This window comes from Telopea speciosissima, chromosome 11, assembly GCF_018873765.1.
Source record: "Telopea speciosissima isolate NSW1024214 ecotype Mountain lineage chromosome 11, Tspe_v1, whole genome shotgun sequence".
NCBI lineage: Eukaryota > Viridiplantae > Streptophyta > Magnoliopsida > Proteales > Proteaceae > Telopea > Telopea speciosissima.
The window spans coordinates 19,835,708-19,907,796 of NC_057926.1; the positions used below are offsets into that span (position 1 = coordinate 19,835,708).

Below are 72,089 nucleotides of genomic sequence, written 5' to 3' on the forward strand. Positions count from 1 at the left end.
CACCTTCTCCTCAAAGGATTCATTCTATTGGGGTTGAGGATATGGTGGCTGTCAACTCATAGAGGCATTGGTTTGAACATTAAATGGTGGCCTATATGGTGGGTTTGGAGGATTATTAGGTACTGAGTTTCTCCATGAAAAGTTCAGGTGGTTTCGCCATCTCGGGTTTTAAGTATTGAAAAAGGGATCATTACCCAGTGTAAGGAAACTTTGAGCCGTTTGCACCTGTACCTAAACAAACTCAGGGTATTGTGCAGCCGAAGGATAGTCCGTCACATAATGACTAGGGCTAGCACATAAGGCACAAGCTTCAGTTTGCTTGGGTAGAGGGAAACTCATTGGGAAAGGGGACATAGAATGCTGTCCTACAGACATCAGATAGTCCAATTTCTTAGACAGCATATCAACCTTAGCAGTCATCTCTACAATTGGATTGATCTCATAGAGACCGCTCTTCTTTGGTTGCCCTATGGGTGGAATCTCAGTTCGAGAGCCCGAAGCATAATGTTGGGAATTCTCACTAAGGGTTTCAAAAAGATCCCATGCTTCCATCTCATTCTTATGCATAAATGTTTCACCACAAGAGGAGTCTACCATCTGCCTATATTGGTCACGGAGGCCATCATAAAAGTACTGGACTAACTGCCATTTCGGGATAGTGTGGTGGGGGCACTTCCTAAGTAATTCCTTGAGTCTCTCCCATGCTTCATGAAATTGTCCGCCCTCTAAATTGGGAGAAACTAGTAAATGCTTGCCTAAGGCTATTAGTCCGGCCAATGGGGAAGAATTTTTTCAGAAATTCCTGCTGCATCCCCGCCCATGTAGAAGTACTAACCGAATCTAGGGAATGAAGCCAGTGTTTGGCTTTGTCCTTTAAGGAAAATAGGAATAGGAGTAACTTTAGGGCATCTGGCGAGAGGTCTTGAATTTTGATTGTAGAGCATACCTCTAAGAACTCATCAAGATGCTTGTAAGGCTCCTCATTAGCAAGTCCATAATAGGATGGTAACATCTATATGATGCTGGACTTGATCTCATATTAAGCAGCCTGAATAGCAGGCAGCTGAATACAAGATGCAGGGGTATAGGCAGTTGGAGTGAAGTGCTCACTCAGCGGTCTTCCTGGCTGATTTCCGTCACCCATTTTATTATTATTATCCTTATCCCTTGGTCTAGCTACAGATCGCTCTATTTCTAGGTCAATGGCAGTTAGGTTGGGGTGCAAAGAACGCCGACCATGCATAAAACACAACATAGGTTGAACGTGCTAATTAAACAAAAATTACAACGTGATAACTAATAAAAACAATTAATAAAAATAAGAATCAGAACTAAAAAGTAAAAAAAAAATAACTAATTTAAAACTAACGAAAATACTTACCTGGTGTTGGCGGTTGCGCAATTCCACGTGCTGCCCTCGATGAACGATTACACATATAATGGGCTGGGGGAATTAAAATTAAACCTAAACACCCAATCTAATGCTGGAATAAAAAAAAATTACATAAAATAACGTTAATTACATAAAGTCTAGGAATTAAAAGTAAACCAAATGGACAACTTGTTCTACTCGATCTACTTAACTTCCTGCACAAACAAAGAGAATGTTAGGTATACTAAATTAACCTAATAAATAGATTAAAAATAAATTCTGGAATTATAAAATTAAAACTAAAACAAAGTAACACAAAACAACTCAATCAATCTTAGCAACCGTGCTTCGGTTCCCCAGCAACGACACCAAAATTTGATCGTGTCGTTAACCGATCAAAAATAAAACTCTAAATTAATGTAGCAAGTAGCAAGTAAGGGGTCAATCTACGGGGAACTGGAAGGCTAAATTACTCGGATGATAAGATGAAAGTGATGAAAATTAAAATGCATTAAATCTTATTTTTAAACTAAGAACAAAAGAAACAAATCTAAGTTAACAACGATATGCAAATACGGGAGAAGACTATCTGTAGGGTTCGAATCCCCAATAGGTTGCCATTCAATTCGGTTGCATGCTTCGGTTTATTATAAGCACAGGCCTAATAATACCATACAATGTAGGGTTTCTCCTAGGTATGGACTATCTTGACGAGTACTATCATCCTTCGCTTACAGGACTTGGCATGCTTAGTTCATTCAGCTATAATCCATCATCAGCACAACCACATAAGAACAGAATACCATTGTTTGAATGAAAAATAATGAATCACAGAAACAGATTTTTTTAACTAAATACATCAATTAAAATCATCCAAATAGGGATGGGGTCTCAACATCAAGCAATCAAGAATACAAACCAGAATTTTCAATAGCAAACACCATTAGTTCATCTACACCTAAAGACAGAGAGAACTTAGCCAATCATGGTGCTAAGAGACAAAGGACAGCAATGGTGACGACAATCTATGGAGATGAAGCTACTGGAACGGTGATCACTCCCTCCTCCCCTTGCCAAACCCAAGATCCAAAAACAAAAAAAAAAAAAAAAGAAGAATAAGGAAAACAGAAAGAAGAAGAGAAAGAGAGCACGGTTTGATTGCTTCAATGGAAATAAATCTCCCCCAATCTGTCCGTGGGTTTTATAGTTGGTTTTTAAAAAGAATTTAATAAAAAAAAAAAAACAAAAAGAGAACGTGAGAGATAAAGGAGAGGTAGAGATAGAGATTCCGTGAGGGATTTGGGAATTAGGGGTAGTGAGATGGGAGATTAGGATATGGGCAGCATATGGGATTAGATGGGATTTTAAAAATTAAACTAAGATAAAGATAAAAGGGACTAGATTGGAATGGGAGAGTAAAAGAGAGAGAGATACGTGTGAGATAGGGATGACTTCTAAAAAAAAAAAAAAAAAAAAGATAGAATAAGGTTTGGATTAGGAAACTAAGAGAGAGAGAGAGAGAGAGAGCGTGTAAGATGGGGAATTAGGAGGATAAAATATATTTCAGAAAGTGGAAACCGTGTGGGGTTTGAATAAAATAATAATAAAAAAGGAAAGTGAATGGGGGAAAGAAAAAAAAAGAAAAAAAAATAAAATATATATAAAATATATGGAAGAGATAAAATAGGAGAGGAAATAAAATAAGAGAATAAAATAGAAGAGAGAGAAAATAGGGGAGGAAATTCATCCAACAATGAAGGAGGGGCCCACTTGTATTATGCCAGTCAATCTTCCTTGGTTCTGGGCTCGAGCTTGCATTGCAACTCATTTTCGGCCCATTATTCTTTTCTGGCCCAAAAAGAATAATTGCATGAATGGACTCCGAAATCAATGCGTACTTTTAATGCAACGCGTCCATCTTGCTCAGAATTCAGCCCTCTTTGTAACCATGAAAAGAAACTGGACCACTTTACGTATAAATTAGAAGATATGATGCCTGATAGTTCAGAATAGCATGAAATCGCATAAAATATCCCTGTACCCTGAAAAAGACAGAAAATACCCAAGGTAGCTCCATTCTAAGCAGATAAAAAAATAGAATTAAATGGAATAATTTCACACATAAATGTGCTCATCACCTGCTGGTTCAAATAGTTAAGAGAAGAAAGAAGGAAAGAAAGAAAAGGAGAAGGAGAAAAGAGAAAGAGGAAGGGAAGGAAGAAGTGGTTTGTGAGTTGGAGCTTGGGATCGACCTTTCCATAAGCTAGGTAATCAAACCTGAACTTAGAACACTCTCCTTACCTTGATTTACATTTGTTCTAAGTGTTGAGCTCAAATCCATAAGCCATTTAGCCTTGTCCTTGTATATAAAGTGTAGAATCACCATCTAGAGACCCAAGGCAGCTTTGGATCTTGCATGCATGTATGTTTTAGCATGATCTAAGTAGTTATTATGCTGTATATAATTTGTGTGCATGATAAAACTCAATTCCAGCTATGATCCTAGGTAAATCCTTGTTTATAGTCCATGGATAGTAGCACCGAGACACCCAACCTTGCATGCATGTTGTGTAGTATGATCCTTAGCCATGATAACTACTCTAATGAACCAACTATGACCTATACCCAACCTGTTTTGGGAGATTAATGATGTTCTCAAGTCTGATTTTAGCCAGGCTTGGACATCTCTGTGATGTCAGAACCCAAACCATCATCCCCATGGCTAACCGAGCTTGGATGCTCAAAACCCATCCCATTCAACTAATTACACATGTTACAACCCTCCTGGGGTCATCCATGGTCGAATTGGGATGACCCCAATAGCCAAAACCAGATTTAGAGTCTAGAATCCCGTGTCCTACGGGGACTGGGCATTGCACTGGGAGTTGCACCCAAACGCCCAGTGAAACACCTAGTGAAAGGCCTAGTGGCTGATTTGTGACCAAACCTAATCCAAACCTTATGGGACTTCACCCACAGCCCCAAAATAGTATTTCTAACATAAAAACCATCATGAAATCCTACCCCATGCAACCTTGTTGTCCTCACTTTGGGTGCACCAATAAGCCCCATTGGCCATGATTCGAAGAGGGACCATGAGCCCAAATGTGAGCAAACCATGGGGAGGACCCTTGCCATAACTACCCAAGGTTGATGAGACACAGAACAAGTGAAACCCTGAAAGAAACCCCCACTGTTGTTACATTTTATTCTCTGGGTGATGCACTGGGTGTTTGACCCAAAGGCCCAGTGGAAGTCCCAGAGAATTATAGCTTAGTGATTATGAACTCAAACCTGAATCAAACACAACCTAGACTAACCCTAGGACCTTAATCTAATCTGAACCATGTTTGACACATCTTAATGGTCCGGTTAACTTAGGTTATAACCCCAAGCATGAGGCACAATGTCAAATTCTAACTGGGACCGAGCTGACTGAAGGACAAGTAGGATTTGCACAAGGTGAGTGGAATTACACCATGGGTGTAGGTGTAACATGACTGATGACTCGTGACAACAACAATAGCAATATTTACTATTTTATTTATTAAATTGCTTTATATTGTTATTGACTCTGATACATATCTGATGGCTATTGGAATTGAATGTTAATGTTATACTTGTGCAATTGCTAGACTAGATGCCATAGCCGACTTGGAAATGAGGCCTGTGGTAGCCCGTAGAATGGGATGCGGTTGACACCACCCGACTCATACTATGCCATATAGAATGCATTGGGCTAGAGTATCATCACCCGTACTACAAACCCTTGCCAACAGGTGTTTAGGTGTTGGATACCATAAAAGTGTGAGGCCAATGTCTCAAAGAGGCATTGCTCGATCAGTAGACCCATCATGATCATTAGGACATGGTGGTAGCACGGAAATGCGTAAGACCAATGTCTCAAGGAGACATTGTTCGATCGATAGACCCACCAGTCAATAGGGCTAGTGGTAGCACAGTGGTAACCTAGAGGGCAGGTCGGGCTGACCATGGTGATGGATGCGGGAGCCAATTGATTTTCTCCAACAACTCAATGGGTGTATCACGAGAAGAGGTTAGAATCCTGCACCAGGGATACATGTATTGGGGATTGTAGTAGCACGGAACCTGCCTTAGCTTTGTTGTTGGGTGGCTAAATAATAAAATGAATCTTATTTCATATAGGTTCATTTAGTTGTACTTGCATATGCATGCATAGTTTATATTTCATTCACAGGCTCAATGGAGCTCACACTCTTGTATATTCTCTTTTAGATGATTTTGCAGGTATTGGTTTGCCAATGAATGATGAAGCTGTTGATGGAACTATAGACCTTCCTCATGTTGTTGATCTACAAAAATTTTGTTATTATTTAAGTTTCTTTCTCTCAAGAAGTGTAATTATCAGAGTATTATACGTTTAAGCATAAATGAATATGTATATGGTAAAACACAGGTATTTGGAATTTTATTATAAATGATATAAATCATCTATGGGTAGTTCAAGCCTTCCGTTGCACTCTGATATATATTTATTATCTTTTTACCCTCATTGTGTGGTTTGTGACATGTAAGTACTGCTTCTGGATCCTTGGGGATTGGCGGATGTCGTAGGATATCCAGGTCACTTGCCTAAATCCTCCCAGGGGTGATTTGGGGAGTGACAACCAGGGTTGAAAGAAAGATGAACCGAGGTACGAAGACCGAAGAACTGAGCATAACAAAAGCAAGACTCGACCAGAAAGGAAAAAAGATGACTTCGGACCAAGTGGCTCAAAAGGAGCCCCGATCTATACCATCCTTGGAGGACTAGGGCAAGAGTCAACAAGGAAGACCAAAGCTAGTGCATGATTCGTGGGAGTTGCAGAAGTGCCAAACAAAATGGCATGGACAAAGACAGTCATCTCCTTCACCGACACTGACCTAGAAGGTATAAGTTTGCCACATGATGATGCTTTGGTTGTGCTGGTAGAGATTGCAAAAAGAACTATACATTAGGTATTGATAGATACGGGAGAATCAGTAGACTTGATGTCGCTTGACGCATAGGCTTCGGGGACGACGTACTCAAACCCGAAGACACACCACTCACGGATTCTCAGGAGCCTCGGCAACTGTCAAAGGCTCAATCTAGCTAATGGTTACAATAGGAGAAGAGCCTTTCCAAGCGACCATCAAAGTCAAGTTCATGGTGGTGAGGTCGGTTGTGGCCTTTAACGCGATACTTGGGTGACCGACCCTCACTGCCCTCCAAGCAATCATCTTTTTATTTTATTTATTTATTTTTTTATCCCGAATATTATGTGGGGCCCAGGGGAGGCCCCTAGACTTTATTGATCAAAAACATATAACTAGAAAAGTACACGGGGGGGACATAGCCACCTTACCCCAACCCAAGGGTACAAAAACTCTCCTCTCATCTCACTTTAAGCCCACCCATACAATGACACTGAAACCGAATAAAACCAAAACCATCTCAATTTTTAGTATCTTAGAACTGGGAATCCCAATTTGTCCTCCCAGAGGATCCTGCGAAGTTCTCTAGGGAGCACACTTTCCTCATGGAAAGTAGTGTTGGAAGAAGTCTGACAAGTCTGGTTAGCTAGGTGATCCACTGCCCTATTGCTTTCCCTGAAAGCAAAATCTATGTTTGCCTTGCTCTGTGTGTAGTACTGGAGATTTCTTGAAACAAGTACCAGCCCTTCCACAGAATGCACTTTTTCCTTTTAGCCATTAAAGCCAACATGGCTGAATCCGTGTTCACCATAACATCAGTCAAGCCCAGATTCACACACCATTTCAGACCATCTCGCAATGGCCTCAACTCAACGACAGAGTTCATGCATTCTCCATAAAAATTAGAGAGGCCACTATCATCCTTCCCTCCTTGTCCCTAAGGATTCCCCCACCGCCTCTTATTTCAGGGTTGCCTTTACATGCCCCATCAACATTGAGCTTGACTGAAACAAATGGGGGGCACCAATAGACAGCATGTGGCATTTTAACTCCAGCTACCATTCTTCTAAGCCCAAAGCAGTCAAGAATTAATTCCTCCCTGGCATTCCCTGCTTGTTTGAGATTTGTAGGGAAGTAGAGGCTGTTTACCCATATTTTAATTGTCTAAATTATTGTTCCTGTAGTTCTTGTCCCCTCATCATGCCTGCGAGTATTTCTTTCGTGCCAGAGTTACCAAATGATCAGGGAGGGTATTAGCCCCATGATGAAGCCATGCAGCTTGCTTCGGCTAGCAAGCCCTTGCCATTGGCGAAGCTTGCTCCAAGCAATCATCTCACCGACCCACCTAAAGATGAAGTTCCCAATAGAGAATGGAATCGATAAAGTCAGAGGTAACCAGAAGAAGGCCAGAGAATGCTACACGACTTCATTAAGCAAAACAAAGGCAACGTTCAAGGAATGGCCATGTGCATAAAAGATCTCATTAAAGATTTGAGAGATGAGTTGACCAAGCACCGAGGATGACCGGTGGAAGACCTCATCCCTTTTTTCACTCAGTGAAGATGACCCTACAAAGATAGTCAAAAAAGGCTCACTGATGAGTGAAGGGCAAAAGACAAAGCTCGGTGAATTTTTGAAGGAGAACTCAAACATGTTTGCCTGGTCAGCCTCGGACATGCCTGGGATTCTGAGGCACATCACCGAACATCGGCTACATATCAATCCGACCAGGAAGCCCATTCAGTAGAAGAGGAGAAATTTCACCCTCGATTGACAGTCGACGATCAAGGAAGAGGTGAAAAAGCTCCAATAGTCAGGCTTCATCAGGGAAGAGAAGTTCCCGACTTTGCTTGTGAATGTCGTAATGGTTCCCAAGTCAAATGGGAAGTGGAGAATGTGTATGGATTACACCGACCTCAATAAGGCGTGTCCTAAAGATGAGTATCACTTGCCTTGGATTGACCTACTAATCAATGCCACCATTGGTCACGAGATGCTTAGTTTTATGGATGCGTACTCAAGCTACAACCAAATCCTAATGCATAAAGAGTGTTGGTCAACTGGGTCAATTGAGGTTTTTTAGAGTGGTGTTGTCATTGTTGGTAACCTTATTTTCCATATTGGTGATGCGGCAAAGGTATTTGGTGAGTTGGAAGAGCTGAAATGGTCAAAAAGTCACCTATACAATAACAAGGGCATTTTTATCATTTAACAGGGTTACAGGCATCTAGAAATGTGGAACACCATTTACGTTATTAGCTTACAAAGTGTTTGGTGAAGGTTTCATATTGTTAAAGTTATGATTTCACAGGTTCATGCTATGGTAGTGACTTTAATGCCATTTTTGGAAATTTTAATGGCAATTATGGGTGAAGTGGTATTCATAAGAAATGTAATTCGTTGCGTTGTGGTTCCAATGCAACCAGAATCACTCATTTCTGAGTTAGGATGAAGTGGTTTGTGTGGCTGAAAAGGAGTAGAACCATTGGCAAAAGTTTTAATGCGTGAGTGTGCACGACTTGCATTAAATGCAGATTGACATAAATGCCAATCTAAAGTGGGATCGTGATCATCTACGGCCTGCTGCCCATAGCGGTCATAGCAACGCACTAATGAGGTGAGGTGTAATGACTGCCTTACCCCCGCTCGGGCAAGGCTTTCGAGCAGGGATAAGGCGGTCATTATGCCTCGCCTCGTTAGTGCGCTGCTATAGCCGCTACGGGCAGGCAGGCCGTAGACGATCTGAATATCTAAAGTGACATAATTAAAAGCCCCCGCACCCTTTGTTTGATGGAGTTGTGGGAGAATCTCTCATATACGAATACCTTTCCCATAACCTCTTGGGGAGTCCAGCTCATGTTCACGTACGTGAGCATACGAGAATGGCTCCCAGCTGTTCAAATGGAATCCACTTTGTGAGATCGAAATGGATGAATTCCATTTGAACAGCTGGGAGCTGTTCTTGTTCACCCACTTACGTGAACGTGAGCCCAACTTCCTCTTGGGCTGTGTCAGTTGGACCTCCTCACATACAAAGTGGAAACTTTAAAGAATAGTATACAACCAACCAAATTGGTTAACATGATCTTAACCACCCATATGGCAAGCGCTGCTAGCTTCTACCCATCTGCAATCTGTGTAAGTTCCTTAAGAAGGGGGAAGAGAACAAAAGAAGTGGAGTGATCTATCATCTATAATTGAAAAAATAGTTAGTTTGGGGGGGAGAGAGAGAGAGAGAGAGAGAGAGTCATCTTCCTTTAAGAATGCATGATTGACAATGAATTCATGAAGCGCAGACCCATTTCACCAAGCTCAAACTTCTCACTTGTGATTTATTCCTCATGGAGAAGATAGACAAATCAAGGGAACCAGAGAGAATGGATAGAACCACCTTCCATGTAGCCATGTTGCCATGGTTGGGCTTAGGCCACTTAACTCCATTCCTACACCTTGCAAACAAACTTGCCGAGAGAGGCATCAAGGTCTCCTTCATGCTACCCACCAAAACACAAGCCAAATTGGAGCACCTCAACCATCATCCTCACCTCATTCATTTCATCCCCCTTACTGTTCCTCACATCGACGGCCTTCCACCTGGTGCCGAAACTACATCCGATGTCCCCTTACCCAAGTTCCCTCTCCTCATGGTTGCAATGTCCCTAATGCAAGATCAAGTTGAAGCTTCTTTCAACAATCTTAAACCCAACTTGATCTTGTTCGACTTTGCTCACTGGGTTCCAACCTTATCACGCCGGTTTGGCATCAAATCAATCCACAACTCCGTAATCAGTGCCTCCTCAACTGCCCACCACTTAGTCCCAGTGCGTAGTTTACACAAGGGCCAAGACTATTCTGAGTTGATGCATCCACCTTCTGGCTTCCCATCTTCATCACTGAACCTCCAAGTCCATGAAGCCCGGTTATTGATGGACTTCATTTCTCGTGAGTACATCAATGGAATGTCATTCTACCAAGTCTTGATGACCTCAATGAAGGAAGCCGACGCTATCTCCTTCAGGACATGCCGGGAAATCGACGGCCCTTATTGTGACTATATAGAGAGCCAGTACGGAAAACCAGTGCTGTTAGTCAGACCGGCACTGCCAGAGCTGCCAACTACTCAGCTCGAACTCAGTGGGTAGAGTGGTTGGGACAATTCAAGCCTGGATCTATTGTTTACTGTGCATTTGGAAGCGAATGTATCCTTAAGAAGGACCAATTCCATGAGCTGGTGTTGGGGTTGGAATTGACAGGGCTACCATTCTTGGCTGCCTTGAAACCACCATTTGGGGCTGGAACCATCGAAGAGGGATTACCAGAGGGTTTCAAGGAGAGGGTTAAAGGGAGAGGAGTTGTTCATGGGGGTTGGGTTCAACAGACACTTATACTAGAACGCCCATCTGTTGGGTGCTTCATGACCCATTGTGGCTCCTCATCTATGTGGGAATCCTTAACAAATAAATGTCAAATTGTGCTATTACCTTACATTTCAGACCAGTTTCTCAATGCGAGGATGTTGAGTGGAGATCATCTAAAGGTGGCTGTTGAGGTGGAGAGACGGAAAGAGGATGGGTGGTTCACGAGGGAGGAGGTGTGCAAGGCAGTGAAACTGGTGATGGATGATAAGAGCAAAGTTGCAAGCGAAATCAGATCTAACCACAGTAAGTGGAGAGACTTTTTGTTGAAGCCAGGCCTTGAGTCCTCATATATCGATAGCTTTGTTCAAAAGCTTCATGAAATGATCTACTAAAACATGCATGATTGCTGAAAGTGTCTCAGTGTGAGTCTGTTCTGTGCTCAGTCTGTTCTGTGCTCTTATGCGAGTATTCTGATTTGAATAATGTAAGTAGTTGTAGTTAGTATAGCCTACGTGGGAGTCTTTATGTGAACTATATAACTACTTCAGTGGTTAAGTAGAAGTGGCATTATGGTAGGATCGAGGTACAAAAAGTTAATAGATTTTTCTCCTCTCAATTTAGAGATTTGTAAGTTCCCTGGTAGTACTCCTTAATCCAACGGTCATGAGAGATTCAACCTTTGTTAGAAAATCCCTAAGTTTTGTGTAACCCTAATCCATCTCTATACAATGATCTAGAACACGATTGAATGAAAAGAATGGGAAAACAATGTGTACCTTGCACCCACGTATGTTGAAGAAGAACAACATAAAATAACCCATAATCCTTTGTATTGTCATCCTTCACGAATGAAGCTTTGATAAGGATCTTCTCCAGTCTCCTTGTCTCACACACACCTCTCACATTCTTGGCGAGAAGAACAGAGAATGAGATCAAGTGGCTGTAGGGATCCTAATCATATATTTATAATAAATACAAACTCTAATCCAATCCGTCCCCACAATAGAAAAAACTAATATATCCTCATCAACCTTAAAGTGGTCCCAACTCGGGTTTTATGCCCATGGACCCACACCAATAGCTAGGGTATATAATTAATTAAGTCCAATATGTTATTAAAAGATCTTACAATCTCCCACTTGAGCTACATTAACTATACACATCTCCCTAATGGTCTGGCTAGTGAGTCACATTGCAAATTACCACTTTAAAACCTTGATTCAGCCAACAAATTGACTCATGTCGAACAACAACAAAAGATACACCTCAACATACAGTGTAAAATTTTCTGTCATCACAAACACAAGCTTACTTGCTAACCAGAATCGCAATGAAAAATTAACCATGACAACCATCATGTGATCACATAAACCATATTGTCATACCCTTATGGGTCCTTTACTTTGATATTAACCATCACCCCTTGGGCAAACCGCCACAAAACCAGTTAATATCTAGCCTTGGTTTACCGCCTAACTTTGGCTAAATACCTCCTTTGGCTATTACCGCCATGAAACCTTAGCATTACCGCCTTGAAACATTGACATATCAACAAACATATGCATATAAATGCTAAACCAAGCAAAACCAGGCACATTCATAATTGTCCATGCTCAACAAACCAAATGTATAACATAACAGTTAATCAAGATGAACAAGCTCCAGCTGAGCTCCCACTAACTAATCAAAATAAGTAATAAGCTCCTACTGATTAACTAAAACAAGCAATGATCCACCAAGTAAATTCTATAAAACTTTTGAAACAACTGCCTGAACCCAAAACATTAATCCTTTTCTTATTAGAAAACACTTGATTTTAATGAGAGTAAGAGAAGCAAAAAAAGATTCCCAAGATCATACATCATGGAGGAACAAGAAGCAATCATCAAGATATTAGTCATGAATAAATAAGCCAGTCAATTACATAATCATTGCACTTACCAATATAAAATCAAATAAGAGTTACAACTTTTACTACATCTCTATCCTTTGGGATAGGAATGCATTGGTTCTCTTATTCATCCGTCTTTACCGTAAAAGGAACAATCACTCCTGAAAATCCTATCATCTTTGGGCAAAAGGAACCCCCAGATTATTGTCTTTTCTAACATGTGTTTCCTTAACTTAGGTGACATCACCTTTAGGCAAATGTCACCAACTTTGCTGCTAAACAAAATCATAAAAGCATAAGATGTCCCACTTTGGTGGATTTCACCCAACTCTTTCACGATTTCTCATAAAATATGTCATGCAACTAGACATGTACAGAAGCACCTTTTACAAGGCAAACACATCTAATTTATTTTTTAGTCTAAATCGACCAACACTTTGGTGTGATATTCCCACACCTAATGAACCATGCCAGCAATTAGAACCACCAAACAAAACTTTTGATCGCACCACATTTTTTAACCTTTGGATCTAAAAATGCACTGGTCCTCTTACGACAACTACTGTGAGAAGGCAATGACGTTCGGAAATCTCTTCCACCTTTGGGTGATAAGAAACCCCTAAGGCCATACTTCATAATTTCTTGTGCATAAAACTTTTTTAGTCTTGACAATGTCACCTTTGGGTGAACGTTATCTACTTTACTGCCAATATAATTATGTATCCTTAAATTACAAAAATATCACAATAGGAATCAAGCATGCCACTTTGGTGGGTCCCGCCTAATTCCATCATGACACTTTGCAATATTAACCTTTGCAGCCAAATTGGGGATTCCAAAATGCTATGCACAAATTTAACTTTGACATTAACGTCACTTTGATACATTTAAGTACCTCGTTAATCAAGAAACCCCAAAACTCGATGAAAAATGGCAAGTTAAGTCGAGGTACTTAAATGTATCACAAGATGACTTTAGTGTCCCGAGCCACAGTCCACCTTATCATCAAATCATGATAATGGCAAGGAATGTACCCAATGGAATAAATCGTTCCAATTACAGAGTTAGTGGAAGCGAAATTTAATTAAATCATATGAATATAGAGCATCGGTTCTCTAATAATAACACATAGTACAATTTCAATATCTTGTAACCATTCATTTCTCTCCTTATAATTAAACATAAAGTTTATACATGTATAAAAATGAATACAGAAATTAAATAATAAATCACGCCACTAGGGCACCATCCTTAGGTGTACATTGACATCCAAGTCACAACCACCGGCTCTACTTGATTTGCATCCGTACTTGTGCATCAAGAGATTACTTGCATATCAACTAAAAAGGGGTTGCGCAACGGGGTTAGGTTCACGAGCTAGTGAGAGAGCAAAGGGAAATACAAATACACACAAACATACAATTTCAACTAATTCATGATGCATGCTAATGTTAAATTCATTTTTCACCTAGCACATAAATTCTAAGTCAAGTGTATGCTACTGTGATAACTCGGGAGACACTGAGGGTCACTTAACTTATCGCCCCAGTGAAACCTCAGTTATCACGAGGGAGCCTATGCCGGTAGAAGCCATCAGACCACCCAGTGGCAGACCCCGATAGCCATCACTACCCCTGACCTGGCCTCTCTCCCCTCCACAGGCAATAGGTACTCAGACTGACCAACACATAAACCCCTGTTGGTAAGGGTCGTAGCATAAGGGACCTAAAATCCTAGCCGCAGATATACTACATGCAAGTCCTATCGTCCCGAGAGGTATTCCGGGTGCATCAACATCCCATTCCATTTAGTACCCGGGTACCAGCGCTGCACGGCGCATACAGATCAGGATGACAGATAATAAGTTTCATGATTAAATTCTGGGGCTCCGATACCGGCACACCCGGCACCGTAACCCTATACAGTAGTGAGAACAATATCACATCACATTCATCGCAGATCACATTTGAGATAAATAATGCAATGTGCACAATGCTTATATTTCATATAGTAGCATGATAATGATTGCTTAATATATATATTCAAGCCCAAACAAATCACCCAAAACCCACTCACCAAACTCGGGTGTCACCTGGCTTGGTTGACATGAATCTCACCAGTGCACCTTCTATCCATCGAGTTGGGTAGCCTAAGAATGCAAAACCAATCGTCAAAAGATGTATAGAGGGGTCCCATGTTATGCCCCCAAAGTTAAAACTAAGTTTCAGCCAAGACATCACAGACGGACTTATGGATAGAAGCAACAGGGTAAGTCCGTCCCTGACTCCGTTCAGGCCAAAAGGTTAAAACACGAGGGACGAATCCATAGATGGAACTTCTCTTGGATCCGTTCCTACATCCGTTCGATTTCTAAGACACACCCGAGAGCGAGCGGATCCACAGACGGAAGCACCTACTTAATCCATCCCTGCATCTGTTCAATCTCTGAGACATTCCCAAGAGAAAATGGACCCGCGGGCGGAGGCATCAGAGTCATTCAGTTCCTTCATCCGTTTAGGTCCAGTCACTGGGATTATACTGGATGGACTGACGGATGGAACCACGATGGTTAATCCGTTCGTGCGTCCGTCAGAATTCTTTTTTGAGATTTCTCAAGGTCTTCCCTTCAGCTTGAAACCTGGAGTTCACATGGCCTTCAGGGTCATGGAGGGGTGTCTTAGGTCTCCCTAGGGTCACTAGAACCTAGGCTTACCTCATGGATCCAAGATCTCATAAGGGTTTAGCTCCATTTGGTCCAAGGGTAGGGTTTGATGGTTTAAAACCAAGGATTCAGCAGCAATGGCTGCAAGGCAGCTTATAGAAACCTTAACTAGGGTTTGGTCATCATCACTAGGGCTCCATTTAAGGGCTGAGATTCACCTTGAGTCCCAAATGGAACCCTAGGTTAGCTCAAGCTCAAGGGATCTACTTCAATCAAGAAGGGGAATGGAAAAGAGGGATGTACCAAGAGTTAGAGCTTACCTTGGTGAGTGGAGCTCCATTCCCTGCCCTAGCCAGCCTTGAAGATCCACCTCCTCTTCCCTTTTTCTTCTTTTCTTCAATCCTTATCCGAACAGCAAGAGGAGGAGAGGTAGGGCAGCCAGCCTTCTTGGCATGCCTTCCATCTTCTTCTATTCCCTTCTCATTCCTCTTCCTACTTCTACTTCTTCTTCTTTCTTGTCTCTTCTCCTCCACGGTTTGGCTTGGAGGGGAAGAGATAAGAGAATATGAGGTTATGTTTTATCTTTTAAAGGCCAAAAGTGGCCTTAGGTCTTGTTTGTCTAGGTGTCCCTAAAACACAAGATAGTCTTCTAGGTTCAAATGGGCTTTAAGGCCTGTTTGGCCGAGGTCATAACCTATTAAGTCTATTTAGTTAGGACATGTTTGGGTCTACCCTAAGTCCTCTAAGACACATTAGTCTTTAGGGTTTGTTTGGTTCATGCTAAAATTGAAGAACTCATTATTTCCTTAAGTTAAGTCTTGTGGGCCCACTTTCGTGGCCCAAATTGCCATGAGAAGGTAAAAGTGAGGGTTTATCTTGTCCAAGGATCTAGTTATGGTGTCCAGGACACGAGGATGTGGGTCCCACAGAAAAATAAATCACAAGGGTAAGTAACAACACGGGCGGATCCACGAGCAGAACCAATCGAGTGAGTCCATTCGTGACTCCGTTACTGTTGTCAGGGCCTAAATCTTAAGGAAAGTTGTGGGACTTTAACCCGTACTTCTAGGACTCCGAAGGGACACTTATAATAGTAATTTAAGTCCAAGGTCATAGGTGTTGACCATTTCCACCATGGCATTATCCATTGATAATGTCTAACTTGACCCGGGGTGTTAGGACATATTTCGGGTGTGGGTGTAACATCCCCCCAACCTTATTAAAAATTTTGTCCCCAAAATTTGATGCATCTAAGGCCTCAATGGGTGAGGACTGTTAAATAATAGTACCTTTAATCGTCCACAACACGAGCTGAGTCAGGGGTTTGGTCAAGATGTGGCAGTGCCTACATGGCACGACAAGTCAGGTTTTACAACTCCTCTTCCCTATAGGGTCACATTACTACAAGGGGTGTGGTTCACAGTAACCCTAGACTCAATTGGGTTAAGAGTTGATGATTACATTATCCCAAGGAAAACAGGGCCTTAAATACTAAGTTAAGCCACGAAGAACAAAAGGTTCCTTAGATCTTCCAGATCAGGTCGGTATTACACTCTAGTCATCCTTAAGTTACAAGATTTAACCATATCTAATCCCTAACACAGGGTTCATATTTGAATGCTTTCACTTTGGGTTATCTCATTACCTGACCCAACTTTAGAATGATCTAGAATATTGATGGAATCTCCTATTGTTCACTCCCAGTATGGAGGGAATGCATTTGGTGACCCATTACCCCTTTCATATCTGTTGTTGGAGAAGGTCTTGTTACATCCTTCAGTTTCAGCTATCGCAGCCTTATAAACCTACTACTCAGTCATCCCACAGGGGAAAGTTCATATTAGTCCTCTTCCAAGAGCCAACAATCTTTTAATAGTTTCGGTCTAAGTCAATTTCCTTCAAGTAGGTTCCAATAATTAACCTACCCGATTGTTGCTAAATTTATTGACCACAAATTTACAATTAACTTGACCAAGGATAGGGCTCAACTAGGTAACATAGTAAGGTCAAGGCAAGGTCACATTTGTAGTGCAGGAGAATCAGTCTAGCCACACACTCCAAGATTTAAGGGATATATTTATTTTATTTTAAATTCACACATATGCATAAGTATAATTTTAATAATTACATTCATATTCCTAAGGGTGTATCTGTCACCTAGGTAAATTTTCAAGGATAGGCAAGTCTTAGGTACGGTATATTAGGTCATTTAGGAATTCTAAATAAGACTTGAGACTCCACCTATGGGTTTAAGTAAAAGTTGGATGGACTAAGTAAAATCCCAAGTAGAGTTGTCATTAAGCTATGAGGTATCATGAATGACCTTCACCTCTACAAGGTCTCTATTGATCATTCAAGCTAAGCTATTCAAAACCAGCCTAATACTTCTTTTGCTCTTGTCTGACTACGAGTTTGGATTCTATACATCCCATCCAAAGTTTCTACACCGCATAGGTCTAGGCTTCTTAACAAAATTTTGGTTCATTTGATCATGAAGCTTAAGGATTCTCACCCCCAGAACACTTATTCCTCTTTTAAGTAAGGTGAACGCTATAGCTCTATGGATGTTTGTCGCCATTGTCAGTTGGCTGGCCCGGCTAACATAGGCCCTATCATCTCAATTTCAAGGCATTAAATTAGATTTAAACAATTTCCACGAATGGGCCAAACAACATGGGTGTTTAAACTAGGGTATAGGCACATAATCATCACATATAGGTGTGGTTCAAGGGTATCAAAAATCTGGGCTTAAAATCCTAGAAGAAAATGGAAATGGATGGCTCCACAAAAATCCGACTAACGGATATGGAATGTGAATTCGTCCAGAAGACTAGGACGAGGCAATGGATCTTCGGATGGACTCACGAAAGTGGATCCATTTGATGTTCCGTGCAGCCTTAAGAATGAAAAATTAAAATTTTTGGCTAGGCGGATTCACGGGCGGAATCACAATAGTGGATCCATTCGTGCGTCCGTTCGTAGAATTTTTATAAAAATTGAGCCACGAGTTTTTCAAACTCATTTTGGTTCCAAAGGGAAGGACACAACCGTAGGGCAAAAACTCCTCCAAGGGACTTCCGTTCAAGCATTTCTTCTTCCCCTAGGATCGATCTCCTCCACTCTCAAGGTAAGGTCCTCTCCCTAGTTCTCCCTTCCTTTCTCTCTTCCTTTACATTTCTAGGGTTTTTTCATGGTGTCTTTTTGTCTTTTTTTCCTTCCCATTGATTAGAGGCAACCATTTCAAGTTTGTGATTGTATTTTGCCTTGGATTGCATCCTCTTAGCCATGTACACATCAAAACCATGTTAAAATCGGTTGAGACTAGGGTTTTTATTTGAATCAAGCCCTAATCGATCAATGGCACTATATTAGTGAATTTTTGTATGCACATTATGTCTTTTATTGAATTTTTAAAGTCTTTCCAAAGATTTTAGGGATTATTTGTCTTGTTTGCCATGCCTAGTTGAATTATATCTATTGTTTCTAGGTATTTATTAGGATTAAATCCTCAAACTTTAGGAAAATTCTTCAAAGGCATGTCTAATTCATTGTATGCCCTAAATTTCATAGAGAATCATTCCACTGACATATCCTCAAGCACATTTCCTTGTTCATGGAGTTGTTCATATTGAATTTGAAACTCATCCTTTCCCTTTTTCTTCCTTTCCCTTTTTCTCTATGATAATCAATTCCTTGTCTCTTGTTGGGGTTCTCATTAAATCCATTTACTTGTTTGATATTTGATTGAGGGTATAGGGTAATCAAGAGTATAAATTGTTCATATCAATCTCATCCCTTCATGCTTATGCCCTAGGGATCTCATATGGATGTTGTATATCTTGTTTCTTTTCCCCAAGTTAATCATAGTTCCAATGGTAATCATGTCTTATTTTCTCATTGTATAATCTTCTCATCCAATTGTTTTCCATCCCACATAGGCAATTGCATTTGTGATGTTACTCGCCATACATATCTCACTTATTTCAATTTGACTCACTATTGTTGTCTTCTTGGGTGGTGTCTTGTGTGTAGGAAATTATACTCATGGCTCCAAAAAGAAAAAGGGAATTAGCCATAGTGACAGCCGCTCCTACAGCTAACTATGTGGGGAGGTTCATCTCGGTAAGGACCGAGGGAATCTTTTGAGAGCACCTGCATAACAAGAAAATCTTGGTGGAGAGGGACATGGTGGTGGAAGAATTACTTGCTTACAAGGTGGGTACCAGATTCAGCAAGCTAAACTGGAGTAGCATGTTGACTCATCCGGACTTTTATTACCCCACATTGGTTAGGGAATTCTATTCAAATCTGGTGTTGGTCAAGGAGGATGAGGAGGGCGTCAGGCTAACCTCTTTTGTGAAGGGGGTCACAATTGCTTTCAATGAGGTGGAGTTGGGGATTCTTTTAGATGTTTCTGCAGAGGGAGACAAGGTCTATCATGCCCCTAACAGTGATCCCAACAGGTGTTTGTCCCCAGCAGACAATCAAAAATTATTCAGAGTACTCACCAATAATAAGTTTGATGAAAATTAAGATCTTTCAAGGTTTCCTCCTTCCCAGCGGGTTCTCACATTCATAGCCAAGACCAACTTGGCTCCCTCCAAAGGACACAGCACTCAGCCTCCTTTGATGGTAGCAGCACTGGCATACTCCCTATATACTGGCCAGCACATTTGTCTCCCATATGTGATTATCCAGCATATGGCCTATGCGGTGATAAATCCTACGCATAAAAACACTTTGCCATATGGTAGACTGCTTACCCGGATCTTTCTATACTTTGGGATAGACCTCGATTACGAACCCAAAGAAACAAGCTCTGAGGGGTCTTTTGGGTTTAATGCCATACAGAGAATGGATTTGTACTGTGACTATGACAGTTTCGGGGAGCAGGTCAGGTATGGGGAGGGTGGAGGACCCAGAGAGATCGATGATGAGGATGATGATGACATTGAGTTCATGGGATCCAGACCATTTGCTGCAGGGACTTCTGGTGTTCGAGAGGGAGGTGGGAGTGATATTCTGTTGGCCATCAGGCGAATGAACTTGAGGATGATGGAGGGCTTTGAAGATGTCAAGAAATAGTTCTCCTTTTAGGGTCGGCGTCTCGAGGGCATAGAGAAAGGATTGAGCAACATCAACACCTTTCTTGGCCGCGGTGGTGGCGATGGCGCGAAGGATTAGCCCACTTCTCTTCAGGAAATTTGAAGTTGTTTTATTTAGGCCTTGCTTTTCTTATCTTTGGATGGATGTTGTTAGAACTATTTTTCTTTTTAACTTTCCTTTATTTTCTTGCTTTTCTCTCTTCTTTTTGATCAGTTTGTTTGGGAACTATGGAAATGGTGAATGTATGTACTTTGAGTTTGGGATGGATGGAATTATGTATTTTGAGTTGGAAGTGTCACAATCATTTCCCAAGCAGGAATTTGGAACAACTTGGTGGTTGAACTTGGTAACTTGGTTATATATATATATATATATATTTATATATTTACCTATTTCCCTCATTGGATTTTTGTTGATAATTGTGGGTTGGTGATATTTCATTTATCATTGATTATTTTGAATTCTTATATGTGATAGCCCATCTAATACTTACTTAAGATCCAACAAAACATTAACACGGTCATCACTCAACAGTCTATGTTCCAAGTCCTAAATTCCATGTTTGCCTATTATCTTCTAGGTTCTCATTTCACCACAATTAGTCTTCTCCTATGTCTGCATACGCTTATTTATGCTCTTGAGGCTTTTAGTTTAGAACCTAGTTGTGGAGAGTAAATCAAGAGGTTATGCCAGACTGTGGTCGGTGCAGAGCATCATTGCTCTGATACCACTCTGTCACGCTCCCATCCCGATGAAAGATTCAGAATTAAGGGGGTGACTGGGACAACAAGTGTCATCTCAATACCTACCAAGATCATAGATACAGTGTCCCGAGCCACAGTCCACCCTATCATCAAATCATGATAACGGCAAGGAACGTACCCAATGGAATAAATCGTTCCAATTACAGAGTTAGCAAAAGCGAAATTTAATCAACTCATATGAATATAGAGCATCGATTCTCTAATAATAACACATAGTATAATTTTAATATCTCGTAACCATTCATTTCTCTCCTTATTATTAAACATAAAGTTTATACCTGTATAAAAATGAATGCAGAAATTAAATAATAAATCACGCCACTAGGGCACCATCCTTGGGTGTACATTGACATCCAAATCACAGCGACCGGGTCCACTTGATTCGTATCCGTATGTGCGCATCAAGAGATTACCTGCATATCAACTAAAAAGGGGTTATGTAATGGGGTTAGCTCCACGAGCTAGTGAGAGAGCAAAGGGGAATGCACATACACACAAACATACAATTTTAACCAATTCATGATGCATGCTAATGTTAAATTCATTTTTCACCTAGCACACAAATTCTAAGTCAAGTGTATACTACTGTGATAACTCGGGAGACACTGAGGGTCACTTAACTTATCACCCCAGTGAAACCTCAGTTATCACGAAGGAACCTACGCTGGTAGAAGCCATGAGACCACCCAGTGGCAGACCCCGATAGCCATCACTACCCCTGACCTGGCCTCTCTCCCCTCCACAGGCAACAGGTGCTCAGACTATCCAACACATAAACCCCTGTTGGTAAGGCTCGTAGCATAAGGGACCTAAAATCCTAACCGCAGATATACTACATGCAAGTCCTATCATCTCAAGAGGTATTCTGGGTGCATCAACGTCCCCTTTCATCTAGTACCCGGGTACCAGCACGGCATGACGCATATAGATTAGGATGACAGATAACAAGTTTCATAATTAAATTCTGGGGCTCCGGTACCGGCACACCCGACACCGTAACCCGATACAATAGTGAGAACAATATCACATCACATTCATCGCAGATCACATTTGAGATAAATAATGCAATGCGTACAATGCTTATATTTTATATAGTAGCATGATAATGATTGCTATATATATATATTCAAGCCCAAACAAATCACCCAAAACACACTCACCGAACTCAGGTGTCACACGGCGTGGTTGACATGAATCTCACCAATGTACCTTCTATCCATCGAGTTAGGTAGCCTAAGAATACAAAAGCAATCGTCAAAAGATGTATAGAGGGGTCCCATGTTATGCCCCCAAAGTTAAAACAAAGTTTTAGTCAAGACAACACACACGGACTCATGGACGAAAGCAACAAGGTGAGTCCGTCCCTGACTCCGTTCAAACCAAAAGGTCAAAACAAGAGTGACAGATCCACGGATGGAACTTCTACTTGGATCCGTTCCTGCATCCGTTCAATTTCTGAGACACACCCGACAGTGAGTGGATCCATGGATGAAAGCGCCTACTTAATCCATCCCTGCATCCGTTCGATCTTTGAGACATTCCCAAGAGGAAATGGACCCGCGGGTGGAGGCAACAGAGTCATCCCGTTCCTTCATCCGTTCAGGTCCAGTCACTGGGATTATACTAGACCGACTAACGGACGAAACCACGTCGATGAATCCGTTAGTGCGTCCGTCGGAATTCTTTTTCGAGATTTCTCAGGGTCTTCCCTCCAACTTGAAACCTGAGTTCACATGGCCTTTAGGGTCATGGAGGGGTGTCTTAGGTCTCCCTAGGGTCACTAGAACCTAGGCTTACCTCATGGATCCAAGATCTCATAAGGGTTTAGCTCCATTTGGTCCAAGGGTAGGGTTTGATGGTTACTTATCTTCAAGATTATCATTCAGAGATTCATCACTGGACAGCAATAGAAGATTGGTGAAAGCTACCTTTTTTGGAAGACATTCCAGTCTCGGTTTGCTGATCAAGTCTGCCCAAGTTTTGAAGATCTATTTTTTCAAGTCCTTGAAGGTTTATTTGGGAGCTACATTCGTCTTGAAGCTGGATTCTGCTACAACTTTTTTTTTTTCCCATTTTGTTCAAGTTGGGCATTTGTACCTTGTATGCGCCAACTTGAGGGGGATTGTTAGCATTGCATTATTAGGAGTTCTTTTTTTTCTTTAGTTCAAGCTGGATTTTCTTTCTTTAATTCTTTATATAATCCAGCTTTAGGGGGAGTGTTGGAATATGTACTCCAGAATACCGTGGGGGTATTTTGGTCCTTTTGGGGTAGTTTTTATGTTATTAAGTGTAAGTCGGGTATGTGGGTTTTAGTCCCACATCGCCTATTTTAGTCTATTGTAACTTTCCTCCCTATTATAAATAGAGGGGCTTACCTATCAATTAAGACGAGCAATTATTCTCTCATTCTCTCTTTTCCTTCTTTTGTTCTTCTTCCTCTCAACCTGTAGAGGGGCAGCACTAATGAGGTAAACACAGCATATCAATGATTTAGTTGCTGCCCCCCTGACTCACAGCCTCTACCAATCGTCTTCTTTGTAGCAAGATCCTAAAAAACACAAGAATCGGGATAAAATGTCACTGAACAATTAAAAGTATTGGTTAATTTACTTACTGACATAAGATTGAACGGAAAATTTGGAAGGTAGAGAACGGAAGACAGGGATAATGAAGAGTTAGGATGAACAGTGCCCTTAACCTTGGCTAAAGATCCATCGGCTAATGTAACACTGGATGATGATGGAGACAAAGAAGAAAAGATACCTGACATTCCTGACATGTGGTCCGATGCCCCTGAATCAATGATCCAGGGACGAGAAGCAGCAGAAAGGCATGCAGTGGCATTACCTGTCTTAATCAAAGTAGCAGTGGAAGAAGTCGGCTGTGAAATCTGAAACTGGTGTATCGTGCATACTCTTCATCAGACATAACAATCACCTTACCCTCAGAAGGTTGAGACTGAGGGGCTGAATCACTACTTGCAGCAGAATTAGCAAACTGCTGCTGTCCAGGCTTCCCATGAAGCTTCCAACAAAATCTCTGGATATGGCCAGCTTGACCATAGTGATGACATGTCCAAACAGCAGCTGACCCATTAGAAGAGGCATTAGACTGCCCATAACCTTGGCTGTTACCGGGCTGAAATGTACCACGGCCTGTACTACGACCACCTCCACGACCAGCCCCACGTCCACGGTTTCCCCCACGGTAACTACCATCAACACGGCCACCTCCACTAGCTGCATTTTGGGAAACCAAAGCTGAACTATCAACTGCTGGTGTGGAGTCACGAGAACTCTCACGAGATACTCGAAGAACACGAGCAAATGTATCTGTGAGTGAGGCAATGTGTTCACTTCCAAGAATTTGTGATCGGACAGATTCATACTCCTGCCCGAGCCCACCCAAAAAGCCCATAACAGCCAACTGTTCTCTTTGGACTTGCATCTACTTCACATCCGAAGAAATAGGAAGAAGGGCATTCAATTCTTCATACGATCGCTTAAAATCAGCGAAATATTGGGTGATAGAACGCCCCTTTCTCTCAGTTCTGTAGAACTCCTGTGACAACTCATAAATCCTTGATAAATTATTTTGGCCAGAGTAAAGAACTCCAAGTAATCCCATAAATCTTTCACAGTATCAATATAAGTGACCAAATCCACAACATGATTCTCCATCGAGTTTAACATCTGTCCAAGAATTCGGGCATCGAACGTCTCCCAAGTTGCATCATCTGCTGGTTTGGGTCCTGTCAAGTGTAGCTGTTAATTTCGCCCAGTCAAAACAAGCTTCACGATTTTTCTCCATTGCTGGAAATTTGTAATGCCTTCAAGCTTCTTCTCTGTGATTCGATTGGAAGATGAGGACACTACCTCAGTAACCACTGCACTACTTTTATCTTCATCACCCATGTTATCTTCTCACTATAAAATTTCAGAGATCAAGGAATACCAAACACACCTTCAATAGATGATACCACCAATCGAATCACCAAAAAATCACCCACGGCTTCACCAACCACTGCTCCAATAGGTACTGCCACCAATCAAGTCCAAAAACATCACTTACGGCTTCAAAACCTGCTGCTCAACCATACATCGAGCCTCCCAAAGACATCAGTCCACCAATATAGCACTCAAACAATCACAAACACACCAGAATCTGCTTTTAATTATGAAATAGCAGATTTACGTCATACACTCCCAAATAACAATCAACCAATACCCAAAAATAATCACAGGGGTGAAAATCACCCCCCCTTTCTAAGACAGAGAGCCTCTGGTGGTGTTACCAGATATCGCAGAGAAGAAAGGAGAAGAAAACGAAAGAAAAAAAAAAAAAAAGAAGGGGCTTGCGCAGATCTGTACCAGGCCTTGAAACTTGGCTCTGATACCATGATATCTGTGAAAATCAGAGAATAGAAGAGGAAGAAGAGAAGAAAAGAAGAGAGAAGAGTTGCAGTTGTAAACCTTCAATCTATTCAATAGAGAGATAAAAGAATACATATACATGGGTATAGGGTAAGGGTAAAAAGACGAAAAAGGCCTCATAATTGGGGCTTAAGGAATCTCGTGATTAGCGCCAGGCGCTAATCACAAGATCCTATATGGACCCCACGACAGCACTCTAACAACAATGATTGCTTTTTTCCATTTCTTTCCAACCCGTCCCAACCAAAACACAAAAGAGAAAAAAAAAAATCCCCAATGAGAACCTGGTTCAAATTAAGATCTTCTGCAGAATTCTTTTGTCTAAATACCCCTCCTTAAAAATTCATTGATGTAAACCTAGAAAGCAAAATTTGGATCAATGAAGTCATTTTTCATTATCAGAAAAATACAGAGAAAAAAAAAGAAACAACTTTTGAGTTTTTTTCACTATGGTGATTGTAGAAGTAAATATAACATGGGATTGTACAAACATCAGTAATAAAGTATAATTAGTCCCCCAAACCAAAATGGAAAAAAAAGGAATTACATGTGTACAGATTGTATCTATTTTTTGGGGGTCCTGATGATAACACATTCAAAGAGGTTAATGAACATTACTGGGTGGGATGCATGTTAGAAGGGCAACTTACTGATCTCTTTTGTTAAATTTCCACCCAAAATGAGCATGAAGGTTTAAAACTGCACCTAAATGTGAAAACAATACAACACTAACATGCCCACACAACCTCCTCTATTACATGGACCTGTCTAACATTGGTAACCCTGAGCTAACTCTTAAATTTACAAATTTCACCACCTTAAACGAATGCTATAATCAAAAGAAGAACAAGGAGCAGGCTGATGATTTTTGCATATAGCTTTACGGCTCTCGATTAAGAAAAGGACAAAATGGAAGACAAACAAAATACCTTCTTGAAGAGATTCCTTGAAAATTGCAAACATCTTCCCAGAAGCTCTATCTGATGCGGCTTACATTTGCAAATGGCTCTGAATTTGTTTTTGGTGCAGGCTTACCTGCTTCTGGACTCCCAAAAACTTTCCAAAATCTTAATGTTTCATCTGCTGCTGCAGATGCCACAGTGCAGCCACTTGGACTCTGAAAGGAATTCAGGAATGTGGAAATCAACCATAATCCAGATTATCAGAAAAAAAAAAAAAAGATTTCAGTTTCTTTAGATCAATACCTGAGTCATGAATAGAACTCTTGACGTATGACCAGTAAGCTCTGCCATCTTTACCATAGATGGGTATTTCCACAGAGTTAGTTGATTATCTGTGAACCCATGAGAGCTCAGAAGCTCCTGCTCATTCTTGTTCCAGAGCAGACAGCAAACTTGTGAACCAGTGTCCACTGAATTCAAGCAGGAACCTGTTCGAGTGTTCCAAAACTTTATACAACGGTCTCCTGCACCCCCACCAGAGGCAAGCAAATTACTCTGGAAGGGACACCAAGCAAGAGCTTTCACAGCAGCTGTGTGATCTTCGAATCTATGCAGCCACCGGGTTGAAGAAGCCATTGCCTTATCCCATATATGTAGAAGGTTATCATTTGCTCCGCTTGCTAGTTGCTGGCCTGAGGCTGACCATTTTAGCCCGCAGACCTCTCGGGTGTGTCCTCTATAGGTTTCAACAATTTGAGACCTCATCCTCACATCATTGTTTATGATGCGACTATCCATTGCTCCTGTTGTCAGGATATAATTGTTCCAGTCAAGTGCACCCACTCGTGCTCGGTGGCCTCCATGAAGAGTTCTCAGCTGTAAGAACAAATCAAAGCAAAATTAAAAAAAAATCACAACAAAGTACTGATCATAAATACCTGAAAGAAGCACTACACTCAAAGAAACCACTGACCTTTCTCTTCGCTGTAATGTCCCAAAGCTGGACTTCAGAATTGTGTAAGCCAATGGCTATGTGCTGACCATCAGGAGCCCAGCGGACACTTGTAATGGGACCATAATCATCCTCAATTGTCACAAGATCAGAAGAAGAACCATCTGAAGCATTCCATAGATATAAAGTGTTTCCAAGGGCGATTGACAGGATATTGCTACTACCCCAGTCCAGTAAGTTCAAGTAGTAGTCATCTAAAATATCAGGAGCATCTAATGTCCTCTCAGAACTCTGTATGAAATAACAAACCAATACAGCTAACATAAAGAACAGAATTTCAGAATCAAATACCATTAGAATTTCATAATCAAATACCATCAAACAGAGTTTGAATCGAATTATATTATCAAGTGTCAATAGCCAACAAAGGGAGGACACCAACCTGAGGAATGTGCCTTCGAGGCTTCACAGATTTCAATTGTTGAGAAGAATATACTTCAGTAGGAAACAGCTCAACAGGGGTGGGTGGCTTGTCTTTGAAAGCTAGAATTCTCGTCCTGTTCATGTTGAAAACTTCTGCAAGTAGCTTCTGGTAAGCCCCTTTGGATGGAGAACTCGCTAGGGGATTTTCCTTCACCTTCCTCCCTTCTGTCATCATATAACGAGCAAAGTCGAAATCCATTGCTGCTCTATTCGGTATGAATCTATCCAACTGCGTGTTCAAAAGGAAAATCCAACAGAAACATCAAAACGCAAATTCTTCTGGAAAAAAAATTATAAGGAATCACATTCACAAGTTATATTGGAATTATAAATGGCATTTTGAGGGGAAAAAAAAAGGAAACGCAAATAGCAGGAAGATAAGCTCAAATACTAATTAGGAATTTCGGAGCAAATTATTAAAGTCCATTGGGGGGAAGCCCTAATTAAAGGAAAGATTAAACCCTAGTTAAGAATGAATCTAGAAATTGTTAGGAATGTGACTACTGAAACTAATATTAATTTGTTAGTTTTGTTGTAACTAATTCAGTTGTAACCTTTCAACTGTAAGATAGCTAGACAGTTGTAAGTGCTCTCGCATGTACTATAAAGGCATATGAAAGTAATAGAAAACCATTCTTCTGGTGTTGAATCTGAGTATTCTCTAGAGAGAAAGAGATTGTCTTCCCTAGAGGGAAGATTGTCTTGAACAGGTCTTGCAAGTTCATGACAAGTTGGTATCAGGGCAGAGTCACCATGACTGACAAGTGAACCTTGCGGGATTTGGGTCACGATATGCAACGATTTGTTCAGATGAATCATGAAAGAATGGAAGCTGTGGAGAAGAGAATGGCATCATTTGAAATTACTTTGAAGCTTCAAGAAACCTCTCTACAGAACCAATCTGAGATTTTACGAAGGATCGAGATGATGATGAGTGAAGGTAATAAAGGCAAGGAGATGGATCGTCAAGGATCTTCCTCTACTAACAAAACCCTACAGAATGAAGGTGAGTCTCCTTAGAATAAAATGATGAAATTGGAAATTCCCTACTTTTCTGGAGAGTATGTACATGGTTGGCTTAGGAGGTGTGATCAGTATTTTTCCTTGATTCCCTTGGAGGATTCAAGGAAGGTACAGTTGGCTTCATTGTTTCTACAAGAAAGAGCAGAACACTGGTTTCAATCTTTTCAGCAAGGGAAAAGAGGCATTGCTTGGGATGAATTTGTTGAGGCTGTGAAGGCAAGATTCGAAGATCTGGGTCATGAAGATTATATTGCAGAATTCAATAAGCTGCACCAGCAGTCAACTATTGAGGATTATCAAGACCGATTTGAGGCCCTGAAAGGTTTGGTTACATCTCAACTTCCTGGATTGACTGAAGCTTATTTTGTATCTAGTTTCTTGAGTGGCCTGAAGGAAGAAATCAGGTGTATGGTCCAAATGTTTGTGCCTACTACACTTAACCAGGCCATCCGTTTAGCCAGATTCCAAGAGGAACACCTGCGAATTCTATCCAAAAAAACAAATTCTGACTGTAATTTCCCTTCATCTTCATCCTCTTCCTTCATTCCTAGACCCAATAAAGTCCAACCTTACTTCAAACCATTTCCCTCCATTCCTCCAAAACAAACTTTCATTTGAAACCCTTCCATTAATTCCTCTAAACCTGTTCTTGTCAAGAAGGTAACCCCAAACCAGATGAAAGAAAGGAAATCCAAAGGCCTCTGCTTTTATTGTGATGAATTTTATGTTCGAGGGCATAAATGCAAACAACCCCATATCTTTATGACCTATGGGGAAGAGGAGTTAACAACTTCATCTGTTAAAGAGGTTACGTCAGATGTTCATCTTGAAATGGACCAAGGAGGTGATCCAATAGTGGAGATACCATCCTATGCACTAACGGGAAGTGCTACCCAACATACTCTGAAGCTTCAGGGGTTTGTGGGTAAGCAGCCAGTTTCTATTTTAGTGGATAATGGAAGTACGCACAATTTCATGGATCCAATCATTGCTCAAAGGCTAGGGTGCTTATTAGAACCTACAACAACTATGATGGTGGCAATAGCCAATGGACAGAAGATCATCAATGACTTTAAGTGTAATCACTTCGCTTGGGTAATGCAACAACATGCTTTTGCAGCAGAACAAAGGATTTTTCCATTGGGGGGCTGTGACATGGTCTTAGGTGTGCAGTGGCTAAAGACTTTAGAACCAATTTTGTTTGATTTCCATCAGTTGAGCATGACCATCGGCAAAGGGAATCAACAACTTACTCTTGCTGGGATTGACAGTGATGCAGGCTTAAGTATGATGTCAGGTAATTCCTTGCAAAAGTACTTGCAAAGTAACTCTTATGGAATTATGGCTCAAATATGTTTAATCACAGCTACTTCCAATCAGACTTCACATTCCATTCCATCATCCATTGACCATATGTTATCTCAATATAAAGACATTTTTTATGAACCTAGCAGCCTTCCTCCTCACCGCAACCTTGATCACCATATCATTCTGAAAAATGGCATTGAAACTATATCCCTTCGACCCTACCGATACCCATTCATCCAAAAAAATGAAATAGAAAAACTGGTAGCAGAAATGCTAACTTCTGGAGTCATTCGAAATAGCCAGAGTCCTATTGCTTCCACAGTCCTTTCGGTTAAAAAAAAAGATGGGTCTTGGAGGTTTTGAGTTGACTATAGAGAGCTCAACAAAGCTACCATCAAAAACAAATTTCCTATACCCATTATTGATGAACTCCTTGATGAATTACATGGAGCTAAATTGTTTTCCAAACTTGATTTAAGAGCAGGTTACCATTAAATTCGAGTTGCTGATCAGGATATCCATAAAACTGCTTTTAGAACCCATTTGGGTCACCATGAATCACTATTATGCCTTTTGGACTTACAAACGCTCCTGCCACTTTTCAAGCCCTTATGAATTCAATTTTTGCCCCACATCTTCAGCAATTCATACTTGTTTTCTTTGATGACATTTTAGTCTACAGCCCTGATGAAACTTCCCATATTAGTCATCTTCAAACCACCATTGATATCCGATGGAAACACCAACTTTATGCCAAAAGATCAAAATGTCAATTTGCTATCCCTGAAATAGACTACCTAGGCCATGTGATTTCTGGTGATAAATCCAAAATTGAGTGCATGAAGAGTTGGCCAAGACCTCATTCTGTCAAATCATTGAGGGGATTCTTGGGTCTTACTGGCTATTACCGCAAGTTTGTGAGAGGCTATGGAATTTTGAGTAAACCCTTAACAAGTTTACTACAGAAAAATGCCTTCAAATGGGATGATTCAGCTGAGGAATCATTCAAAAAATTAAAGGAGGCAATGAAAACTACTCCTCTTTTGGAATTACCTGATTTCTCCAAGGTTTTCATTTTGGAAACCGATGCATGCAACTCTGGAATTGGAGCAGTCCTAATGCAAGATAATCGTCCTATTGCCTATTTTAGTAAGGCACTAAGCTCAGTGCACCAGGGACTTTCCACGTATGAAAAAGAACTCATGGCTATTGTGACTGCAGTCTCTAAATGGAAGCAGTATCTCACTGGGCAGCATTTCATTATACGTTCTGATCACCAGAGTCTAAAATACTTCTTAGATCAGAAGATTTGTTCAATTCTTCAACAAAAATGGGTTGCTAAGCTTTTGGGCTACAATTACGAGATCCATTATAAAAAGGGAATTGAGAATACGGCGGCCGACAGTTAATCTAGGCTCCATGAAGTTGAAAACTCTTGCCATGCCTTACCCTTGTTAGTTCCCACTTGGATGAAAGAAGTCGAAGAGAGCATTGATGAGGATGCTCACGCTCAAGCTGTCATTGCAGAAGTAATTCTGACTAAGATGGGTCCTCATATCTACTCTTATTCCCAAGGGATTCTTAGGTGCAAGGGAAAGATTTATATTGGAGAGTGCACTCAATTGAGGCAACACCTCTTTCAGGAACTTCATACGACTGGTATTGTGGACATTCTGGAACCCAAGCTACCATAAAAAAATTACAGCAGTCATTTTACTGGCCTGGATTAACAGCTGATGTGAAGACTTGGGTCTCTATATGTGACATCTGCCAAAGAAGTAAAAGCGAACATTTGGCAGTGCCTGGGCTTTTACAACCTCTGCCTGTACCACAACAATTATGGCACAATATAGCCATGGATTTTATTGAAGGTCTTCCCAGCTCGGCTGGCCAAGAAGTAATTTTGGTGGTGGTTGATAGGTTGAGTAAATATGCTCACTTCATAGCCATGCCTCACCCTTACACAGTGAGACAGGTAGCCCAGAAATTCTTTGATCAAGTGGTGAAATTACATGGTATTCCCTCCAGTATTGTTAGTGATCGAGATAGAGTTTTCCTCAGCAACTTCTGGACCCAATTGTTTCAATTGTTGGGTACCACATTATGCTACAGTTCGGCTTATCACCCTCAAAGTGATGGGCAGTCCGAAAGAGTGAATCAGTGTCTGGAATGCTACTTGAGGTGTATGACTGGTAATCAGCCAAAGAAATGGGTGAACTGGTTGAGCCTAACAGAACTATGGTATAATTCCTAGTTTCATTCTGCAATACAAATGTCTCCATTTGAAGCTCTATATGGTTATGCACCTACCCCATTGGTAATTCCACTAGAAACTTCTAAAGTGGCGGCCGTAGACCAGCTCTTGACAGAAAGGAAGCTTGTTTTACGGTTATTGCAGGAGAAATTGAGTAGAGCCCAACACCGTATGAAACACAATGCTGATCAACACACAAGTGAAAGGGAATTTGTGGAAGGTGACTGGGTCTTCCTCAAGCTTCAACCTTATCGGCAGCAAAGTTTGGTGAATAGAAAGAATTTGAAGCTATCTTATAAATTCTATGGTCCATATCAGATTATATCTCGAATTGGCAAGGTGGCCTATAAGCTTCAACTACCTCCATGTTCTCATATACATCATGTATTCCATATTTCCATGTTTCCTTACTCAAAAAACATGTGGGTCACAACATTCCAGTTTCCACTGTTTTGCCAATCTCGAGGGGATAATGATGCAGCCTGCAGCCATTCTGGAACGAAGGTTTGTTAAGAGGAACAATAAAGCAGTAGCTCAAGTGTTAATGCAATGGACCAACGGTTTACAGGAGGATGCTACTGGGGAGGACTGGTCGTCAATTGGTTCTCGCTTTCCTAATTTTGATCCTTGGGGACAAGGATCATTTGAAGCTGTGGCGAATGTTAGGAATGTAACTACTGAAACTAATACTAGTTAGTTAGTGTTGTTGTAACTAATTCAGTTGTAACCTCTCAACTGTAAGATAGCTAGACAGCCGAAAGTGCTCTGCGCATGTACTATAAAGGCATATGAAACTAATAGAAAACCATTTTTCTGGTGTTGAATCTGAGTATTCTCTGGAGAGAAAGAGGTTGTCTTCCCTGGAGGGAAGATTGTCTTGAACAGGTCTTGCAATTTCATGACAGAAATCAAGTCAAATAGGAAGAATCGAAGCCCTAATTCCAGGAAAGCACCAATTTCTTGTAATTGATAGCAATACCGGAAGGGGGGGTGGAACCTAGAAAAATTGAAGGACAACATAAAGTAGAGAGAAAAACATATGGGATATACTTTCGTTTCTTTAAATTTGTAGCGCAACAAAATGGTCGTCTGAGAATTTCCAAGACTCACTTACATTTCCATGGGAATTTTTCTTCCGAACAATCTTTTTTCGAAGTGGGCTCCAAGATGGGGTCTTACCTGCATCCATGGAGATAAAGGAATCGGTACAAAAGAATGCAAAAGAAAAAAGACAACCCCAATAATAATCACAGTGATAAAATGGGGGAAAAAATATGAAGAAGACGTCTCTGAGATTGGAGGTGCGATGTTTGATTTAGCAGAAGACGAGTCAGATTGATGATCAAATTGTCTCGGAGATTGGAGGTGCGATGTTTGATTTAGCAGAAGACGAGTCAGATTCCTTTCGTTTCAGATTTTCAGTAAAGTTTACTTCGAAGATTACAAAACGACTGATACGTCTCAACGGTCCTTTTTTTAAAACGCCCTTTGCCGAGCTAGCAAACCGCCACACCCATTCAATTTAACGAGCGAAAAAAGTTCTCTTTTGTTTTTTTTGTGACCGAGTTTGCCTTCATCCGTTCACGGCTAAGGGTCCAGTAAATCATGGTTCTGAATCTCGGATCGGATCGGCGGATATTGGCCGAATCGGATCGGTATTGGTCGAGGCCAATCCCGAGATTAGACCGATACAACAAGGTTTGACTGGATCGTTCCTTGGATCGACCAATTCGGTTGGATTGGCCGATCTGATCCTTGACCGATCCGATTGAATATTTTTTTAGTTTTTTATTTTTTCAAAGTTTTTAGGCTTTTTTATATTTTTTATATTTATATTATCTTGACCAATATTGACCGATACCAATTGATATTTATCAATCCGATCCGGATAATATCGGCCGATCCGATCCCGAGATCAAAACATCCACCAATTTGGGCCAATACATGACCCGATCCATAAGAAAATGATTTTGGGGGTGTTTTGGCTGATCTTGATCGATTTGTACCGATCTAATCCCGATCTGGAAAGGTTTTGGCAATGACCGATACCAACTCCGATACCTGGATTTTGAACCTTGGTCCAGTTTGTAAACAGTTCTGGCCCAAAAGGGTTAAGATCAAAATTGACCAATACTCTAATTGATTCTAAACCTAAGATCTAAGACCATTACTTAATGGATGGGTTGATTCCGGGTCCTAATTGTCTCCACACATGCTACATATATAACAACAACTACTGAGCTTTATCCCAACTAAATGGGGTGGGCTATATGGATCCTTGCAAAGACAAAATAATAAGAATAATAGAAAGAAAAAAAAAAAAAAAAAAAAAAACAGAAAAGGAAAGAGCACAACTGCATCAACGACAATTCATCAATATATAACCTACTTAAATGGGTCGGTTACATAGATCTTGGCCCTTCAAACAACTCTATTCGAATTCATATTTGGGACAAGGCCTAAACTATACATATCTTTCCTTACCATTTCTCCTAGGGTCATTTTAGGCTACCATCGATTCCGGCTACATAGATCTTCCCCTAGCTTTTTTATCTCATTCTATCAGAACCAAATTATTCTTTCATAATGGTATCCCAAGGCTACCGTTGAACATGATCATGCCACCTCAAAGAGTGTGGATCAAGCCCTCGTTCGAGGACCGTCCTTGGAACCCCATGCCTCCCACATGGAATCCACCGCCCCCTCTGTGGTCCTCTAGATTCCATGTGGGTGGTGTGGCGGTCCCAAGGACAATCCTCGTACGAGACCTGATCCGGACTCACCTCAAACGACTTTCACAGAGCTTATCTTGAATCAGGGCAGCTCCTCATCTCTACTACACTTAGTTTATCTAAATGACACTTCTTAATTGCCAACATCCTACCCCATATATCATAGTCGGCCGTACGACCGTCCTATAGAATTTTCTTTAGCTTTAAAGGAATACGTTGATCACATAGCACTTCAGACGTACCTCTCCACTTAAACCATCCTATTTTAATTCTCAGAGCAACATTATCTTCTACATCGTTTTCTTTTTTAATGATAGAGCCCACAAATCTATAGTCACTTTGAGGAATCTCCCTTTCTTCAATATTGACCACCTCCTTAATCGTCATTGTGCGACTAAGTTACACACCAAATACTCCGTCTTTGTTCTACTTAACCAAAGACCTTTTGATTCCAAGGTTGTTCTTAATAATTCAAGCTTGGCATTTATCCCTGCTTTAGTCTCATCTACCAACACAATATCATCAGCAAAAAGTTTAAACTAAGGAACCTTGTCTTGTATGTCTGGTTAAGTCATCTATGATCAACGCAACAAATAAGGGCTTTAGGTTGAACCTAGATGTAGCCCAATAGTAATTGGGAATTCACTACCTTGATCCCCACATAGTTCTTACGCTAGTCACCACACCATTAGACATATCTTTAATTATGTCCATGTAATTAAATGACATTCTTCTATTCTCCAGAATATGCATGCTAGATTAGCTCTCTAGGGACTCTGTTGTAGGCTTTTTCTAAGTCAGTAAAGACCATATGGAGATCCTTCTTGTTCTCTGTAAGCCTTTCCATTAGTCTCCTAAGCAAGTATATAGCTTCTATTGTGGCTCTTCCTAGAATAAAGCCAAATTAATTCTCTGATATAGTAGTTTCCTTTCTCAGGTGGGCTTCAATAACCTTCTCCCATACCTTCATCATATGCCTCAAAGTTTTATGCCTCTATTGTTATACCCACACCCAAATTCTAACTGGAACATGAGTTGTAGGTCCAGAACCCGAGGTCATAGCCACCGGTACCTTATGGTGCATTGACCCAATGGTCGAGATTAATGACGTAACCCCACTGATGATATCCTACATACCGGTGAGAAGGCAAATACCATCCCCATGTAGCATACAATACACCACCAGATGTACAGTCTACAGTAAGTATCCTTTCATTAATTTTCCTAAACCTACTTAAATACATGTCACATTTGACCCAAGAAACATGTAAGGAAGGTTAACACGCGAAGGCATTAACCTTCGGAGTGATGCGACACTAAAACAGCGAAGAAACACACTCAAGCCGATCTAGATCGACCGTTCCTATCGGCCTGAGTGTTGTACTGAGTATAACTCTGTCCCGTGAGTGTGGGAACCGGTGCAGCGCGTCGGGGAACTCATTACCGTGTCCCGGGGACCTAGTAGATGTATTTTCCTCGATAATTTGGTTAAGCAGGACCCACATAGCAACCCGTATACATAGAATCAGACAAATAATCAGTTTCTGGCAAATGGGCCTTTAGCCAAACATGCCTTAAGGCATTGCTATTTAAAACAAACTCATTTTGAGTTCAATTCTCCAGCCAAATTCGTTGAGAAGAGAGAGGGGAAAGGGAAAAAAAAAAGAAAGAAAGAAGAAGAGAAGAGAAGTAGAGGAAGAAGAAGAAGGGGGCTTAGACCACCCTTTTTGCAGTCCAGAATTTGAGCGAAGGTAAGATCACCCACACTCTCTCACTCTTTTGCATATTATATGAGTCCTTTCGACAAAACCCCTGTTGAACCAACCTTACAATCGTTGTACAGCTTGTTTCAAGTGAACCAAGTTTAGAATTCATCTCAATTTCAAGGTAAACCCTAAACCTAAACAATTTCCTTTCTTCTAACCCTTCCTAGACTTAGGACCATGTACAATCTGATCTAAGCTAGGGCTTTATTCAATAGATTGCCATGCATGTTAATTTTATTCAATTTGAAAGCCTAATTCCATACAAGCATGCTCAATCTCACTTCAATTACTTACCTTAACCCCTACCTAAACCTAGAACTAGGTACAACTTCTATTTTGGGTTAGGATTGATCCATCTAACCCCTTATATATCTGTATTGGCATGTTCTGAACCCAAATTCCATGCATGCAAGGTAAATCACATGTTGGATCATCAAACTCCCATCATCTATAACTAATTTAGTTATAACTTATGCAATTTCGGTTGATATATTATCATCCTTGGACCCTTGATGGAGTTCATGTAAAACCCCCTAAATTTCCATTCAAAATTCTGCAACTATCAAGTCAGGTTGATCTAGATCGACCACTCCCATCGACCTGAGTTGGTTCTTAGAGCCTGGAATTGATTTAATCCTTTTTGAACCTTTGGTATCATTCTTGGAACCAATTAGGGTGAAACCACGTAAAAATCCCCAAGTTCCCTTTAGATATACTACAACTATTGACTCTGGTCGATGTGGATCGACCACTCCCATCGACGAGAGAATGGTCTTTAAAATAATCCGGAAAATAATTTAGCTTTCGCAGGCTCAAGTTGATAGACTCCGGTCTATGTGGATCGACCACTCCCATTGATCAAAGCCGTCATACTGTTTGGGTTTGAAACCTATTCCAACATGGGCCCACTTGTACCCTAGGACCTCCTTTACTCATTCAAACTCAATTTAACACTCATACTTAATTTAACAAATGTATGATAGGACCAATTGGTCGACAAAGCCTATCGAGTGATGTTTCGGAAGCCAACTCGATTGTACAACTACGCACTAGACAAAATGTTTGGGATAGGCATTGTGATTTTTACAGAATGTTTCTTTTAAATTGCATATTATATGCCATACATGCATGAATATTGAATATGCTTCACATTATGCTTATTCATGAATTATTATATTATATTTTAAATTGTCTCTTTCAATTATGGAATTTTAGTTTGGAATACTGTTGAGAATATTGCTAAGTGGGGAGGATTATTTCTCGCCGAGAGATGATGGTTGGCTGTGACTATTGTGGTTAGGTGGATTTAAAAGTTAGAATTAAATCTCGGGCATATAGGATCATTTGTATTGCAACCGCTTGTGTGGTTTATTTGACTCATTGGGCACGAGTGGAGCTCACCCCGTGGAATTCCCTTTTTTTTATTAAATGATCTTGCAGGTGGAAATAACCTTGTGGGGGAGGATTATTTCTCACCGAGAGAAGATGGTTGGCTGTGACTATGATGATATGGACCCCAAGGGGCATGATCCCTCTTGCACGCGTGTTTCGTGTGTCCCTTCATGATGGGACTTGATGGATTGGATTTTTTTTTATGTTGTGGGAAACATCCCTTTTGAGTAGATAGGATTCTACTATACTTTTTGTAAAGCTTACACGGTTACTTATGTAAAGTTAACCCTGTAGAACTTTTGTAAAGGTTTTAGCAGGTTATGTATATATATATGGTACAACACAGGATGTGGAACAACTGTACTTTGTAAACATATATCCAGTATGGGGTAAATTTAGATTCTCCGCTGCATTCTGATATTTATTTATCCTTCTATCCTTGATGTGGGGTTTGTGAGTTGTATTTACTACTTCTAGATCCTAGAGATTTAGCGGATATCATAGGGTATCCAAGTCACTTGCCGGACCCATCCATGGGTCGGGTTTGGGGTGTGACATCTATAGTTATTTCAGTCATGAATATCCCCTTTATTTTTGTAAATTGGGACCACTTTGCATCTCCTCCATTCATCTAGCATCTTCTTTATGCTTAGTATCTTGTTAAACAACTTGGTTAGTCATGTTAAACCACATAACCCTACCCTCTTTTACACTTTTATTGGGACTCCATCTGGGCCTGGTGCTTTGCCTACTTTCTCTTAAAGCTTTTTTTACTTCAGACACCATAATTTTACATATTCAATAATATTATAATAAAGAGTAAACTATCCATCGGGACCCTAATAAGGTTTGGATAAATGACTGAGTGCAAAACACTTGACATTAGCCAGTGGTACAGAAGTAGTGTTAAAAAAGACTGCCAAGAATTCCCCCGATACCAAAATAGTGTTAACACTTGCTTGAATTTTAAAATATTTTTTATCAAAACTTGGACTGCCATCTACACCATTGGATAGTGCTCAAAAAGACAAATCTAATGGTATATTGTATGAAAAATCCGATGTCCGGATGTGAATTGACATCCAAAATTGGACTAAAAGCACCTGAAGATAAAAAAAAAAGTCTGCATATTTAGGGTTCTACGAATCCATGGAACCTAAATGGTGGTCCATTTATCCCAAAATATTCCCCTGGTTCCCTATAAATAGGGATCCCCTCTAAGGTTCAGGATCCAAATTCTAAGGTTCTAGAGCTCTTTTCAGAGACTTTCTTCATTTTTTTAATGTTATTTCGACACCTCGTTGCCCCTTTCCCTTGCTGATAGTCCATCGATAAACCCCTCGATGTCTCGGATTCACAAGAATGGGAACCTACTTGAGGCCTAGAAGTGCATGTTTGATCCACTTCTAAGCTCAATCCTTTTTAGGAGGTATAGTCCTTCAAGAGAGAGAGAGAGAGAGAAATAGTCAATCCCCCTCCACCTGAGCCATGGTTATGTCGAATTTTCACCAATAAAGTTCATCCAAATAAGCTAGAATTTTGCCGAAATTCTACCAACAAAGTTCGTCTGAATAAGCCGAAGTTCTACCGGAATTCCGCCAAAGTTCATTTGAATAAGCCAGAGTTCTGTTGAAATTTTTTCATAAAATTTTGTCTGAATAAGTCGGAGTTCTGCTGATTTTTTTTGTAAAAGTTCACCAAGAAAGCAGGGGAATCTTCCCTTTTCGATCTTCTTCGAGAGTCGTACTCAGGTATGTCCTTCCCTCATTTCACTTTAAATTCAGCATAATGTAGGTTTTTTAAAGTAACCTGTGTTAATGTAAATATTAGTATTTGTATATTAACATAGCATGTTTGATTTCTTTTGGTATTTTAATGCATGATATTTAATCATATGCTACCCTTGCATGTTGGTATAGGATATTTTGTTTTGAGAAAATATTTGAATTTTAACATCTAATAGAAAGACTATTGGGATATTCATGCATAGGGCAGAAAAATAGTCCCACAACGGATGAATGGGGATGTGGGTGGGTTAATAGGTACTTGGGGCACCTTCTCCTTAATGGGTAGCTTTTGAGGATGAGACCCAAGTCCCTAACAAGTGGTATCAAAGTCGGGGCATGAAAATTTCCGTTTGGCCGAGGATTCTCAAGGTTTGATCTCAAGCTCCACGTGTTTGCCATCTGCATGGAGGGGGATATCGGGATATCAGGCTCCACGTGTTTGTCATCTGCGTGGATTGTTGGGATATCCACGCATACGACAGAAAAATAGTCCCACATCGGATATGAATGGGGATGTGGGTGGATTAATAGGTACTTGGTCACCCTCTCCTTAATGGCGAGCTTTTGAGGATGAGACCCAAATTCCTAACTAAGATCGGCTCATCCGAGCGGAGTGGGGTGCGTAAAACATTCCTACCTCTGTAACCTAACCTCTTACCCAAACTCTGGCCAGACAATATAGTGCTGAAATTGTGTGTCCATCAAACCCGAATTATTAAATTATTGAATTTAATTTTTGTATTTTATTATTATATTTGGGGCTTTTAAGAATGTTCCACAAGTGTTAACCTAAAACTGGTCTGAACTAGGAACGCGACTGGACATCCTGTTTATATGGTTTCCATTAAGCTTGCAACAAGGGTGGGTTGGGCCGAGCTTTATAGAAACCTAGCCCAACCCTAAGTCCCTTTAGTTGGGCCTAGGCCCAACCTGACCCTGACTTAAGGCCAAAAAAATCCAACCCTGACCTGCCCTCAGGGTCGGGATGGGCTGACCCTGATTGGCCTTGATCATGGGGAGGGGGAAAGAAATGCATGGGCTGGAATGGCCCGGGGAGAACATTATCAATTTTACATAAAATAACACCATACTAAAATGTATTATATCACTTATTTTCTTCATATATAATATATTATATAAAAAAATGTAGGAGACCTTTAAAGTTTATAATGTATATATTATATCAATACATATTTTATTGTATAACTTAAATCAAGGTCGGGCCAGGCCGGGCCAAGCTAAGCCCCAGGCCTCAACCCTAATCTGACCCGACCCAGACTCAGGGCCAAAAATTTTCAGCCCTGACCCGCCCCTCAGGGCCAAATATCTTAGCCCAGGCCCTATTCTGGCTCAAGGCGGGCCAGGGCGGGTTCAAGCTGACAGGGCCAAACTTTCACCCCTAGTTTCCATATCCCACGTCATGAGAAATGGTGATTTTGGTGCATGGATGTGGGTACCCGTCGAGAATGTGTATTGATAAAAATCTGGTACGTATATCTTATGTAATGCTACTAGTTGTATGAGTGATACACGTACCCGCCACTCAATGGCCCTTTGACCTGAGAGATTCTACTTGTTGCAGTATGGTGTTTTGGGTTTTGGTAAACCTATGGTTGATGTCCGTTAGGACTATAAACCGGTGCACTGGATTCGTGGTCCCGCATTGTAAACAAAGCGATTCTTAATATTGAATCCACGCCTATGTAGGAGAGAGAAAGTCGTGATTGGCGGATAAAAACGATCCGTGTTTAATCAAAATGTTCTATAAATTTGTTTTTAATATAAAATTAATATATAATATATTGAATTTTGATTTTGAAGTTTTTCGCCATCCGATCACGCCACATATTCTCTCGATCAACATACATGATGAATTGGGGATTAGTAGCATTAAAGTACATACCCTATAATTTGTTATGGGATATTAAGAAAGTGGAAGGGCTTCTGTAATAAAAGAGTTTCTGGACACATGACATTGTATGGGAGAACAAAATATTTATGGTTGAATATCTTTTATATTATGGCAAGAGATATTATGAGAATATCTCATGAACCATAGTTTAGAAAGATTGTTTTCCTTCGAGATTCTATGTCTTCACTTTAGTAGCAAATTGGAGTTGCAAAAATTAGAAGATTCACAAAACACCAAAATGAAAGTTGAGCCAAAGCCAAGATGGAAGGGGGTTACTTGAGATCCAAGGATCTCCAAAATTATAAAAGAGGGGGAGGGAGGAGCCTCTCCATGATTTTGGCAGTGCTCCTCCCCCTCTCCATGTTTTCTCTCTCACTCCCCTCTCTCTTGTGGTGTGTGATTCAGTGAGACTTGAGTTTGAGAACTCAAGAGGCTTTGGTGATTTGGCTTCTTCTACAAATTACAAAGATTGATCAAGCTTCAAAGTGTTGAATGAATTTTTCAATCTCCATACAAGTTGGGACCTATTATCATAGGAGGAGTTATGCTTGTGACTCTAAGGTAACTATGATTTTATTTTGAAATTGTTTCATCCCTACTCTTGATCATGAACAACAAGCATAGACCCGATCCAAATTCCGTTGTGTATTGGGTTTATTCCCAACAATTAGTATCAGAGCGTTGCTTGTACGTTCATGTTTGGATTATGATTTTGATAGAATAGGGTTCTCTATGTTTTTAGAATAAATTTGTTAATTTTTCCAATTAGAGGATGCATGTTTTGATTTGATCACAACATAAATGATACAAAAAGAAAGGAAAATAAAATAGTTATTATTATTTTTTTTGCATACTTATTTAAAAAAAAAAATGGATGCTAATGGTGCTGCCCATGTAGGGTACGCAGGCAGCGTATGTTGTCTGTGTTCCATACACAGGCAGCATTTGTTGCCAGCGTATGGAACGCAGGCAATGTATGTTGCCTGTGTTCCAAACACAGGCAGCATGCGCTGCCAGCGTATGGAACGTAGGCAACATGTGTTGCCAATGTACCCTACGCAGGCAGCAAATCTGCTAGTACACGCCGCCAGCGTGGGGTACATTGGCAGGACCAAAAAAAAATTTTTTTTTTTAAATTTTCTTTTAAAATGGAAATTTTTTGTATGGGTTTTTTATTAGACTTTGTAGTTAAATTTTTGGAATGCACTCATATTTAATGGTTAAGTAGGTGATTTGCATTCACCCAATTTGCCACATATTGATGTGGGGTCACATGTATTATTACCTTATTGGACTAGATCATGGAGATTTCTTATTTTATCTTGATGGTTATGGGAATAGATTTAATTTGTAAATCTATGTAGATAGTAGTATTTAATTGTTCATGTGAAATGTGGAATGTGATGTGCGTTGTGCTCTCTCCCCCTCTCTATCTCTCTCCTCTCATTCTTTTTGATAAAATTATGTACTCTACCCCTTAGACAATCCAATGGTGGGTTGTGTTTACCAATGAGGTTTCTTCCCCAAGGAAAGTGTATAGAGAACTAGGTTGTAATTTTATTTATTTATATAAGTTCAACCGATGGAGAATTTGAAGATCTTAAAGAAAGATGGAGGCCAACATATGATGATGGAAGGAGATAGAAAGGAGCATGCAGCTGCAAAGGACAAAGCATGGAGATGCCAAAGGATGGAGCTAGTACTATTTTTGTGCATCACTTGATGCATTAGATGCATGATTCTTTTTTCACATTAAAATTTAATTAAATAATTATTATTTTAGTGGGAGTAATAATATGTTATTATTCTATCTAAATTTACCATCCCATAACCATAATTTTTATGTTTTACCTTATGCGTTGCATTTTCTATATATGGCGATATATTTTGTGCCCTATCGTTTATCCTCCAACTTTGAAAGTATGTGTGACATGGATAGATCTTAACCGGTAGATCTTTGTTCATGGCTCCCTTTTGATAATGGATGTAGAGGTAGGTAATGAGGTCACTACAATAGAGCCGATAGGACGTTGTGAGGATCTCACTATCATACGGTCTACACCTTCTCCCATTGGATAGGAATGAACATGGATAGTGGGAGGGCACTGCGTTAGTGGGCCATCTTTCATGATGCCATGATTCATTCCGAATCATTAGGAATACACATGACTTGAGTGTGTGTCAGCCGATAGGATATATACATGACACTTAAGTGGTCAATTACATTGAAAGCCTAGGAGGCGGACAGAGTAGTCCACCCAATCACCGTATGTGGGCTGATTCCCGATAAGATAGGTTTTACATGCAAGGATTGGTGAGTTCCAATTCATTTTTTTTTTCATTATGGAGGGATATGAAAAAGATGAAGGACTATTGTTTTAATTAGCCCAAAATCAAAATTTAATGGTCACGATATTTATTATGTGTTTACTTGTACATGTGTAGATCTTTTCGACATGGTTGCCCCAATCAACAACACCCTTATGTCACTTATCACCCAATCAAAATTGACCAGACCAAATTATGAGGATTGGCATCGCAACATTATCCTCCTTCTTAAGGCTGGGGGACTTGACTCTGTCTTAACAGAAGAGTCTCATACCATTCCCTCCGCTGACATGCATGGGACTGAGGTCACTTCTGAATTTATCGGAAAACACCTAAAGGAAAGTGGGGGCATCTTCAAATCCTACCATCAAAGGGATTTAAAGACCCAACTATACATTTTAAATTCCATTGACAAATCGATTGTCGAGTCTGTCAAGGGAATATCTTCTGCAGGTGACATGATGGCTAAAATCAAGGAGTTATATAGCCAACAAGACACCCACATAGAGCACGAGCTAGTGAATAAGATCCACAGTCTCAAGATGGAACCTGGAACTCTGGTCTTAGACCAAATGATGAAAATTCAAAACTTGTTCGAGCAATTAGAGGGTTTAGGTTCCAAAAAGTTCTCCTTGAAGTATAAGAGGAACGTCATTTTTAATCTCTCCCTAACCCATTATGCTCTTTTATTTTCAACTTCAACATGAATAAGCTAGATGTTCAGTTGACCGAGCTGGGTAATATGTTACAAGAAGCCGAGAGAGCGATTAAAAAGGAAAAGGCAGAAGTGCACCTCACCGAGGTGAAACAAAGTTCTTCCAAGAACAAAGGAAAGTAAAAGAAGGGTACCCAGAAAGGAAAAAGCGGAAAAATTCAGAAGAAGAAATCTCCTAAGGAAGGAAAATATTTCTTTTGTGGGAAAGAGGAGCATTAGAAACGTAACTGTTGTGCATACCTGGCTTCCTTGAAAAAGAAGTCGAACGACAAGGATACCTCTTCAGAAGGTAAATTTAATATTTTTGGTCTTTTCGAAACTCATATGTCTATTGGATCATCTAACTCATGGCTTGTGGATACCAGATCTACGGTCCATGTCTGCAATATGTTGCAGGGATTCAAGGAGACAAAAAGATTGGACAAGAATGAAATGTGTCTCAAGATGGGCACTGAAGCAGAGGCCAAGGCGTTGGCAGTTGGAACCTATAGTAAAGAATTTGATTCTGCATCTTTAGGTTTAAAGAATTGCTACTATGTTCCATCTTTTAAAGGGTATATTATTTTCATTTCAAAGTTAGTTTTAGACGGTTATGTATTTACTTTTGGTACTAGACTTTTAATTCGTTATAATAATAGTTTTGTTGCTTCTAGATTTTTACGAAATGGTTTGTATTTTCTAGAACAACCCTTAATAACGAATAAGATTTTAAATATTGATTTGAAACGAAAGAGAGCTCCAGTGAGTCCTACTTGCCTATGACATTTCAGATTAGGTCACATCAATGTAGATAGGATTAACAGGCTGATAAAAGATGGACTGTTAGAAAGTCTAAAGGTCGAACCATTCCCAACCTGTGAGTCATGCCTACAAGGGAAGATGACCAAGAAGCCCTTTCTCAATAAAGTCAGGAGAGCCGATGGTTTGTTAGAATTAATACACATTGACGTATGTGGGACCATTAGCATCCAAGCTAGATACGGTTATGAGTATTTTATGACATTCACCGATGACTATTCAAGATACGGTAGTATCTACTTGATGCATAAGAAGTTAGAAACTTTTGAAAAGTTTAAGGAGTTTCAGGCTATGGTTGAAAAACAGTTAGATAAACGCATCAAGTCCATTTGATCAGATCGAGCAAGGGAATATTTATCAGGCAAATTCAAAGCAAATCTCACTATCGAGGGGATTGTGTCACAACTATCAAATCCTGGTACACCTCAACAGAATGGTGTATCTGAGAGATGCAACCAGACTTTGTTAGACATGGTTCAAACCATGCTCACCTTTTGTGAGTTACCCTTATCCTTCTAGAGGTATGCCCTAGAGACTGCGATCTATATATTGAATAGGGTTCCTACTGAAACTGTACCCAAAACCCCATTTGAATTATGGTATGGACGCAAGCCCAACACAAAACACTTCAGGGTTTAGGGTTGTCCTACATATGTACGCAAACAACAAATGGATAGTAAGTTGGAGCCCCATTCTTTTAGATGCTTATTCTTTGGATACCCAAAAGGCACAATAGGTTACAATTTCTATGACTCCGCAAATTAGAAAGTCATTGTTAGTAAGCATGGTACTTTTATTGAGGAAGATTTAATTGTCAAGAGAAATGACCCTGTTGTTATTGAAGAGTTATCTTCAATACCTAAAATGCCCAATCCCTCAATTGAACCAACTATTGACCTAATCGAACCTGATATAGTTCTGGAGCTACGACGTAGTGGGAGGACCATAAGACCGCCTACACGTTATACACTTCTTACAGAAGAAGCTATGACAATAGAAGAATTCTACATGGTCACCACTGAATCGGATGATGATCCGTATATGTATAAATAGGCTCTTCAAGATGTAGATGCACCCAAATGCATAGAGGTCATGCGCTCTGAAATTGACTCAATGTATCCCAATTATGTCTGGACTCTGGAGGATCCACTAAAAGGCGTAAAGCCCATTAGATGTAAGTGGTTCTTCAAGAGGAAGAGTGGCGTAGATAGAAAGGTTGAGAGATTCAAGGCAAGACTGGTAGAAAAAAGGTTATACTCAACAAGAAGGTATAAACTATGAGGAGACCTTTTCGCCAGTGGCTATGATGAAATCTATTAGGATTTTGTTGGCAATAGCCACCCACTATAATTATGAGATCTGGCAGATGAATGTGCAAACTGCATTCCTAAATGGATTTCTTGATGAAGAAATCAACATGCAGTAGCCAGAGGGGTTCACTTTAAAAGGTGAAGAGAACAAACTGTGTAAGTTGTTGAGATCCATTTATGGACTCAAGCAAGCTTCCAGGAGTTGGAACATCCATTTTGATCAAGCAGTCAAATCATTTGGCTTTGAACAGAACATGAATGAATCCTGCGTTTATAAGAAATTCAGTGGGAGAGCGGTTTGTTTTCTTGTATTGTACGTAGATGACATTTTACTAATAGGGAACCATGTTGGGGTTCTTTCATTCATAAAGGTGTGGTTGTCCGCTACTTTTTCAATGAAAGACTTGGGTGAAGCTAGCTATATCCTTGGGATCAAGCTTATAAGAGATCGCCAGAAAAGAATGCTAGGCTTGTCACAATCTACATACATAGAAAAGATACTGGCAAGGTTTAACATGGAAAATTCCAAGAAAGGAAATGTTCCTTTCCGCCATGGAATTTCACTTTCCAAATCTCAATATCCCAAGACACTAGAGGACATTGAAGAGATGAAGGTTCCCTATGCTTCTGCAGTGGAAAGTCTGATGTACGCTATGTTGTGTACAAGGCCAGATATCTGCTATACTGTAGGGATAGTGAGCCGTTTTCAATCTAATCCAGGAAAAGATCATTGGACTACGATCAAGAACATCCTCAAATATTTGAGGAAGACCAAAGACTATTTTCTAGTGTATGGGCTTGATGAGTTGTCAGTGGTTGGATATACGGATTCGAATTTCTAAATTGACAAAGATGATAGAAAGTTTACATCTGGTATGGTTTACCTTTTGGGTGGTGGAGCGATTGTGTGGAGAAGCGCCAAACAGAAATTTACAGCCAATTCTACTATCGAGGCAGAGTACCTGGGAGCTAGTGATGCAACCAAGAAAGGTGTCTAGCTCAAGAAATTTCTCACCAACTTGGAGGCTGTTCCAGAGTTAGTTAAGAACCCCATACCTTTATTATGTGATAACACGAGGGCGATTGCACAGTCCAAGGAGCCTAGGGCGCATCAGAGGAACAAACATGTGCAACGGAAGTATCACCTGATTAGAGAGATTATCCAGTAAGGTGATGTAGCTGTTTCCAAAGTTGGCACTACTGACAATGTGTCAGATGCAATGACAAAAGGATTAGCTCCTATGGTGTTTGAAAAACATATTGAGAGCATGGGTGTAATTTTTGTTGGTAATTGGCTTTAATGTACAAGTGGGAGATTGTTGGAATTGTGTGTCCATCAAACCCGAATTATTAAATTATTGAATTTAATTTTTGCATTTTATTATTGTATTTGAGGCTTATAATAATGTTCCATAGGTGTTAACCTAAAATCGGTCTGAACTGGGAACGGTACTGGACATCCGATTTATATGGTTTCCATATTGCATGCCACGAGAAATGGTGATTTCAGTGCATGGATGTGGGTACACGTCGAGAACGGGTATAGATAAGAATCTGGTACGTATATCTTATGTAATGCTACTGGTTGTGTGAGTGATATATGTACCTGCCACTCGATGGCCCTTTGACCTGAGAGATTCTATTTGTTGCAGTGTGGTGTTACGGGTTTTTTGATAAACCTATGGTTGATGTCCGTTAGGACTATAAACTAGTGCACTAGATTCGTGGTCTCGCATTATAAACAAAGAGGATTCTCAACATTGAATCCACTGCCCATTTATGGGTAATATCCATGAGAGAGAAAGTTAGTGATTGGTCGGATAGAAATCTAGATCCGGTGTTATTCGAAATGTTTTATAAATTTATTTTTAATATAAAATTAATATATAATATATTGAATTTTGATTTTGAAGTTTTTCGGCCATCCGATCACGGCCACATATTCTCTCGATCAATGTACATGATGAATTGGGGATTAGTAGCATTAAAGTACATACCCTATAATTCGTTATGGGATATTAGGAAAGTGGAAGGGCTTATGTGTAATAAAAGAGTTTATTGGACATAAGGCATTGTATGAGAGAACAAAATATTTATGGTTGAATATCTTTATATATTATGGCAAGAGATATTATGAGAATATCTCATGAACCATAGTTTAGAAAGATTGTATCCCTTTTGAGATTCTATGTCTTCACTTTAGTAGCAAATTAGAGTTGCAAAAATTAATGGAAGGTTGAGGCAAAGCTAAGATGGAAGGGGGTTACTTGAGATCCAAGGATCTCCAAAATTATAAAAGAGGGAGAGGGAGGAGCCTCTCCATGTTTTTGGCAGTGCTCCTCCCTGTCTCCATCGTTTTCTCTCTCTCTCTCTCTCTCTCCCCTCTCTCTTGTGGTGTGTGATTGAGTGAGACTTGAGTTTGAGAACTTAAGAGGCTTTGGTGATTTGGCTTCTTCTAAAAATTGCAAGGATTGATCAAGCTTCAAAGTGTTGAACGAATTTTTCAATCTCCATATTTGCACGAGTTGGAAGAGCTATTATCTATAGGAGGAGTTACGCTTGCGACTCTATGGTAACCACGATTTTATTTTGAAATTGTTTCATCCCTAATCTTGATCATAAACAACAAGCATTGACTCGATCTAAATTTTGCTACGCATCGGGTTTATTCCTGCTGAGCCAAAAAAGTCGCCCAATCAGCGACTGACATGTGGCATGACCGAGCCCAAGTTGAACCCTTTGGCCCTGGGTAAAGGAGGCCGTATGATGCACAAGTCCTTGATGACTGAGGACGAGGCTGAGTACTATGAGCTCGACACCATAGTTGAATTCGTCGAGGCTGACAACCTAGCCGAGGCCCCCACGGTCGGTAACACAGTAGAATCCAACGCGATTGACAACGTGGCTGAGCCCTCCCAGGTCGGTAGAGGAACCGAGCCCCTCATGGTCGGGCGATGAGCTCAACATCCCCTTTTGCTAAGAACAATCGAGCAGGAGTCGACCCCCGAGCGCGAGCCTCGAGCTGAGCTCTGGTTAATTGGATCACGAAGCCACGTTAGACATCTCGACATTCACGAGATACGCCCGCTCAACGGGATTAGATCACCCTCCAAAAGCGGAACCGTACCACATTCAGATAAGGACTTTTACCAAGTAAAGAGTCCACGTCTAAATATGACTCTGCTAAACAGACTCCTACCAAAAATAAAACTCTTACAATTCAGGGACTCTTCTTGGTCGCCCTAGTCTCATCCTATAAATACTCAGGTATGAAGCTCAAAAGCTCATCTCATTTTTTCACTAAGTTGAACTGCTGTTGCTTTGGAGACTTGACTTGAGCATTAGAGAGCCCTTGGTCGGAGTCACACCGGCTCTCTTGCGCTAACTCGGTTTTTATAGGCTCATCCGCAAGCGAATCAGGTGGCAGAGGTTTTCATATGTAATAGATTTGGCACCGTTTGTGGGAACGATGTCTGTAAAGCATAGTCGTTTCTGCCAATTGGAAGAGTAAAAACAATGGTGCATACGAGGTTGGGTCAGCATGGCACCATCTCTAGGGGTGAAGGAACACAGCTTGACAGGGGAGTGAGAAACTCGCCTCCACCCGAAACCTTGCACCAGGGAGTGGTGAGAATACCTCCACGAGGAGGAGGAAGTTGATGCGGTGCAAAGGCGACTGCCGAACCAACCCCGCCCAGGAACGGCACCGACGGGCCTAACTTGTTGAATTCGCCACCAGGACGATCATAGGGTGAACCGACGGTGGTTGGTGTTAACTTACCGCCGCCGCCTTACATACCGAAAGATCATGACCCCGAGGCTCCTACCAATAATCATCGATTCATGGACCTCCAATTACAAATGCTTCACACCAACGAGACGCTATGCACCCTCATGGCTCAACTGGCTTAGGGAGGGAACTTGGGTCAGCCACCAACGCCACCATTGCCATATGCGCCCGTCGGCACCCCACGGGTAGTAGATAATCGAGCCCGAGGTGAGCTGAGTCACGCGACATCTTCTCAACACTGGAGGACCTTAACCCGATAGCCTCAGTATCAAGGACGTCAATTTCCTCAGGTCGATTGGGCGAGAATAGTGTACACTGGGGGCACCTAGGCCACCCGGAGGAACCCCGAAGGAATCACGTGAGATCAAAAGAGTCACGTCACAGCCACTCACACCGAAGGGACCAACAACGAAGTCCCTGAGAGTGGTTAGTAGGGAGAACGGCGGAGCCAAACACAATAATCGTGCAGAACACAATGACTACTTGGTCGAGCACGACGATCGAGGTTGAGGATCCAACTGACCCCAAAAGATTGAGCGCGATGGCCGACCCCAGGAAATCGAAGTGGAGCGATGGCTACGAGAGCTCGATCAAAAGCTCGAAGGGTTGAAAAAGCATACAATGGGGGATGCGTACTTGATGCTAGGGCAACACCCGTATCCCCCCGAGATCATAAATGCGCCACTACTGCTGGGGTTCAAACCTCTCTCCTTTGACAGGTATGATAGGATGACCGACCCTATTGATCACATTAATTATTTTAACTCCATGATGACCATGTACAGAGGATCGGAAATAGTTTCCTGCCACGCATCCCTGACATCCCTTACTTCTTGGTTTTCGTGGTTGAGGCCAAACTCCATTACAAATTTCTCCAAACTTTGTAAAGCGGTTGTCACGCGCTTCCAGAGTAGTATGAAGCACAAGAAGACAACGGTCAATCTCTTGGGTGTTAAGCAGAAGCCTGACGAGGCCATTCGAGCCTTTGTCTTCCATTTTAACAAAGAATCTTTGGACATCAAGGATCTGGATGAAGCTAATACCCACTGGGCGATGAGAAATGGTCTCTCAGATATGGACCTCATCAAGGATTTGGCTAAAAAATTGACCAAAAATATGGTCGGACTCCTAGAGAGGTGCAACGAATTCGCTAACATGGCTGAAGTGCTCCAAGCCCGAAAGGCAAGCGAAAGTAAGAGTGAGAAGAAGAGGTTAGCGGTAGATGACTGCAAGGAGGAAAAGCGAACCAAGACTAACCGCTGACCTAAGAGGATTGACTGAGCTCGAAGTCCGAAATACAACCCCTTAAACACATCTCGTAAGAAAATTTTGATGCAGGTCTAGGATGAGGGATACATGTGTCGACCTAGACCAATGCAAGCGGGGACTTCTCGAAACCGGAATAAGTATTATCAATTTCACAAAGACATTGGCCACAACACCGAAGACTGATTTTAGTTAAAGAGAGAAATTGAAGAGTTGATAAAAGCCGAACATTTGAAGCAGTATGTAAAAGGGAGTCGAGACGAGCGGGGAGGTAGGCGAAACAAAAACCGTGATCAAAGAAGGGACGAGCCGAGGTGAGACGACCCAAGGGCCGAGTGCAGTGAGAACCGGGCCCGACCTGAAAAAGAAAGACGAGGGTTCAGAGTCGAGTAGTGCCAAAGGGGCACCAATATATACCATCCTCGGAGGTCCCGGACAGGAGTCAACAAGAAAGGGTAAGGTCAACGCACGGTTCGTAGCAGTGGCAGAGATGCCGAACAAGATAGCAAGGACCAAGACAGTGATCTCCTTAACCGACGCTGACCTCGAAGGTATAAGTTTACCTCATGATGATGCTCTGGTGGTGCAGGTAGAGATCGCAAAAAGGCCCGTTCACTGGGTATTGGTAGACACGGGGGCATCGGTAGATCTTATGTCCCTTGATGCATATTGACAATTTGGCTTCAGCGATGACGTCCTCAAGCCTGAAGGGACCTCCATACATGGGTTCTCAGGAGCATTAGCAACGATTAAGGGCTCAATCAAATTGATGGTTACAATCAGGGAAGACCCACGTCAACCAACTGTCAAGGTCAAGTTCATGGTGGTGAGGTCGGTGGAGGCCTTTAACGCCATACTCGGTTGGCCGACCTTCACCGACCTCCGAGCCATCATCTCGCCAGTTCACCTTAAGATGAAGTTCTCGAAGGAGAATGGAATTGAGGAAATATGAGGTGATCAAAACAAGGCCAGAGAATGCTACGTGACATTCATCAAACAGAACAAAGGCAACGTCCGAGGGATGGCTATGTGTGTAGATGATCTCAAGGAAGACCAATGGGATGAGTTGACCGAACGATGGGGGAAACTGGTTGAAGATCTTAATCCGTTCCCTCTCCACGAGGATGACCCTACCAAGATAGTCCAACTAGGCTCGCTACTGAGCACAGAGCAAAGAGAAAAGCTTGGAGATTTCCTAAAAAGAAACATGGATGTCTTTACCTAGTCGGCCGCCAACATGATCGGGGTACCGAGAGATGAAGCCGAACACTGACTCCACATCGATCCAACCCAAAAACCGATTCAGCAGAAGTGGAGGAACTATGCCCTTGATTGACAGACCATGATCAAAGAAGAGGTGAAAAAGCTTCGACAATCCAGCTTCATAAGGGAAGAGAAGTTCCCAACGCGGTTGGCAAACGTCGTTATGGTTCCTAAACCGAACGGGAGTGGAGAATGTGCAATGATTACACCGACCTCAACAAGGCATGTCCAAAAGATGACTACTCCTACCTCAAATTGACTTGTTGATCGATGCCACCACTGGTCATGAGATGCTCAGCTTCATGGACGCGTACTCCGGCTACAATTAGATCCTCATGCACAAAGAAGATGAGGTGTACATGGCCTTCCAAACCGATCAAGAGAACTTTTGCTGCAAAGTAATGCCCTTTGGGTTGAAGAATGCGGGGGCTACGTACCAGAGGATGGTCAACTATATATTCTGAGATCAGATTGGCCAAAATATGGAGGTATAAGTAGATGACATGCTAGTCAAGAGCCTGAAGGCTGAACACCATTTACCCAACCTAGAAGAAGCATTCAGAGGTTGAACTACGCCCTTGATTGATAGACCATGATCAAAGAAGAGGTGAAAAAGCTTCGATAATCTGGCTTCATAAGGGAAAAGAAGTTCCCCGCGGTTGGCAAACGTCGTTATGGTTCCTAAACCGAACGGGAAGTGGAGAATGTGCATCGATTACATCGACCTCAACAAGGCATGTCCAAAAGATGACTACCCCTACCTCAGATTGACTTGTTGATCGATGCCACCACTGGTCATGAGATGCTCATCTTCATGGACGCGTACTCTAGCTACAATTAGATCCTCATGGACAAAGAAGATGAGGCATACATGGCCTTCCAAACCGATCAAGAGAACTTTTGATGCAAAGTAATGCCCTTCGGGTTGAAGAACATGGGGGCTAAGTACCAGAGGATGGTCAACTATATGTTCTGAGATCAGATTGGCCAAAATATGGAGGTATAAGTAGAGGACATGCTAGTCAAGAGCCTGAAGGCTGAACACCATGTAGCCAACCTAGAAGAAGCATTCAGAGGTTGAACTACGCTCTTGATCGACAGACCGCGATCAAAGAAGAGGTGAAAAAGCTTCGACAATCTGGCTTCATAAGGGAAGAGAAGTTCCCAACGTGGTTGGCAAATGTCGTTATGGTTCCTAAACCAGACGGGAAGTGGAGAATGTGCGTTGATTACACCGACCTCAACAAGGCATGTCCAAAAGATGACTACCCCTACCTCGAATTGACTTGTTGATCAATGCCAACATTGGTCATGAGATGCTCAGCTTCATGGATGCGCACTCCGGCTACAATTAGATCCTCATGCACAAAGAAGATGAGGCGTACATGGCCTTCCAAACCGATCAAGAGAACTTTTACTGCAAAGTAACGCCCTTCGGGTTGAAGAACATGGGGGCTACGTACCAGAGGATGGTCAACTATATGTTCTGAGATCAGATTGGCCAAAATACGGAGGTATAAGTAGATGACATGCTAGTCAAGAGCTTGAGGGCTGAACACCATTTAGCCAACCTAGAAGAAGCATTCAGAGTGTTGAGGAAGAATCGAATGAAGCTGAACCCTGTCAAGTGTGCCTTCGGGGTGAACTCAGGAAAGTTTCTCGGCTTTATGGTCTCCGTTCAAGGCATAGAGGCTAATCCGGCAAAGATCAGAGCCATCCAAGAATGACCCCTTCTAAGATGGTTCGAGAAGTACAGAGATTGAATGGAAGAATGGCAACATTAGCGAGGTTTATGTCTAGGTAGGGCGACAAGTGCCTACCTTTCTTCAAGACATTGAAGAACCTTTGAAACCAGAAGGATTTTGTGTGGACGAGCGAGTGCCAACAAGCTTTTGAGGAGCTAAAATGGTATCTGGAGAATCCACCTCTCCTCTCTTGACCCAAGTCAAAAGAAGAACTCCAACTCTACTTAGCCTTAATGCTTGTGGTAGTCAGCGCTGTAGCACTGAAAGAAGAGTATAAGGTCCAAAAGCCAATATACTATGTCAGTCATGTTCTAATCAATGCGGAAACATGATACTCCAAGTTTGAGAAGTTGCGTTTGCACTTGTAATGGCGGCAAGGAAGCTGAGGCTATACTTCCAAGCCCACTCGATCGCGGTTTTAACCGACCAACCCTTCAAGAAAATATTACACAAGCCCGACATGTTGGGTCGGCTGATCACCTGAGCGGTGGAGTTGAGCGAATATAACATCGACTATCGACCCCAAATGGCCGTAAAAGGACAAGCCTTGGCCGACTTCATCGTCGAATGTACCGTAGTTGACTCCGAGGTCCGAGGAGACGAGAGGCCGATCATTGAAGATGAGATGGAACATGATTGGATCATGAATGTTGATGGGTTAAGAAATGCGGCCGGAAGCAGTGCGGGGCTGATGTTGGTCAGCCTGGAGGGATTCCGCATCCAATATGCATTGAGGTCATCGAATGATTGAAAGCAAGGAGTGACTCGCAACTCATGGTCAACCAGGTTAGCGGCGAGTATGAGGCAAAAGATGAAAGAATGATAGCTTACCTGGGATGAGCCCGAGGACTAATTTTTGAGTTTGCACATTTTTAAATGACCCAAGTACCACAAGAAGAAAATTCTGTAGCCGACTCCCTGTCGCGGCTGGCCGAGGCCGAAGTGCCAAGTCTAAGTAGTTTGGTCTATATTGAAATCCTAGACAAGCCATCACTAAACGACAAGAAGGTCAACCACATCAAAGAGGACGGTCTAAGTTGGATGGATCTGATCGTCAATTATTTAGAGAATGATCAACTCCCGGAGGGTCGAAAGGAGGTAAGGAAAGTCAAAATCCAAGCCGCGAAGTACACCATGGTCGATGGGATTTTGTACAAGAGGGCCATCTCAGCTCCATTACTTAGATGTTTTGGACCAAAAGGTGCCGAGTATGCTTTAGCCGAAGTACATGAAGGAATATGCGAAAGTCATATGGGGGGCCGAGCACGAGCATACAAGGTGCTTCGACAAGGGTTCTATTGGCCAAGGATGTAAGAAGAAGGCATGAAATATGTGAAGACTTGTGAGAAATGCCAATTATTCACCCCAATACCATATAACCCGCGACACATCTGATCCCGATGTTGAGTCCGATCCCCTTCGCCATGTAGGGGATGGACATACTTGGAGATTTTGTCCCGACCTCGGGGAATAGAAAGTATCTGGTCATCGCCATTGACTATTTCACTAAGTGGATTGAGGCCGAGCCATTGGCAACCATCACCGAGAAAAATATGGAAAATTTCTTCCGAGACAAGGTCATCTTCCAGTTTGGGCTTCCCAAGGTACTAATCACCGACAATGGCAAGCAGTTCGATAACCCAAACTTTTGGGAATTTTACAAGCATTTCTATATAGACTTTCACCCTGTGTCAGTGGCTCATCCAAAAGCCAATGATCAAGTCAAGGTGTCTAACAGAATGTCACTAGCAGGAGTAAAGAGAAGGCTAGATGAGGCTAAAGGGAGATGGGTAGAAGAGCTACCAAGCGTACTATGGGTGTATAGAACTACCGTGAAAACCCCTATTGGGAAGAGCCCATTTAGACTGGTGTATGGGACCGAAGCACTCACTCCGGTAGAAGTGAAGGCCTCATCCTACAGAACACTCAACTTCAATGAGAGGACATATAAAGACGGTCTGAGGGAAACCTAGACTTCCTTGACGAAGTAAGAGAAAATGCGTTACTAAGAAACATGGCGTACTAACAGAGAACGGCAAATTATTACAACTCAAAAGTGAATGAATGCCTATTTCATCAAGGGGATTTGGTCCTTAGGAAGGCTATTGCATCTCAGTTGCGACAACAAGGGAAGCTCGCCCCAAATTGGGAAGGATCGTACATAGTCTCCAAACAGATCCGACCGGGAACGTATCATTTGAAGACTCTAGGGGGCAAGAGGATACCCCGACCTTGGAATTCTGAGAACCTATTGAAATTCTATCAATAGAAGGTTGTTAGAATATGGTTCGAGTTCATGTTAGCAAAATTTGTTGTTCTCATTTCAAAAAATTTTCACATCAATAAAGAGAAGGTCTCATCCAAGATCCTAGTTTACTCCAAATTGTTATTTTGCTAAAATCATAAGACCAATCCTCATAGATTGACCGACCTCGAAGACCAACCCTCATAGGTTGACCATGCTAAAGTCGTAAGACCAATCCTCATAGATTGACCGACCCTCATAGGTCGGTAATGCTAAAGTCATAAGACCAATCCTTGTAGATTGGCTGACCCCGAAGACCGACCCTCATAGGTCGGCAATGCTAAAATCATAAGACCAATCCTCATAGATTGGCCAACCCCGAAGACCGACCCTCATAGGTCGACAATGCTAAAGTCATAAGACCAATCCTCATAGATTAGTTGACCCCAAAGACCGACCCTCATAGGTCGGCAATGCTAAAGTCGTAAGACCAATCCTCATAGATTGGCTGACCCCGAAGACCGACCCTCATAGGTCAAAAATGTTAAATTCATAAGGCCAATCCTCATAGATTGGGCGACCCCGAGAACGCAAGGACCAAGAAAGAAATTATGAAAAAATCCTAAGGTAAAAAGATTGGCCTCGGGTCACCCTCAACGATTGGGCTTGAGATCGGACTCAGGTCAACCTCAACAATTGGCCTCCAGTTTAGCGCATTTGTATAACTAAATGTACGAACACAACTTCTAAGCAAAAAATCACCAAGTACGAGGGTCGGCCTACTAACGTCTGGGATTGGGTCCCCCTATACTACATACCGAGAATGAAAGCTGGCATCAAACACTTAGAAAAAAGAAAACAAAATTCATTAATAAAAAGCCAAAGAATCGGCACAAATATAGAAAGGAGAGAAAAAAGACCTCGGTGGGCCCACCATACATTCTAAAAAAAAAAGAAGCAAAAAATATAAAAGAGGCAGCCTTCAAGAAGTCGGCGTGTCCTTGGGGAGGTCCTCGGTAAGAAGGTCAGAGATCCCAGGGGCGAGTCCAGAAGGATCCAGGGTTTGCTCCACCTCGACCCCGTCCTCGGCCTCGGTGGTTTCGACCACGGTAGCAGCGTCCTCATCTCACTGCCAGAGATCCAAGTTAGGATAAGACTCCCGCAGCTTGTTCAGCACCTCAAGCCACCCGTCGCTGAACCCTAAGGCATAGGTGGGCTTGCTTAGTTGATGGAGCACCTCCCGGAAGTCCTCCGACTGCAGATAGCCATCCACGACCTCCTTCCTAGCCTTCTATAGGTTGACCTCGGCCTTCTCCTTCAGGCCACCCAACTCGGCCTTCAGGTCCCTGGCCTCCTTGGCCAACCTCTCCTTCAGGGCCTTCAGCTTAGCCCTCGCGGCCTCTAGGTCAGACTTAGGTTTCTTCCTCTTCCCTTCCTCCTCCCGATGCTCCTAGATGGTCTTCTTGGTAGCCTCCCCAGCCTTCTCGGCCTGCTCCTCCAGCGAGGCGTTGTCCGCAGATAGCTGGGCAAAATGGAGAGTAGCATTGGTGGTCTTGGAGAAACCTTGCGAAAAGAACAGATGGTTAACCAGAGGACACAAAAAAGAAAAGAGAGTATAAGAAGTCCGAGTATGATAAAAGAACCACTTATAATGGCCATATCTTGAAAGAGTGAACCCGAGAGCTCGACGTTCCTCAGATCGAAGAGGAAGGTCCGATCAATAGGGAGCTGAGCCGCGTCCAACCACTACCGAGCGTAGGCCTCGGACTGCAGAGCTGAGTCCCCCGGAACAACTACTTGAGGGGGCGGATGGAGAGGTTGGTGGCCGAGGGCCTCCCAAGAGTGGGGCCCCAGTGATGCCGAGGGGGACCCCGGGATGAGTGTGGCCCTTGAGGTTGACTGAGATCTTGCCCTTTTTAGGTCACTTCTCCAGCGGAGAGGTGGGCTCCTCCCGGTCCCTCTTCTTCAGATTGGAGACCGAGGCCTTGGGGAGGTCGGCCTCGATGCCAATCACCACATCCTTTTGGCTTGGCCCCACCAAGCCCTTGGCCTTCGACTTGTGGCCACGGCCTTGTGCTTGGCCTTCTCTGGCTTCTTCTTCTTTTTCTCCTCCATGAGCTCGGCCTTCATCCGAGCCACATCAAGCTGAGGAAGATCACCAGCCACTGCAAAAAAGAGGAGGGAGGTCAGCCACATGAACGAAAAAAATAATCACCAAGACGAGGGGTCGGCCTCGACCACTTACCAGGGGTTACTTCTCCTCTAGAAGCCATAGGTCATCGAATGGCCGACCCTGAAGAATCGTGTCGTACGAGGTCTGGTCTACTCATTCAGGGTCGGCACTCGGTTGACATACTTCAGCTTTATCTCCTTCCACTCAATCCTAAATGGAGAGCCAGAGATGGAGGCATAGAAGAACCGAGGCTTCTAATGCTTGTTGGAGGACGAGACTCACTCCAGGAATTTGAAAGTGTTCACTGTAGAGTTCTTCTGGGTTCGACGGGAGAAGTAGTACATGTTACACCCCAAACCACCCTTGGGAGGATTTAGGCAAGTGACCTGGATATCCTACGACATCTGCCAGTCCCCAAGGATCAAGAAGCAGTACTTACACATCATAAACCACACAATGAGGGTAAAAGATAATAAAAGAATATCAGAGTGCAATGAAAGGTCAGACTACCCACAGATGATTTATATCATCGATATAAAATCCCAAATACCTATGTTATACCATATACATATCCATTTATGTTCAATAAGTATTATATCTTGGTAATTACACTTCTTGAAAGAAAGAAGCTTAAACAATAACAAAATTGTAGCTAAGCAATGAGTTGAGGAAGATCTGTAATTCCATCGACAGCTTCCTCGCCCATTGGCAAACCTGTACCTGTAAAATCAGCTAAAAGAGAATATACAAGAGTGTGAGCTCCACCGAGCTGGTGAATGAAATATATCATCATGCATGCATATGCAATCATAACCATATAATTCTACATGATGTGCAGTTCAATTATTTGTTAGCCACCTAACATCACAACTAAGGTAGGTTAGTGCTACTATAATCCCCAATATATGTATCCCTAGTGCGGGCTTTTAACCCCTTCCCATGATACACCCATTGAGTTGTCGGAGAAGACCAGTTGGCTTTAGCATCCCTTCCTAGGTCAGCCTGACCGGCCCTCTGTGATTAACCTGTGAGGTAACCATCGGCATTTAGCTCAATAATCATATTTCTTTTATTTTTATGGTTTTAAGCCCGACATATAGCTCATAATTGGATTGTGGCTTAAAACCCAGCATATAGCTCATATTTCTTTTCCTTTTTACGGTTTTAAGCCTGGCATATAGCTCATAATTGGATTATGGCTTAAAACCCGGCATATAGCTCAAGGATATACAGTCACTCCCATAGGCATCCAACACCTTAACCCTTGTTGGCAAGGGTACGTAGCACGGGTGATGAAACTCTAACCCCATGTCTATATGGTATTGTATGAGTCAGGTGGTGTCAACCATATCCCATTCTACGGGCTACCACAGGCCTCATTTCCAAGCCGGTTGCAGCATCTAGTCTAGCATTCACAATCAACATGAAATATTCAAGCAGAATTGATCAACAGTCACACAGTGTATAATAGTTATAAGAATTTGAATTGAACATGTAACACAGTGTTATTATTATAGGAATTTAATTTCAATACATTATTATGTTACACGTACTTACACGATAACATTTCACTTACCTTGGCCTGGTTTTATGAGATCAGTTGCAGTTTCAGTTCCGGCTACAGTTTGGCAGTGCACCCCGAGTGCGGGGTCAAATCTTAAAGTATTAGATCAGACATGTTATTTAATATTTAAAATTGTTCTTGGATGTCCTAGTGTTGATCTAGACTCACTGGTCTGACTTGGTGCTCAGTCTGAGATCACTTAGAATTCTCTGGGCCTTATACTAGGCTTTAGGCCTATGTCCCGGTGCATCATCCGGAGAATGTGGTCTAGGGTCAGCATGGAAATTCACCACTGTGGCACATGGTTCTAGGTCACAACAGTCTTACAACACAGTCCCCAGGTCAGCAGTGCTATATGACCAACACAGACAGGGTTTCCAAGCCCTGCGGGGCCCACTTGGCTACCCAAGGTACAAATAAATGTGGCTAGATGTGAGGAGGCATATTTTGATCATTTACCACCTTCTTACAGTGTTTATAGTCCATGGGTGGAAGCCTCAAATTCAGATCTGCAAAAATAGCCATTTTAATTCTCTGGGTGATGTCTCTGATGTGTGCATCGCCCAGTGCATCACCCAAAGCCTGTTTAGAACGTGAACAGGCCCATTTTCTTAGGTTTTGCACCATATGCAGTGCCATGGTTGATCCCCCATGCATGTTAGGTCATTGTGGACCTCATGTGGGGTAGTTTGCCATGGTCGACACTGATCATGACCTGGGCCCACCACTTGGTAGCCAGGAGCTGTCCAGACAGCCTAGTGAATAGTAACCCAGCTGTGTTCCAGCATATGGGCATGGATTTGGCTGCATGCAAGGGTGTTTCCACATGTAATAGGGGTGGTCAGAGGCTGTTGGAACACAGAGTTAGGCTGAGAGCAGCCTATGTGCACAGATCCAAGCCCAGACTGCCTGTTCCTGGTGCAACAGTGCAGTGCAGTCTGGCACAAAGTTGGATTTTGGTCTCAGGTGAACAACAACAACCAAAATCACCTCAAAATGCTCAAATCCTCCATGCCACATGTTTGCATGTTGGATCTGAGGCAGCTCATGGCAGCCCCCAGCTATTCTGGGCTGTCCATGGCCAGAAATGTTACCAAACATCAGAGATTCATGGAGAAAAATAGCAAATAGTAGTATAGCAGCATGACAGCAGGTATAGGTAGTGTTTTTATACCTGAATCAGGTTGGGTAGGCTGCTGGAACAGGTTAGATGCAAGGGTGAGCTCCTCCCCTTCTTCTCCTTCTCTTTTCTCTCTTCTCTTCTCTCCTACGATTTCAGCAGTGTCTAGAGGTTCTAAAATGAGGCTGAGTCCTCTATTTATAGACCAGCCTTCTACTAAGGCCTATTTGGCAGCTTAGGCCCATTCCTAGAATGCATTTTTAGACTGATTCTTAGTCATTCTGGGCACTCTGGTGGGGTCCACAGGGGTCCAGGGGTGTGTGATGGTTCCCAAGACTCCCACCAACCTATGGAGGGTGCCCATGGCCAGTATGGGTGGTCCCCACACAACTTCTGATTGAAAAATCACTTTTTCCCACTTTGGGTGATGTCTCTGGGTGATGTGTGCATCGCTCAGTACATCACCCAGAGAATACAGCAAAGCTGTATCTCAGTGGGGCTTGCACAGGGGTTTGGCCCAAGGCTTAGGCTTTACACGTACACCTCACCCAGGGTAAATTACACCCTTTTTTAGGTGTGGGCCCTACATTTATGAGGAGGAAAGAGATTACCTGGAGTTTATGCAGTACATTATGGTGTGGGTAGTGCAACTGCAAGGGTCTATAATCCATCTTCTGATAGGTATGTGGGAGGACATCCTCGGGGTGCTTGGATGCCTTGTCAGGGGTTCCTGTCCTTCATTCAAATTCCCAGCCAATCAGGGAAGGGTTTGACAGTACCACCCACGGTCCTTGAACTACTTCAAGTAGTAAAGCAGGGAGAAGAGGGCCGTCGTTGCCACTCGGCCTAGTCGGCCGAAGAATACGTGGATGCCATACATGATTAGCCACACATTCGGAGTCGGCTGGCCCAGCGACAAGTGCCACTGATCTAAGATCTCGTCCACCAGACGAAGGATAAAAAAATGGAAGCCATATTTGAAGGCTATCTCATAGAGGGCCACCTCATCGGGGCGGATGAAGCACGCCATTTCCCAAGGTCTCGGAGCTTGGAGCTGGATGGTCTCGGGAATCCCATAACTGACTCAAAGCTCCTCCAGCTCAGACTTAGAGACTGTATTCTCCACAGCTCCGATACTGCCTTCAACGGGGCCGGGAACCTTAACAGATGATCCCACCGACCCCTCTTCATCTTTTGAAGAATCATCCTCATCAGAGGACGAGCCAGCATCCCCCTCGCAGTCCTCAGAGGTAGGCTGAGCCAAATGAGCGGGTTGGTGAGGTATTGGAACCTCGATGTCATCAGAGGGAGGGGATCCACCATCTCGGGCTCATCCAAATCCGAGCCCAATAGGTCTATAATGGGGGACAATTCTGAGAACTCTCGGCTTGGGTTCACAACATTGCACAGCTTGGCGAGAATCTCCTCATCAGACCCACTACCAACCGACATAATTAAGAAGAGTAGGGGACTTACTGAAGCCGAGGTCAAGGATGAAGGTGTCAGTGAGAGATGTAGTAAAGATCGGACATGAATGAGCATCGATGCCAAAAGGAGTAAAAAGCATGAAAAGCTGATGATGCCAAGCACAAGATGAGCTGAAGAGCTTGGGAGACCTAGAACTCTAAGTTAGCTAAGTGCTCTAAAAATTCACGCAAAAACAAATGAGGAACAATGCCTCCCTATTTATAGTGACTGAGGAGTAGCTGAAACTTCAGGTCCAAAGGCCAAAAAAAATCGCATAGATCCAATGACCCAGATCAATGCTATCCGAGCGCAATAATGATGCCGAGCAATATGTCACATGAGAAATGAGACACCACCAGACGTGGCACTGACAGCATTTAATGTCACGTCAGGAGACTTCGGCCTCGGCCAGCATGAAGAAAACTCATTCGTCGTTGAAGCATACTCACCAGGCCAAGCCGAGCCTTGATGAGTGGGGGCAAGTGATGAGCCACAGAACATCGACCAATCAGCGACTGACATGTGGCATGACCGAGGCCTAGCTGAACCCTTTGGCCCTTGGAAAAGGAGGCTGTATGACGCGCGAGTCCTCAATGACCGAGGACGAGGCCGAGTATTATGAGCTCGGTAGCATAGTTGAGTTCATCGAGGTTGATAACCTGGCCGAGTCCCCCAATCAACAACACAGTCGAATTCGCTGCAACCGACACCGTGGTCGAGCCTTCCCACGTTGGCAGAGGAATCGAGCCCCTCATGGTCAGGTGATGAGCTCAATGTCCCCATCTGCTAAGACCAATGGAGCAGGAGAGTGCGAGCCTTGAGCCAAGCTCTGGTTAATTGGATCACGAAGCCACGTCAGACATCCTGACATTTGCGAGATACGTCCACTCAATCGGATCAGGTCAACCTCTAAAAGCGAAACTGTACCACATTCGAATAAGGATTCTTACCAAGTAAAGAGTCCCCGTCCAAATACGACTCCGCTAGACAGACTCCTACCAAAAATAAAACTCTTACCATTCAGAGACTCTTCTTGGTCGCCCTATTCTCATCCTATAAATACTTAGGTATGAAGCTCAAAAGCTCATCTAATTTTTTCACTAAGTTGAGCCGCTGTTGCTTTGGAGACCTGACTTGAGCGTCAGAGAGCCCTTGGCCGGAGTCACGCCAGCTCTCTTGCGCTAACTCGATTTTTGCAGGCTCATCCGCGGGTGAACCGGGTGGCGGAGTTTTTCCCACGCAATAATTGCTAACATATAGAATCAATCATAGCCCTATCCTTTAACCAGGATTTGGGCTACCCATTCGGGGTTCTAGGCCCATAACAACCTAGGTGGCGACTCCTTTTCTTTTATTTATTGTCTTTATTTTTAAATTATGCTTCTTGCACTCCTCTCTCATTGAGTCGCTAACAAACCAACCCAGAGAAGGCACTCCCAATACTCGCAGAGTGTCCACACCCGCATTGTATCTCCAGTTGCCCCGTATCTCAAACCTGATAATTTAATATATTTTATTATGGTGCTAGCAGGATAACGTTGAGTTTTTTATGAGGTCTTGAATAGGCCGAAGTATATTATAAGTTATAAGGTATTGGTTGACATTGAATTGATGGTTTATTAATATTATATTATGTATGAATATAGGCAAAGAAAGGGCAAAATCAAAGAGGATATACAGACTGCCCTGGACAGAAGGTGCACGTTAGCAAGGGGGATTTTGGGAGGGCCCTTTAGGTGCATGTTAGCACCCTCTTCTCTAGGGTTTTTTCTTAGGGATCATGGCCGAGCCACCCCTGCCGGAGGCACGGCGGCCGCCTGCTCTTTCCTTTGCTTCGTTGGTGGCAAAGATTCTTAGTTGGGATCACCCCCAATTGCGGTGAAGCCCCCTTCCTATTACTTGGGTGCTCCTGCGATCTTTTTCTCTGATGAAGAGATCAGCCAATCCGAGGAGCCACTTCGGTTGACACTGGTGGCAAAATGCTTGTATGGCAGGCTCTCTTTGTTTGAGGTTAGAAGAGCCCTATTCTCAGTGTTCCATCTCTCTGCAGATGTGCAGATATCCACGCTGGATCTAAGGCACCTGCTACTCAGATTCTCAAACCAAACGGATTACACCAGGGTTTGGCTCAAAGAACAGGCATCGATCAAAGGTTTTCCGTTTTCGGTTTTTCAAGTGGACTCGGTTCTTTAAGCCGGGATTGGAACCATCTATAGTCCCAGTCTGGGTCTCCTTCCCCAATCTGCCGATCAATCTCTAACATGGCAATTTCTTTTCCTTGATTGTCGGTGCAGTGGGGAAGGTTTTGAAGGTGGATGGTGCAACTTCAGTGTATTCGTGTATGTATGCGGCGAGGGCTTGCATGGAGGTTGATCTACTCTCGGATTTGTCGGAGAAGGTCTGGATTGGTTGTGATAGCTCTGGCTTTTTCCAGAAGGTGATCTACGAAAAGCTACCGGAGTTTTGCATGGGGTGCTCCAAATTAGGGCATTATTTTGAGGCCTGGAGAAAGAAGACGGGTGTTATTTCAAGTAAACAAAAGGAAGGGGGAGGCCTTGAGGCCCAACGTGCGGGGAATGATGATGTGGAGGGTATAAGAAGGACTGTTGTAGATGTGGGGGGAGGGAATGAGCCACATGAGAACCACGTTAATTCTGCAACTCCCCCTATTGACGTGGAGGTGGGGGGCATGCATGGTGGGCAAGAGGCCTTTGATACAGTCCCATCAGGGGTGGTGATGGAGGTCGGGAAAGCGTAGGGTGTGTCCCTTAAAGAAGGATCGTATGGAGGGGAGGTCCATGAAGGTGGCAGTGTGCAAACATGGAGACCAACTGGGAGAATTATCCAACCTATGGCAAGCAATTTGGAAGAGAATAGCCTTTTGGAGGATTCAGACACCAATTCTTTGAACGATGTAAGAGGCTCGGCAGGCATGGAGGAAGGGGAAATCTTTCAAAATTGGAATGACTCTCCTAGGAAATTACCCTCAGCGATAACGTTGCAGGAACATGGAGATAATACTTGGTTGATCAAAAGCATTATGGATGATTTGGCTGTGGATAGGGTTCGGTTGAACGGGCAGCGTAGCATCCCCATTGAAGATTTTCGTAAAGCTAGTAGGAGTTTTGAAGGCAGGATTCAGGCTCTGTTGGCTCGAGTTGAGGAGGAGGTAGGACCCCAGAGGGGTGGGGCAGGGACTCAGCAAACTAATAGAAGAAAATATAGGAAAAAAGGGGTTTTGATTACCCCCCACAGCAGGCGTATAACCAGATCCATGGGACCCGATGCGACTACCACCCAATCTGTGCTATGATTTTGCTATTATGGAACATTAGGGGTTTGGGTAACAAGCCCTCCACGAGACGACTGCGGTCCATATTATCATCCTCTAAGGTGGATATTGTTGGTATTGCTGAACCAAAAATCCCCTTTCTCAAAGCCACTCGTGTCATGAGGAGGCTAGGAATGGCTGGTGTTTGCTCCAATGGTGAAGACAATGGTAATAGAATCTGGGTTTTTTGGTGATAGAATATAGAGGTTGAGGTGGTTAGTAGCCATGAACAAGTTGTCACGTTAAGATGTAAGATTGGCAATGATAAATCAGTGGTGATATCTTTTGTGCATGCTCTCTGTGTGGCTAGTGAGCATCGTGCCCTATGGGTGGAGTTATCTGGGCTGGAGGTGGATTCGGAAACCCTTTGGATTGTTTGTGGTGACTTCAATGCGATTCTAGACCTTATGGAAAAGGTCGGGGGTAGACAAGTGTCTCCCACCTCGATGGAGGAATTTGGCAATTTCGTTGACCATGCAGGCCTGGTGGATGGGGGCTTCCAGGGGAATGCTTTCACATAGTCAAACAATCAAGAAGGGGATGGAAAAATCCTAGCACGCCTGGACTGTTAATTCTTTAATGGCGCCTGGATAAACTGCTTTGGTCTCAACTCGGTGGTACACCTTAATCGGGAGTGTTTGGACCATGCCCCTATTCTTTTGGAATTTGCTACCCAGGCAACTGGGAGATGTTCTTCATTCAAGTTTCAGTAGATGTGGACGTCACACCCTAACGTTATGGAGTGTGTTAGGCAAAGTTGGGGGACTCAGATGATTGGCACCCCTCTTCAGATCCTATACTTGAAATTGAAAAGTCTCCGCACAAGGCTTAGGGTGTGGAATAAGACAGTGTTTGGCAATATACATGAGAATGCCAGGAATGCTAAAGATATGGTTTGCAAGGCTGAGATTGAAGCAGAGCAGTACCCCAGTGAAGAGTCGAAAGGAAAGCTCATGGAGGCCAAGAAAACACTGCAGGATGTGTTACTCCAAGAGGAGATTTTTTGACATAAAAAATCCCGTGTGAAATGGCTCAAAGAGGGGGAAAGGAATACTAAATTCTTTCACACCATGGTTAATGTTCGCAGACGCATTGGAGGGGTAGAAAAAATCAAGGACACTAACGGAGATTGGATCCATGGGCAAGAGGGTGTTGCACTTGAAGCAGCCCGCTTCTTTGCTGATTTGTTCTCGGCCTAGGATCATCGACATGATGAGGATCTCTTGGATATCATTCCAAGACTAGTCACTGATGCTGATAATGAGATGCTCATGATGACCCCCACTATGGAAGAGGTTAGGAAGGCAGTGTTCGGCCTTTCTAAAGACAGTGCCCCAGGCCCTGATGGCTTCACAAGCTATTTTTTCACGACATGTTGGGAGATTGTAGGGGAGGATGTCTGGCGGGCGGCGGAGGATTTTTTCACTGGGGGTTTCCTACCGAGAGGATACACATCTACTAACTTGGTGCTTATCCCTAAGAAGGAGAACCATGAGGTAATTTTTGACTTTTGCCCTATCAGTCTATACAACTTTGCTTATAAGATTATTGCTAAAATCATCTCGATGCATTTAGCTATTGTGCTGCCTAATATTTTCTCTGAGGAACAAGGAGCTTTTGTACAGGGTAGGTGCATCCATGACAACATTGCTCTAGTCTAAGAGGTTGTTCATGATATCAATAGGGCTGCTTGAGGTGGTAACATGGTCCTCAAGCTGGATATGGCAAAGGCGTATGATAGATTGGAGTGGGGCTTCTTGTTTGAAGTTTTGACTAGGTTTGGATTTGGTGAAGAGTGGATTGCCCTTATTAAAAAGTGGTGGAGAATTTGCTGGTTCTCTGTAGTGCTTAATGGAAGACCATTGGGTTTCCTTAAATCCACTAGGGGTGTGCGGCAAGGCAATCCACTTTCTCCAGCTCTCTTCACTTTGGCAGAAGAAGTTCTGAGTAGGGGGTTGCGATCTTTGTTCAGTGAAAGAAGGTCCCACTATTATAAGCTACCGAGGGGGTGCCCAGGCATTTCTCACAGTTTGTTTGCTGATGATACTATTATTTTCTCTCAAGGCTTAAAAACCTCGTTGAGACAAATCATTGGGTTTATTGATCGTTATGAAGGGTCATCCGGACAACTGGTAAATAAAAATAAAAGCTGTTTTGTGGTGGGGAATAAAGATCCTGATCAGCGGTATTGTATGATTGAAGCGGTTACAGGTTTCACTAGGAAGAAGTTGCCACTTACCTATCTTGGTGCCCCTCTCTATGCTGGCCGGTTGTGCATGAGCTTCTTCGAGGATTTCTTGTCTAAAACACGTAGGAAAGTGGTGGGTTGGAAAGGTAAAATGCTGTCCGCAGGGGGGAGGCTGATTCTACTGAAACACGTGCTATCTTCAATGCCAATACACATCATCTCCACATTGGACGTCCCCAAAGCAGTGATTCATAGGTTTGACAGCATGTGTGCGAACTTCTTATGGGGAGAATTGGAGTGGGCCAATCGACACCATTGGGTTAATTGGGCGGAGGTTTGTTGACCTTTTTCAGAGGGAGAGCTTGGAATTAGACGCATGGAAGATACTGGAACGGCTCTTAAACTGAAGGGGCTATGGCGTATCCTCACTATGGAGACTCAATGGGCATCATTTTTTAAAGCAAAATTTCTTAAAAACTTGCATTTGGTTCTGGCAGCTCCCCCTTCATTGGTGTCCATATCATGGCATAGGACTTTGTCGTTTAAAGATCTTCTCTTCTCTAACTCACGGTGGCTCCTAGGGAGAGGAAACGTGAAGTTTTGGACTAATAACTGGTCTGGATGGGGGGCACTCGTTGATCAGGTGGATGGTGCGCTGAATCTTGATTTTTTGATTCGTGTTAAGGACGTCCTGAACATGGATGGCAATTGGGAGTAAGAGGAACTGCTCAAGATTGACTCGGATGAGGTACGTGATAGTGTGATGAATGGAATTTTTACCCTTTCTGAGAAGGACAACATTCTGATTTGGATGCTAGACAAAAGAGGTATTCTTTCATCAAAGACCATCAGGAACACGGCTCTAGTTAGGCCCTTTGCTAGATGGATTTGGAACCACATGATACCCACTAAAGTTGGGTTCTTCTCCTGGCAGATTTTTTGCTGAGGGATACCAACTGATGACTCAATAAAAAAGATTGGAATCCCTTTGGTTTTGAAATGCCTATGTTGTGGCGCTCCTAAGTTTGAAACTGTGTCTCATTGTTTGGTGTGGGGGGGGGACGACTGCCAAGGTTTGGGAATTTTATTCTCGTTTGCTGCATGTGGAGGTTATTCCTTGGCAAGAGGTGAGGTGCAGAATGCTCTTTTGGCAAGGTCATGCTAGCAGGGGAGGCCTGTGCGCTATCATTACAGGTTTGATTCCTTCTTTTATTGTCTGGGAGCTCTGGAAGGAACGAAATTTCAGGAAGCATGGTGAGAAAGCCCATTCTGCTAGAATGATTGTGGAAGTCATAAGGGGGTGGATACATGAAATTCCAATTGAATTTACTGGTGCGAAGAGCCCTTCCATGCAGGAGTCGCTAATCCTATAATTCTTTGGACTTTCACATCATCCCCCCAAACGCAAACCTCCAAGGCCGGTTTCTTGGTGCCCACCCATAAACTCTATTAAGCTCAACGTTCATGGGGCCTGCAGGGGCAACCCGGGAGTGGGTGGTGGAGGGAGCATCATTCGAGATGATAAAGGTAAGGTGGTGGCTGCCTGCGCCGGATTTTATGGTGAAAGCACAAACTCCATGGCTGAACTAAGAGCGCTTCGGGATGGTCTTTGCCTGTGTCGTAACTTGGGTCTTACGGAGATTTATGTTGATTCGGATTCGGCCTCTACCATTCGCAGTGTTGTTAAAAAACAGTGCAGGGTTTGGCAAGTATGGTACTGGTTCTAGGAAATCTTGAGATTGGGGGAGGAAATCCGCCCAGTTTTAGCTTTCACCTACAGGGAGGAAAACAGAGCGGCGGATTGGATTGCAAACCATGCTTATAACACTTTGTGTGACACAGACTTTATGGGTGATAGGGGCATTCCACTTGAGTTAAGGCGGATTATTCAGGAAGATGCAATTGGTTTACCAGTTCTGTGAGTGTAGGCTGGTTGTTCTGGGTTGGGATTGAGCTTGAGCAAAGTGGCGAGTTTCTTGTAAAGGTTGGGTCTGGGGTAAGGCGGGCAAGTCCCCCCCCCCCCCATATACTTAACATTCTTTGATATTTTTTAATAAAATTTCAAGGGCCGGCTTGGGTCCCAGAGAATATTCAGGATAAATATAATATATATATATATATATATATTATAATATCATATAATGTTGAATGCTAGATTGTAATTATTATTTAATAGTATTTCACTTTGGTTGTTTGAGTATCTATCTTGGCGTAAATCTTATTAGAGTATGGTGCTTTGATTTAATTTATGTATGGATTGGTTTGATTTAACCGATCGGTTCAATTTAAGCGAATGGTTCAGCTATGGGTTTGGTTCAACAATGGTTTGTTGATGGTTCAATTTAAGTGGGATTGGACTGTCATGTGATATAAGGTTATGGCCAAGGATAATTTTGGAAAGGAAAGTGTTTGGTGAAACTTGCATGGTTTTCTATTACTCATAACACATAGTGGAGATGGAATCTCATATGGGAATTATGAGAAATTAAATTAGAACTTTGGTAAATAAAAGTTTTGCCACTACTTGTTAGGCACTATGCATGGATCATAGACAAATTGTTAGTTCGTTCTATTCTCAACAAAGAAAGCTGTTGGAGAATAGATATTTGAGAGGAATTTGAGAAGAGATCTAGGTAATTGATCCTTTCAAGTTGTTGTTCTAAGAATTGGAAAGAAGATCTATATGTGAGAATGTTGTATGGAGTCTAGAGTGTCTTATTTGAACTGAGGAGAGTTGTTTTACAATCCAGA

The 72,089-nt window shown here is 42.3% G+C and overlaps 1 protein-coding gene, 1 non-coding gene and 1 pseudogene across 2 annotated transcripts; 2 read left to right on the top strand and 1 right to left on the bottom strand.

Annotated features, from left to right (window-relative positions):
• Positions 1-655: 655 nt before the first annotated feature.
• Positions 656-763, top strand: LOC122646951. The gene has a single exon (XR_006330752.1). It is a non-coding gene; the product is annotated as a small nucleolar RNA R71 (small nucleolar RNA).
• Positions 764-9,655: 8,892 nt separating this feature from the next.
• LOC122644852 lies at positions 9,656-11,060 on the top strand (annotated as a pseudogene).
• Positions 11,061-26,430: 15,370 nt separating this feature from the next.
• LOC122646809 (cell division cycle 20.1, cofactor of APC complex-like) lies at positions 26,431-33,673 on the bottom strand. The gene is made up of 5 exons (XM_043840410.1): positions 33,561-33,673; positions 27,821-28,090; positions 27,400-27,669; positions 26,730-27,302; positions 26,431-26,641 (listed from the first exon to the last, which is right to left on the bottom strand). The coding sequence occupies exons 1-5, from the start codon at positions 33,633-33,635 to the stop codon at positions 26,501-26,503; spliced, it is 1,329 nt and encodes a 442-aa protein (XP_043696345.1). The 5' UTR covers positions 33,636-33,673; the 3' UTR covers positions 26,431-26,500.
• Between the last annotated feature and the right edge of the window lie 38,416 nt (positions 33,674-72,089).

Coding starts and splice junctions, on each gene's coding strand:
- LOC122646809 (XM_043840410.1), bottom strand. CDS start 33,635: ATGGATGCAGGTAAGACCCCATCTTGGAGCCCACTTCGAAAAAAGATT. Junction 27,670..27,820: donor CTCGAAGGCACATTCCTCAG/GTTGGTGTCCTC, acceptor TATTTCATACAG/AGTTCTGAGAGGACATTAGA. Junction 27,303..27,399: donor ACATTACAGCGAAGAGAAAG/GTCAGTGGTTTC, acceptor TTGTTCTTACAG/CTGAGAACTCTTCATGGAGG.